Source organism: Candoia aspera, chromosome 12 (genome assembly GCF_035149785.1).
Source record: "Candoia aspera isolate rCanAsp1 chromosome 12, rCanAsp1.hap2, whole genome shotgun sequence".
In the NCBI taxonomy this organism is placed as follows: Eukaryota; Metazoa; Chordata; class Lepidosauria; order Squamata; family Boidae; genus Candoia; species Candoia aspera.
Window position 1 is genome coordinate 1202272 of NC_086164.1, and position 69976 is coordinate 1272247.

Consider the following 69976-nt stretch of genomic DNA (forward strand, 5'->3'; position numbering starts at 1 on the left):
GAGGTATACAATACAATAATAGCTAAAACATGTAAAAAATACCAACATATATGACAAGACAAATGAAAATGAATAAATAAATAAGTTGTAGGTGTAGTGGTGTGTAGGAATAACCGTGAGGGATAGGGAAACAGATGCTGCCTAGGGAATGATCAGATAAAAGAGGGAGAAGCCTGCAGCAGCTTAATGGTCAGAGAAAGAAACTCAGGAAGGGTTCACCCTAACCGATCAGGCTGTAAAAAGAGATGGCGGGAGACCTGTACTTTCAGACTTGCAAGATTCTGTTAACATAGGTAAAGGTAAAGGTTTCCCTTGACGTAAAGTCCAGTCGTGTCCGACTCTAGGGGGCGGTGCTCATCTCCGTTTCAAAGCCTTGGAGCCGGCGTTGTCATAGACACTTCCGGGTCATGTGGCCAGCATGACTCACGGAACGCCGTTACCTTCCCGCCGAAGCGGTACCAATTAATCTACTCACATTTGCATGTTTTCGAACTGCTTGGTGTGCAGAAGCTGGGACAAGCAACGGGAGCTCACCCCGCTGCGCGGTTTCGAACCGCCGACCTTCCGATCGACAGCTCAGCGGTTTAACCCGCAGCGCCACCGCGTCTGTTAACATAGCTTTCCAATAAAGTAGAATTAACACATCTGGTTGTGCTTCCTGTCTGGTTTACCTAGGAGGGCTGACAATAGGACAATAAATCAAGAATATTCCCTCTGAAACAATTCAGTTTTCAGTAAAGTATCTTCCTGAGGGCCAGCAAGGAAGGGGCAAATCATATCTTCCAGGGAAGGTCATTCCAAAGCAATGTTGCTATCGCAGACAATCGTCACTACCTCGCCTCAGCTCCCCTGGAAGTGTGGGGCCAGCAGCAGCTGCCCCCCACAAGAACTAAAGGGCCCTGCCAGCATCATGAGAAGGAGGAGTCTTGAGCTGCATCTCTGTCAAAAAGTCCTAGTTCACGTTTACAGCCCCTCTTGGGAAAAGAAGACAAGACAGATCTTGGGCAGGACTGCTGGAAAAGGTTATTTGGCTAAGTTCTTGGAGAACTGCTACCATTTGGAGAAGGTGGTGCTCATGTCAAAGGGAAGCTCAGATGAAGCAAATTAAGCCCAGCAAAGCTCCAGCTGGCTGTTTGCACCATTTAACTCAGCTGGACAAGTAAATCCTTCTTTGTGCTCTTGTCTGAGAATTCCCAATCTTGGGAATTGCAGGACAAGCCTTCCATACAAAGTCATTCCAGGAGTCCTGAAGCTGCTGCTGTGGCATTTAGAACCAGGGACTGGGGGACAGTAGATGTGTCAGGGTTCAAGGAAGGGCTCCCCAGGGGAGGGCACATTCCCCTGGCGTACTAGCTTTGGAGCCCCGGCATCACTGGATGTCCAGACAGGATCTCCACCTGGGAAGAAATGACCCATTCCTTGGAAAGTCCCCTATAATAGCCCTCACATTGGGAAAAACAAAGCAATGCAAAAAGCTCAAGCTACTACCTCTTTTGCTCATAACTGGCATGCGTTTCCATTGCATTTATCAAATTGTGCATTCATAAAACAAGGAAGTTCAGTGTTTCCCCCTGATGCCTCTTTCACTTCCCTCTCTGCTTTCATGGTTTTCCTTTTTACTGGAGTGACTTGGCTGATTTCCTTTTCTTGCCTTAAGAAAGGCCTGATTTGGGGCATTTTGCAAAAAGTGGGCAATCCCAAGATAAAGTTCCTAGGTCAGGGGTAAAGTCAAAGTAACATTTTCTGCTTTTATGAAAGCAAGATTTATGAAGAACCAACGCAACCCTGAAGGTCAGATTTGATTACAAGACGTGGTAAGTTGCTAACAGTCGAAGACCTCTTCTTCTACTAGTTTTATTCTCTTAATTCACCAGTTAGCCTAAGTGGGTGTGCTGTAGGGTGTCCAAATCACACAAAGCCCGTGAACACAGCTCTGCTGTTGAGTAGGAAGGAGCAGAGACAGAGCATCCCTCTTTACTCTCCAGAAGTTGAGCTTCTTAATGCTGATTAGGTCTTCGGTGCAGGAGATGGCCACTGGCGTGTCATGAAGCAGAGGTGTTGTCCCTCTTGCCCGCTGCAATATTTCTGTAGTGTTGGCCAAGCTTTTGAGTATTGCAAGACGATTTGCAGCCTCCCACTGTTTTGTAACTTAGGCACTGGGGTGGAAGTCCTCTGGCTGGGCTCAGATACTGGTTTACACACACTCCACAGAAGTTTGGAAGACAGTAGGAGAGCCTGGAAAAGGATGTCCTGTGTGCCAAGACTTCTCAGGAAAAGCTGCTCTGCCTGTGGCTGACTGCCGTCTTCTCATAGGGTTTCAAAGTGGCAGAGAGCAAAGGACGAATAGCAGAACAGCAAGAGAGAAGAATGAGGAGTTCTCAAAGCACATCTTAAGCCAGGGAGTCCCACAGCAACCCAGGCTCTTGGGTTCTGCCTCACTCACCCAAAGAAGGATGGTCCTCTGCTGCTCTTCAGCACCACCATGGAGAGCAGCCATGTGCAGTATTGAAGCTCCAAGTTCAGATGGGCTGGACTTCCATTTCCAGCATGGCCTCTGGGAATTTTAGGAATGTATCCAGATGGAGAAAACTAGTCTTATCTTCCACTCATCTGGATCCCAGGAGGTTGTCGAGGACCTGAAAGAGTGGCTCAGAAGCCGGGCGGATGATGACTATCAAATTCATCAAAATCATTTCCATGATGCTGGGGACAAAAATCAGTTTATTTATTTGTTTTTCTTAGAGATGCTGTGCCTGTGACCAGAGTGAGACCAATTCTTGCTCAGAACCCCTGATTCTTCCTCCTTCACTTTTATGTGCAAATAATGGGATCAGTAGAAACAAAATCTGTGGATACAAAAAGTGCCAAACAGGTACGTAAACATCAGAGAGAAAGAGAGAAAACAAAAATCTGGTACCTATAGATCATTCTCCTCATAAATGCATTTTCTATTGTTTTATCTGGTGGCTTTCAGACCTGTTGTACCAAAGCTCCCAGAATTCCTGGCCAGCACAACTGAGAGCCCTCCAGGTCTTCTGTTTTTAAGAGAATTCCTATAGCATTCAATCAAAGTTCAGACCAAATTTCCAAATCAGCTTTATTGTCCAAGAGCGTCTTGAATTGCCTGAGTTCGGTCTCAGTTCGATGGTCCTCATCCATCCAATGTGGTCTCTGAACCGCTCTTTCAGGTCCTCGACAACCTCCTGGGATCCAGATGAGTGGAACATAAAAGTCCGGTCTCATCCTGGAAACACAGTTATGTTAAACAGCAGAAGACTGGTCCCAACTGGAGGGATATTGTGAGTCAAAGAGACAAAAATCTGGTGTTCCTCAGCATTATCTTTCTCCAGAATGGACCAAAGCCAACCCCAAGTCCAATCCAGATGGATACCATGTTCCGTTGGACCAAAAGCCAATGACAGATCCATCAGAACCCACAAGATGGACATTCCCTCTCTCCAGTTCCTAACACAGGTCATCCACCAAGGGAATCCATTGCTCTGAAGCTGTACCGAAATGGATCCAGAGAATTTGTACCATCCAGAAAACCTGAAGATGAGACCACCTGCACAGTGGGGCACCTGACTTAAGAACAGACAACTGGAGAGATTGCATGAAGCTCTGTGGATGGTCTAGAACTTAGTTATTTTTGTATGCTCCTCACGGGTAGAACCATTAGGGTGGCAGTTAAAACTTTGATCCAGAGCAACCTCAGGGCAGCCTCCTCTCTTCCCGGAGTCACAGGGCCCAAGTAGTTGGATATGGCAGCAGATGCTCCTTGTTCTCAGAATCAGTGGCCCACAAAGATTATTACTATGATCACTGTCCTTCCTCTGGTGATCATCACTGGCCAGTGGCAATCGCTGTTCCATGACAAGAGATCAGATCCATCCCCTACCCGGATGTTTTTTTGACCTGTCACAAAACCCTCGTGGCCTGAGTGTGTGCATTTAACTTTGCATATCTCCAGCTTTATTCGCATCTTCTGCCTCAAGCTGTTAACACACCAGTTGAGCAACGTTCTTTGGGGGAAAAGCACCCTCATGCACAAAAACCACATCCTCCAGTCCTGCTCCTTTTCATCACCTTTTAAGTGCATTTCTCGAGGCTCCAGGAAATGGGAGGGGCCGTGACACAAAAGCGCAAACCGATTGTGGAAGGTAATCTGATCCTTGGTGCTGTATTATCAGCATGTCCTAGGCAGAAGTCATTCTTAACCCAAAGAAAGGGGTCAAAGATCGCCGCCATCCACCTCTTCCCCTACCAGCCGTATCAACCCCATTGTGCAGGGAGCAAATCTCAAGGTTTTCCCCCTAAAAGGTGATTAGCTGATGGCGGCCATTGTTCACTGCACTCGTGACCAGGGGAGCCCGGCTAGTACCTGGGAACGTGAGCCTTCTCCTACAATGGGCCAGCACCGGATGTGGCGGCCTTCTGGATAGAGTCATGGCCACCTAGAAAGGAATTCTGGGAGAAAAACAGAAAAACAGAAAAACACTACCTATACCTTCATTTCATTTCTGCTTGAACTTAGAACCTTCTTCCATCTTTAAGAAAGACAATGCACAAATATTATTTCTGGCTGAATAATACGAGCATAAGACTTAATTGTTCTAAAAATCACCAAGATAGAATATGCACAGATGGTCCTAAAACCCAAATATTGAAGTGTTCATTAGTTCATAAACTCTTTTTAATCATTGATCTTCATATTGATCCTCACGTGTTGAAATTCTCTCATCCCATCCCCATTTCTAGCAGGACTGTTTGGATATTACTTTATTGCTCCTGTTGTGTTGTTTCTGTAGCTCTGATATTTTTTTTCTTACTGTAGACCCTGTGTTTAAATTTTTGAAAAAGCACTTCTAATCCTGCTGCCTTATGTGCCTGCAAGCCCAGAAAACATGTCACAGCAGAAACCCTGAATATCTAGCCTGATGTAACAGAAGAGAGGAAGAGGGAAAGATCAAAAAGGGGCTGGTTAATCCAGGGTCCCTCAACCTTGGCAACTCTAAGCTGTGCGGACTTCAACTCCCAGAATTCCCCAGCCAGCAAAGCTTAGAGTTGCCAAGGTTGAGGGACCCTGGATTAATCCCAACCAAGATGCAGCTGAATGCACCTGTTCCTACTCCAAATGGGAATTACTCCACCCTATCCCAAAACTCCACCTATTTCCTGCAGTGCCAACACCCGTGCCAAGCTGCCTCCCCAGTGGCACCAATGGCCATTTGCGGCTGTCCTCCCCTTTGCTCCAACCTCAGCCTTCCTGGGAAGCACTGCCGGGGCCTCTTGGAACGGACTGCTTGCCTCTTGAAGAGCCACGGCCAAGCCCAGCAGCCGTAAGTCGCAGGCACCTGCCTTGGCTGGGTCTCTGCGGAATGTCCAGGGAAGTGGCGATGTGAGAAATGGAGCGGGGTTAGGGTTGGATCATTAGCAAAGGGAGACAATCAAAAAGACGGGGCAATGTGTGCAATGGAGCAGCACCCCTTCTCTTGTCTTCAGTCCAGGAGCACAACCCGGCAGAGCAGTGATGGAAGCCGAGGGCGGTGGAGGCTGGGCTGTTGCAGAACCTCTTTTCATATGGATATCTGATACCCAAGGCTGCTTATTGATTGGCTTGTTAGATGGACACCTGCCTTTCTGTCAGGAGCTTGAGACAGGGGACCAGCATGCCCTTCTGCAATTGTTCTACAATGGTGGTCCAGGGCAGGTTGGGCCGGGAGAGCGGAACTGGCCCAAAGTCACCCCTGCCCAGTCCTAGCCCAGTGCCTTGACTGTGGCACCATATTGGCTCTCATTTCAGAACCATTAGCTCAATACTATAACGGCTTCCACCAGGAGTGTCCGCTGGGGGAGGGTGTCAAAAAAGCCAAGACTTTTTTCACCCTTCCCCCAGACGCCCCCGGCCTCCAGCCCACCTTCATCCCAGCCTTGATCTCCAGTTACAGGAGACACCAATGGATGGCTTGGAGGGTCAGATCCTTGGCCAGTGTTGTTCCTGGCCATGTTCTCCATGCTGCTGTTTCAGACCCTTGTCCTCTCGCTCAGCTGGAAGACCCCAGGGGCCCCAAGTTCCCCTCCCCGAGCCTGGGTTTTGTGTTCCCGCAACAGCTGCTGAACAAGCCACTCTCCCGGTCAGCATGGGTGGATCGGACAGCTGCCGAGGGGCTCATACGGGAGTTACAACAGAGGAAAGCCCAACACTTGTCTTTGAGAACAAGAGATGTTTGAGGCCGATTGGATGGAATCTACCTTCGCTTTTCTTTTTCATACATATAATTTTATTGAAATTTTTTATCAGCGGTAGTAAGAACTAATAGAAACTAAAATAGAATGAAGAAAAGGAAGAGGAAAGGGAGGAATAAAAGAAGTCAAAAAGTCAAGATGGCAGACACAACAGTGGGATCCAAGCTCTACCGCTTTGTGTATCACACTATTTTGGCCACCATCTTTTTGATGATACCCTGTGGATACCCCGGTATGATGCCCCGAGGTAGAGCTTTGACTTCCTTTGGTGAACTCAACCCCTGCAGCTTCTGGACTCTCTGGAGATGCACACCCAGCCCATGGTGGCTTATTGAATAATTGCACTTGAGCCAGCCATGGTTTCAGGGGATGTATAGACCAGGCCAACATGAGGCGTGAAGGAAAATGTCCACGCTGCGGCAGAAGCCCAAAAGGACAAATTGAACAGCAACGTCTTTGGGAGAGGGAAGCAAACGGTTCAAAGCGGTGGCCGCTTTAGATCAAGTAAACCCATGGAATGCTAAACAAGGCTAATGGTGAGAGAGAAACCCTTGACATCTTCAGGGGGCACTTGGGAATCTGGCAGGGCACTCGGTGGACCACCGAACTTTCTGAAGCCAGATCAGGCCGCTCGCAGTCAAATATGAAGATCTTTGAGGAACTTTAACAGAGAGAGTTCGTTGTTGGTTTTTAGTCTGGGCTGTCTGTTGATTTAACGTTTTTAGCTGTTTTTATGTTTTCTCTAGTTTTGTACACCACCCAGGGTCCCCTGGAGTTGGCGGCCAATGAATTTAAATAAATAAAGGAGATACTTGTTTCGGTTAGTTTTTATTGTAGCAGAGAAAACCAACTGCCCATGCGTGGGTATGTGAAGAAAGTTTTTTAAAAAGTCAGCTAAGCCTGCAGGCAGGCAGGAAGCCCCACTTGAGCTGAAAACATTTGCCCAGAGGTTGACTTTACCAGTGAAGCTTAAAATGATGACAAATCCTCCCATTCTATTGTTCCGCAGAGCCAACTTCAGTCAGCTCTTCCTTTAGAAAGGCAGCTGATGATCCTGCCCGAGAGGGCCGCAACTTGTTTGCTCCTCAGCTCTGCGCATCCTGGGAGGAGACCAAGTGCTGGCACCAGAGGAGTCTCGTGACAGCCCTGCCAGGCTCTGGCACTCCCTGCTAAGTGGGGAGAAGCCCATTTCTCTCTGTGCAAAATCCATGGTTTCCCACTTGGCTACAGCATCACAGGACCTGAAATTCCAATAATTTATGACAGTTTAACATTTCTAGCTTTAAATAAAGTTATCTTGCTTGATGGTACCTACCAAGCATGTACCAAAGCATGTTCTTTTCTACCTCCAACCATTCCTAGCATAATTCATCTTCCTATGGAATTTGAACGCATGACATGACAAAATAAGGCATGATAAATCTTAGTTTCCAGTGATATATCTGGCTTGGTGAGGTCTAAAACTTCCTTGTTATTTTTGCTGATAAGACAGATGGACAGACAGACAGATGTGGTACAGTCCATAACTTTCAACAAAGAGCACTTCACCTTGGAGTGGATTGATTTGGAAAAAGTAGATGCCACCTTGAAGTTGGGTCAAGCTATGGCCTACTTAACACAGCATTCAGTGCCAACGACGGGCAGGCCAGAAGCATCTCACTGTGGACAAGAGGGCATCTCTTGATACTGGCCACCTGTTTGATTTCAGAAGAAAGCATGTTTCCTTGAAGGACTTCTTTAGGTCCATTGCCAACCGCGGATGGACTCCACCGTGGGGAGCGTGCTGCCCACCTGCCACTTGCCAAGCCCTCGGACGCTGGGGTTTGCTGGGGGTCAGCGAGTGGCCTCCCAGTATAGCTGGAGGGACCTGGGAGGAGGAGGAGGAGGAGAAAAAATTGCTTTAAAAAGTCATCTTCATGAAAAGGAAATAAGTATAGAAACCTGCTTGGTTAAGAAACAGGAAGGAGAAGAATGTGCAATTATTTCACAAACAGGCAGCTGGGAGAGGACCGGGCTTGAAAACCCGGCTTGAAAACCCGGCGGAGGGTCTGAGCAGCGCCCAGCACTTCCCAGCCAGCCTTTCTCAACCTTGGCCACTCCAAGCTGGGCAGACCTGAAGTGGCCACGGTTGAGAAAGGCTGGCTTGGGGAACGGCCACGCTTCGGGCAGGGGGGGGGAGGGAGGGCCACCTTCCTCCAAGCCCCCCCCCCGGCACCCCCGGGCTCAGCGCGGGCGTCCGCCAGGGCCGGGCCCGGGGCAGAGCCTGCCAGCATCGCAGGCAGCCCGGGCTGGGGGAGCGAGAGCGCGAGGGGGGCTCGGCGTCCCGCTCAGTCGGTCGCGCCCCAAACGCCGCGGAGCCGAGTGGGGGTAAAGCCCCGCCGCGGGGAGAAGACCTCCGCGCGACTCCCGCCGCCCGGCCCAGCAGCCCACGCCGGCGCCCGGGCAGCCGAGCGAGCGCAGCGCCCCGGCAGCCGCGGGGCGGGGGCGGCGGTCCCTCCCCCGTGCCCGCCCCCGGCCTCGACGGGCGCCGCTCGGCCAATCCCAGCCGGGCGGGGCGGGGCGGGCTCGGCGGGCGCGGGCAGGGGCGGGGCGGCGCGCCGTGCCAGCCGGAGCGGAGAGCGGCGGAGCGCGGCGGCGGGCGAGCAGCCGGAGGGCGGAGCGGCCGAGCCGTAAGTGGCGCATCGGCGGGCGGGGGGCTCTGGCGGCGGGCTGAGCGCGGCCGCGGATGCCCGGCCGGGCAAGCTTCGGTGGGGCGGGCGCGCGGCCCCGGGAGGGGAGCCCCTTTCGGTCTCGGCTCCGCGCGGGGGGCCTGAAAAGAGCGGGGCGCGGCTCATCGGGAGCCTCCAGTGCCAGCGGCAGTCTACCGCCGCCCGCCCCTCGCGAGGGCGCCCTGCTGGCCGGGGCTGCGCGTGGCGTGGCAGGGACTCCCGGCGCCCCTTCCACGCGGGACCCCAACTGGGGCTGCCGGCAGACGGGCGGGGGGACGGCGCTCAAGGGCTTCCCGGCGCTGCTGGCGGCACCCGCGGAGCGGGGACTTGGGGGGGCTGGGGCCCGGAGGGGCGCGCCCGGCCCCCCCGGCCCCTCTGCGGCGCCCCCTCGGCCCGGTCCAGCCGCAGGCAGGGGCAGGCGCCTCCCCGTCCCTCCGGGGCCCGCCGCGCGGTGGAAAACTCGCGGGGGGGGCAGCTGGGGCGTCGGAAGCGTCGGTCCGGGTCGCCCGTTCCTTGCGAAGGCGCGAGTGGCCCCGGCGGTAGATGGGCGGGTGGGGAAATGGGGGCCGTTGCCCCAGGGGCACGTGGCCGGGCAGCCCCCTCGCCCACTCGGCGGGGGGAGCGTGTGCCCAGGGTCCCCCTTTCAGGGGTGCCTCCGCACGTGGCCGCCCCGCCCCGCCCGGCCGGCCGCGAGGGCTGACTGCCCAGGACCCGGCGGAGGGCGCCCTCCGGCCCGGCCCGGCCGGTGGGGCCCGGCGAACCCTTGGGGCCGCCTCCGTGCGCTTGGCTTGCTTCGCCGAGCCCGGCCGCCGCGGGAGGAGCGCTCGGGCCGTCCTTGGCGCAGGGCGGCGGGGCCCGGGGCGGCGCTGCTCCCCGTTTCCCGCGCCCCGTCCCCCGGCGGTGGCGGATGAGAACCGGACGGGCGCTCCCGCGGGTCCCCGGCGCGCCTTCCGCAGCGGAGCCGGCTCTCGCTGCGCCCGGGTGGGGGCCGGGCCCGGCCTGGTTTCGCTCCAAGCCCCCTCGGCCCACGCCTCGCCCCCGGAGGCCGCGCGGGCGCCCAGGGGCGCTTCTCTGCCTCGTGCGGGGGCCCCTCCCAGTGGTCAACCCCCGCCTCCCCCCGCCTGAGAGATCCGCCGCAGCAGCGGCGGCGGCGGCGGCGGCGGCGGCGGAGCTGCTCACGGGAGGAGCCGCGGCGGCCCAAGGCGGGAGCCCGGGGAGCGCCCCCGGGGCCCTCCCGCAGCACCCGCTGGAGCGCGGGGGGGGGGTTTCGGGCCTCCTCTTGGGGGGGCGGGCCAGTCTAGCTGGGGGAAGAGGGGGTCGGAGGAGCCCTCGTGGCCTCGCCGGGGTTGCGTGCTGTGGCTCTGATGCACTCAAGGCCCGCCTTTCTGAGGCAGGGAGCCCGGGTCCTGGCTTAAGGGGGGGAGCGAACTGCCGCTGGCTTTGGGGAGGGGAGACACCCCCCCCCTGTCGCCAGGGCATCTTCCTCAATGGGCCGATTCAAGCTGGTCCCTTTGGAGGTTCCCCAGGTCAGGCCCTCCAAGGGACCCTCTTGAGAAGGGCTTTATTCTCCTCCAGAGGAAGCGGGGAGGGCTGCTGGGGGCAGCAAAGGGGGAGCACTGGCGGGGAATTCGGGTGGCCCCAGGCACTAACCAGCGTGCAAAGGAGGAGGGGAAGGTGGCCCTGAGTGTTTGGGTCGAATGACGGCAGGTCTGCCACGCAGGAGGCTTCTCCAGGACCTTGTTTCATCCACTTTATTTAGGGTTCCAATTTGCATACCGGCCCCGTCTCATACTTACGACTCTGGGCCGCTTACAAGCCATCTCTCTTTTCTCTTTCTGCTCCTTGCCTGCTTAGGATTTCCTGTCAAATGTCAAAACTGGCAGAGTTTCAGCAAGGTTGTAAGCTTGGACCTTAGGGCCTCGGCATCAGACAAGGGAGTTGTGAGCAAGTTCCCTCCCGGAAAACAGCTGCAGCTGAGCTGCATCCCAACCCAAAGGTGGAAGTCAGACATTCCCATAGCAGAGAGGAAACTCGGGAAAATTCAGGTGTGGTTTTACTCTCACCTCAGTACTTTTTCCTCCCTAAAAGTATGATTGCCTCCTCCTGAAGCAAACCGCGCTGGGTGACCCAAGTGAGCTGCAGTTAATACATTGCATAGTACCCTGTGGCATGTGAGGGTATAGCCCCAAACGGCGCTTCCTGTTTTTATTCTTTTCTGTGGGTAGAAAAAGCTGTTCGATGCAACAGGCACCTCTGAATTCACCTTCTTGAAGCAGCTTTATACTAAAGAACTAGAAGTGAGAAACGAAGCAGAGAACATTTTTTAAAGGGAGAACATTTTATAAAACAGCTGCAGGAGCCACAAGATCGATCAGTTCTGCCCACTTGGCTCCCTCCAGATGGGCTAGGCTACACGGGCGATCGCACCCTGCTGGTGGGGGATAATGGGAGCTTAGCCTGACGCCCTGGGTGGCTGGGAAATGTGGTCGTAGAAGGAAAAGGGTAAAATCGGTTGAGCACGCACAGAGTTTGCTGTAGAAATCAAGAGGACTCTGGCAGCACCTTTGCAGACTAACCCAATTTTATTAAAAGGCAGAAGCTTTTGCAAACACTTCTGCCTTTTAATAAACTTGGTTAGTCTGCCCTGGTGTGGCCAGAGTCCTCCTGAACTTTGGCTAACTTTGGCTCTTCTCTTACAGGTCTTGTTTTAGGAAAGAGTTGGGGAACAAAGTTGAGTTGCTCAGCACCGTTGTTAGAAATTTTGAACGAAGCGAAAAGGGCATTCTGGCTTCAGGGAAACACCTGCTCAGAGAGGCATCCTGGGCACCGAGGGCCCTCTTGGGGAAGGCTGAGAATCCCTGGCACGTAAACAACTTTGGGTTGTGTTGGAGGCACTGACACTTAGTTCTAGTCTTGTACATAAACAGATTTTACCTGCAAACGAGAGTTTGGGAGGGATCCTCATGGCAGAGTTTGGGCATTACAGCTGAGCTACCCTGTCCTCCGTTTGATTTGGGGGTACATCCAGCCATAGCAGTTGGCACCCCTTGGCTGATGGCGTCACGTTATTCATGAGCCTAGCCAGCAGCAGCTTCTTCAGCAAGCCCTGGTGTGGCTTGATGGGTCAACCCAGGGAGTGTGTGTAATTTCAGAGAGAATCTTAGTTCTTGCAGGCATCTCCCTTGTCTCTGCAGCTGAGAAAGTCGGAAGCCAAGACAAATTCTGGGTGAGCGTTGCAGCTGCATTGATTTGCATAACGGAATAATCTGACCTAGAGGAAAGTTTAATAAACTTAATAAAAATGACAGTTAGTTGTGAGGGGTGGGGACACCCGATAGAGGTGTTTAAAATTATGCTGTAAATGTTGAATTGCAGCTGGGCTCCCATCGCATCTCCAGCCTTGGTCCCAAATATGTGACCCTGTTTGGGGACTTTCTGTTCCAGAGTTTCTCAATGCTGGCTGGGGAATTCTGGGAGTTGAAGCCCATGCATCTTAAAGTGGCCCAGGTTGAGAAACCCTGTTCTGTTCTTTGCTGCTGCCATCTTCTGACTGTAGATAGTCATCTGGAAAAGCATCTTTCAGGAGAGCTTCATGCCGTGAGTGACCCACCTGGCCTTCCTTTGCTCTTCGAAAAGGGCATTTTAGCCTCTCTCCCTCTTCCACTCAAGGCTCCGAATTCGCTGCCTTTGCCTGCTGGCAGTCTTTTCTTCTGCTGGAAATATGTCAGTGCAGTCCTATGTATTACTCATGAGTAAGGTTCTTAAATTCAGTGGGATTCACTTTGAGGTAACTTGTGGCAGATTGCAGACATTTCAGATACAAGCCATATTGCTTACTTTATGATGGCTTTTTTAAAAAGTGCATATTGCTGTCCATTATGGTATTTCTGTTTTTAGAAATGTGGTTGCAAAAAAAATGCTTATTTGCCAGAATTACTTCTGACTTGGTACATAAAGCTGACTGACTTGTGTTGTTGGGACTTCTTGTGTGTTGTGCTTGGTAGAACATTGTCATAGCAAAGATGCTTTATTTTTGTATAGTTCCTCATTCCTTGCTGATATAAAGCAGATGTGGAATATCTGAGGGTGTTAGAAATGCAGCTGAGGCTGAACACTCAGCCTTGTCTTATCTTGCTGGTGTTTTAAGAAGGTCTCTGGAAAATACACAGGGTGGGGGCCTTTGTCGGAGTGAGTTGTCTTGGCGATCCTCAAACTCCCAAAGAATTAGGTGTTCCTTGGTCAGTGGGATACATTTATGGTTCAAAATGCCTTCGTTGATGTCTCCACTCATGGAATGTGAATGGCCGCTTGGATAATGTCCTTATTAGGGCTAATCAAAATGGCACCACAACATGGACTTGTTTGTGACTTCTCTTGGGACGTGAGACATTACAAAAACCACGAGGTGGGGAAAAGGCGAGGACCCCCCCCCCCCCGCAAAGTAAGCCAAATACTTCAGCCAGCAGGTCTGCAGTCCAACAGCAGGCTCAAGTTTGTGGGGATTGTGGTCTGAAAGCATTTATGCACATAAGCATTTGGGAAAGAAGGAAGTGGGTGTTCCCCTCAGATGGGAAAAAGTGAAAGATGCTCGTCCCAACCTGTTTTTTGCCCATGGGCAAAGCTCTTTCATGCTCCTGGCTTGGCAGAAAGCACAATTAATTCAAACTGTCTCCTTTCACAGTTCTACAGAAATACTCACTCTCGTTTGATTTCTTTTCCATTTTCATCCATCCATCCCTTTGTTGGCAAAATCTGAATTTTCCTCGGTTTCTCTGAGTTCCAGAACAACACCTCTATCCACACTGTGCAGGGCATTAAGACAAGAAAAAACTTCCTTTCACCCTGTCTATGGTTGTGATGGGAGGTGTAGTCCAGCTGATCTGTGGAGGGTGCCAGTTGCAGAAGACGATGAACAGACAGACTTATGCTAGGCCCTACATTTGTCAGCAAGCAGCTGCAAAGAAAACCACTTCCTTCACAAATGGCATAATCTCAAACGTGGTATCGCAACCCATTTTTCTTTTCCCTCCAGTGCAGACATTCTGCATTTCCTCTTACATCTGATATTCCACCTACAGGATACTAGGGCCTGTCTACCTTGACTCTTGGAAGTCAGCAGTATATAAAATAGATAATCTGCATCTTTCCTTGTCTCAAAGTGCAGTTGTGATGGAGCTAATGGCAGTGTGTAGAATGTGCATTTGAAATACTTTTAACTGGTGATTCGGTTGCACTGAATTTCCTTTGCAGGGACTGAAGGATTCCTAACAAAGGAGGCAATGCAACAGTTCTTTCAACCTCCCTTCCTGTCCGCCTTGACAGGGCAAGTCTGCGAGAGCTAATGGCTGTAGCAGCTGGCAGAAGCTGGGCAGTGGTGGGGAGGATATGAACGTTTTAGTCAGCCGGCCAGACTGAAGGAACTGCTTGATGCAAACTGTGGGAGAAACTGTCATCAGATTATGCAAACACACGATCAAGCTCTGTTTTATTGGTGAGCGTGTTTGCTTTTTTAAAAATTTGCTACCCCCTGATTGTGAACCAAGACTCTGAACCTTCTTTCTGAAATTGTGGGAGTTCTGCTCTGCAGCACTGGGTAGCTTGAATTGTTCAAAACTGCCACTAGTTTCAAAATTACAGGGTGGTTTTAGGCCAGGCATGGCCTTAGCGCAACCGAATTTGGAAAGTTGTTATCACTCTGAATTGGCAACTTGGAGGTGTAATACAATGATGTGGCCAAATTTTGCAAGAAGAAAGTTCATGAGATTTTTGCTGTTTTTAATATATATTTTGCATGTGTACATTGTTCTCCCTTGGTGTAATACAAATTAAACGAAGGCCTTATTTAATATGCCCTCTTTCTTTATTAATTTCAATGGAATGTGGCTTGAAACCAAAGGTGGTGGGATTTATTTTCAAAGGCTTTGCAAAGCATCTGTCCAAACACTCCCTCGTCTTAACAGCCTTGTGGGCCAATATTAGCAATGGACAGCTGTTCTTGAGACACATCCTTTGTGAGCCCTCAACTCTACAGGATAAGATAGATACCTTGAAGACTTAGTGGCGGATCAGAGGCTCTCCTTTTGCCCCAAGCCCCTTGCAGCAGGTGTTCACAGCAAAGCCAGTCTTTCTCCTCCCTACAACAAATGTTGCAAACAGCTGCTTGTGGCACACTTGTGCGCAAAAGAGAACAGCCACATGGCTTTTGGTAGCACTGCACTCTTGCAGTCTAATGTCCTAACTCAAAATGAACTTGAAAGAGTGAAATGTGCATTCTTGCTTTTTTAGAAAAACAGCTAAGCTCCTAGATTTGACCACTCTCAGGAGAGACCAACTTCAAGTGCCCCAGAAGGAGCAATGGTCCTGCAGCGCAGCTGCTCTGCCCATGCAGATAATTTATCTGTTGACATCAGTTTTCAGTCTGCTGCATCAGGGCTGAATGACTTGTGCAGGGACAGGAATTCGTGTGGATCGGTAGCCCTTTGGGGTCTTTGGGAAAAGCGAACTCCCTGACTTAGGGACCCGGCATTTCTCCCGTGTCAGAGCCCTTGCAATCCTTGGCAGTTACCTTAAATGGCTTGGCCAGAGACATATTTTGCTGTGATTCGAGACATGACCTCCACCTTTGATCTGGCTTCCTGCTTGCATTCCTTTCTTGAAATGCATAAATGCTGAGCTCATTCAGGGAAGTGACTCTTCAGGCAGCTTGAAAGCTCCTCAAGAGGCCACTAAGCACTGGTGCTGAGTCCTCCTCAGGATTATGGCTCTCTGGATCCTTCCTCCCCTGGTGTTTTCCATACAGGGTGAACTGTTCCCCATCGCCTTCAGTCAGAACACTGCCATGGGGGAAGATGAGTCTGACATACCTTGTAGGCTTCCCTAAAAGCTGGATGCTTAACAAAATAAGAAATAACATTTTATAGGCAAGCCAAATTAAAAGATTATTTTCCTAAGAAGGAACTAGGGAGGGAGTTACTGCTTTTTTTTTGACAGGGGTGAGCACGCATCTGACTGTTGGCTGGTTTCAGTCTAATTGGATAGATCCAGGAGCACATTAGCAGCATGAATGAACAATGGGTGGTTTCTCTGGGTCATGAGCAAATGGTATTTAATCCTCCTCCTATGGATCATGATGCCTTTCTGAAGAGGCAGTTGTCTCCCTTCCCCGCCAGTATCTGTAGATGGAGTCTGCAGGTGCACCTGTCCGGTCTGGCCAGGTGATCTGAGAAGGGTTTCAAATATCACTCCACCGCAGACCGGAAATGGAACTGTTCCCCTGTTGATTTGTTTTACATTTAAAGCCTTCTGCACGTGTACATGAACATAGATTCAGTTGGAAGAGGGTTCCTGTTTGCTCTGCTTTGAAAGGGGCATGTGTAAGACTGGCAATTGGGAGGAGGGCAGCTTAAAGACAGCACCCAAAACAACCTGCTGGCTCGAGCTGCCGCGAAGGCCAGTGGACTTTCGGTGCCTCTAGAGATGTTATTGTATTTTTAAAACCCCAAAGCTGTGAGGTCATTTTCCCTAAATATCTATAAATAAAGGTCGCCAGACTTTAGTCTTTGGGGAACATAATGGTTATTTTGGCCTCACTGGAGTCTGAGGCACACCCAGATGGGGGTTTTGCAGAAAAAATAACATCCTTTCCTGTAAAAGAAGGAGCTGTTTACATCTCATTTCCATACTGGCAGAGGATTTGGAACAGGGAAGACTTGAAAGGCCCCAGAAGGACGCAACTATTTTCTGGGCCAGGTAATCCACGTTAAACACCAGCTGGGATTCACTCCATTCTAGGAGGATCCAGGCAAACTCCTTGAACATCACCAGCATTCTCTGCTTTGTCCTGCTGGCCCTTTGGGTTGGGGCAGAGAAGCTGCGAGGGCTGAATAAACAGAAGGGGAACCCTCACCAGGGCGCGTCCGGTGCTAAGCATTGGCTTGCCAGATTTAACCAGTGCTCGCTTTCCTGCAGCGGCCAACCAGGTGTGTGTGTGTGTGTGTGTTTGGGGAGCTTTTCCAGGGGTAAGACCTTGCCATTCGACACTGGGAACCCTTGAGTGCTGCTGAAGCAAAGAGATTCTTTTGCCAGGGGGGTTTGGTGGTGGTGGTGCAAGTGCTGGGGAATTAATCTTGCAAGCCAATAATGCTGAAAGCAAAATGGGGACCGGGTGGCTTCCGGTGGTAATGCATTTTATGCTTTGTTTTGAAAAAGTCTGGAGTGATTCTCCCTGCCCGGGATGGGAAATGATTAGAGAGCATCCAGATTTTTTGAGGTTTATCCATTTTGGGAGAATTCTTGGAATTTCCTCTCTCAGTTTTCTTTCTGATGATCTCTCTAGCCCAGGGATGTGCAGAGCATGTTCCCTTAGCTCTGTGGCTTGAAAAGCGGCTGATCCGAAGGGTCCTTTTGCACAATTCCGTGGCAGAGAAGTGAGAGGCTTCAGACTTCATCTCAGAATCAGCTCCTCTAAAGGAGATTATGCCATGAACCACTGCTGGGGATGATAGTTTGGGAGCCGGTGCTTAATGGCTTGGTTTATCCCTTGCTCATGGAAAAAGTCACATTCTTCTTATGGAAGGTGCCATGGCTGTAGATAAAATTCAGAGTGTGCTACTAAGAAAGAAGCTTAGCTTTATTAGAAAAAGAAAAAGAAAACGCTGCATTTTGGCCTCCTTCCCAGAAATCCCAGATGAGGTGGAAATCTGGGCTGCTTCTCTTCAGTCTGTAGGTAAAGACTCTGAAGGTCAAAGAATCGCCTTTGCCATGGTTACAGGCCTAGGAAGGGAGAAGATGACAGTGGGATCCATCTACCTGAAGTCATTTGTCTTTCATTTTGGATAAGGGTTTTATTCTTTCATTTCATTTCATTTTGGCTCAGCCTGAAGTTGCCAAACTCCAGCTAGAACCAGGGCTCTGTTTTCTGGTGTCTGAATTCCAAAGGCTGCTGTTTTCTCAGTTCTGTATTGAATTAGTCTGGAGCAGTGTTTCTAAGCCTTGGCAAAGCTGGCTGGGGAATTCTGGGAGTTGAAGTCCACACATCTTAAAGTTGCCAAGGGTGAGAAACACAGCTCTAGAGAGAGCCTCATCCATTGTGCTTATAAGAGAATTAAAACACACACTGTGGGGTGTGTCTGTGTATGTGTGTTTTAATTCTCTTATAAGCGCAATGGACAAGACTCTCAGTCCCTGATGTGCTGAGGTGATAAAATGCCTGCTCCTTCAGGACATTAACATGCTCTGGAAATGGTGGGGGACTTCTAGGCTGAGTCATAGAAAAGCCTCCGTGCCAAAATGCTCACATTGCTGAGTGAAATGCAAATATTCTCTGCCATATGCAAAGGGAGAATTAAGAGACTGCGACGGGCTGTGTCATGCCCAGGGCGACATGGTCTGCAGGCCAAACAGAGGAGGTTGCAGTGTCAAGATGTCTGGGTTGCGTGTTTTGATTCTGTTGTAAGGGAAATGGACAAGACACTCTAGAACACTGTCTCTCAGCCTTGGCAACTTGAAGACGTGTGCACTTCAGCTCCCAGAATTCCCCAGCCAGCAGGCAAGGTGGTCACTGCCATGCCTCACTTTGGAGACCCCCCAGGTCCTCCCCTCCTGGCTCTGCTTGTCCCTGAGCCCCCATGCTGGAGAAAGGCAGGCAAGTGCCAGGGGAGGCACCTGCTCCAGTAGGTGGCCTCTGGCCTGTAAAGGTAAACCCGGGGGGCAAGAGGGTGCAGTGGCCCAGCCTGTTCTTGCTCATTGCCTGTTGGTGGCCCCTGTCCTGGCTCCTCTGAAAGGCTGCCCCCCTCCCTGGGGGCAGGCAGCCCTGAGGCTCCTTGGCTTCCTGCTTGACCCCTTCCAAAAGCTGTCCACTCGCCCATGGCTCTCCCCATTCTGGTCCGGTTGCCATGCCAAAGCATCGGCCAGCTGGGTCCCTGGGGGCGGTAGAAACCAGGCCTTTCTGCAAGTGGTGTTCCCCCTCTTCTCATCAGTTCCGTCCAGGCCCCGCTGGGGCACAGTAGCCATGGCATTAGCCGTGGAAGTGCCAAGGCCACGCCAGGGAGGAGGTCCCTGTCTTCCCGTTAGTCCCTGGCAAGCCCTTTCCTTTGTGAGTATGTCTGACCCTCGTTTTAAGCCGTGCACGTCTGTGGCTGTTACTGCATCTTGGGTGGTGAATTCTGCTGGTCAGCCAAGACCTGTGAGAAACGGTTCTCTTTTCTAAGAGTGTGACTTTCTGCCATGTAGCTCAAGTGTGTGTCCCGTAAAGCAGGCTGAAGAGCGTCAAGCATTTGCCCCCCCCTCGCCCCCCCCCCCGGCCTTTCTCCTTTTCCCAGCCCCAGAGCCTGTAGCCTTTTCTCCTAGGGCAGCTGCAGAGTCCTAATTTTGACTGTATCTTTCCTGCCTCTTTGGGACCCGTTTTCCCCCTTTTCTGTGCCAGAAAGCCGTGTGTGATTCTTCCTTCTGCTTGCTTGCAGTGGCAGTAACTTAAAACGCAGTAGCTGCTTGACAAAAGTCCAGATGGATAAAACTTTGGGTCTGCATTCAAATCCCCAGTGCAAAGGAGAAGCTGCCAGTTGCAACAAGGGGGTATTTTGTCTGTTGGCATTGACAGCAATGCTGTGGCCCACATACTTTCCCTCGCCCGCCACCCGGTCCTTTCCGATGAATTGGGCTTTCCCAGAACAGAATCTGGGACAGCGTCCCTCTGCAGCAGCATTCCTCAGCCGTCGCTTTCCAGATGTGCTGGACTGCTGCTCCTTCATTCCTGGCTTGGCTCTGCGGCTTTCTGCCTAGAAGGCACCTTTTTAGATTAGGGTTTTCAAGTAAATCGGGGGATAACAACAGTCCTGCTTGTGTGACTCTCTTCTCTCCTGGCCAGAACTGGGGAGTTTTCTGGGGTCTTTAACAAGCTGGATACACTGCAGAGAACGTCTCTGCTGCCACCATGCAGACGGGCTGTCACTGATGCCGAGCCTTTCAGGATTGTAGGGCTGCAGGCAACATCTGAGCACAGCGGAGACGCACATCTTTCCCGGAGCCTCTAATAAGCTGCTCCAACCCATTCATTTCCCGATGCTGCCACACTGAACAAAGCGAGAGGTGTGGTTTAAATTTAGCCTGAGTCACTGGCATTACTACTCTGCCTCAGAACGCCGGGCAAGGGTTGGGAGAGCAGCTGCCAGAGGGGAGAAGCAGCTCTCGGCCCCGCCCGTGCTGGAGAAGGGCTGGGGACTGGCCTGCCTTTGCTTCAGTTCTGTGGATGGAAGGAGAAGGCCACCCAGGTCTGTGGAGAAGGAGAGGGGATCTGCCTGATCTTCCAGGGGGCCTGGCTCCCAACCTGGGCGCAGCTGAGGCCGTGGAGGGAGGAGCTGCAGCGTTACGGCTCCTTAGCGCCAACCGGGCTGTCCCGTCATTGAAAGGTGGGGATTGCCTGACATTTCATGTGGAAGCCCAATGATAGGCTCAACCCAGGTTTGAAGCGAAATGTGCATGCGTGTGCCAAAGCAGGGGCATGGTTCTGCCCTCCTTAGCAGCATGGCTGCACCCGCTGACCCTGGTTGGCCTCCTCCCCACAAGATCGAAGCCGCTTCCAAGCCACCAAAAGGCTGCTTGTTCTAAAAATCTGATCACGGCCTGAGCGCCTGCAAGATTGTGCCCAAAATTATCTGGGGGAGGTGCCGCTAGCAAAGACACGCCTGTAAGCTGGTCACGCTTGGTCCCTGTGGAAAAAGCCCTCCCTTGTGGCCGCCCGATGCTCAGGAAGAAATCCGTTTATTTGGGTGGGGTGCTGGTGGTGGAATTGGGCATGTCTCGCCCTTGTAGAGGAGTTACTTTGATGCTTTCTGCTTCCTTTGGGCTGGCTCAGTTTCCTCTCTTATTCAACTCTGCCGTCTTCCCTCCGATTTCTTCTGGGAGCTGCACCCTGCGCTCCTGCACCTGTTTGCTGTCCAGGAGATGAGAGACATCTGCAAATAGGTGATGGGGACACCTCTTTTGCTCCATGCAGGGTTCAAATTTTAGGGTTTGGAAGAGGATTTGGGACACCTTCTGTCCTTGGCCAAAATTTGCAGCATTTCCAGCTGGGGCAAGAAATCCTCGCTGTTCTGGTCTCCCTGCAGGGCTGGAAAGGCGGGGGAAAATAGGGCTGGCTGCACGGCCTCCGTTCAGACCTGCTGCGTCACCCTTTATGAGAAGAGCGGAGGGCCACCCCCGCCTTTCTCTGCAGCTCTTGAGGGAATGGAGCGCAGGAAAGCAAACGGCCCTTTTCTCTGGCGGAGAGGCCAAGCGTGCTGAGACACATTCCAGAAGGCGATGTGGGAGTGTTCGGGAAACTTGTCCTCTCCTGGTTCTCTTGGTCCAGGGCGTGGCTCAGGAAGAGAAGCAAAAGTATGTCAAGCTGGCATCTTTTTAAGAATCCTGATGCCGCCACTTTCCGTCCTGTCCCTTTTGCCGGGCACTCCTTATGCAGGTGCAGAGCTGGTTCATTCGTTGTTATCCGCCTTCCTTAAAGGCAGATGTTCCTCCACAGCTGCCTTCCTTCTCGTTTCCTTCCATCTCAATCTTCCAGGCTCTGCCTTTGCAGGATGCCTTCAGGGTGTGGAGCTGAGCAGCTGACCTTACTGGGCCAAGCCAAAGCCGCTTGCTCCTGATCTTGGGATCACAGAAACCTTGAGGGCTTAGCAAGGCCCTGCCAAGTTTCAGCGAGGAATCATTTCCCCAAGGATGACCAGGTCTCCCCAGTTTTTCTGCCTCCATCGTGGTCGAGAAAGCTTATCCAATTTTAGCTGAATGCCTCTTTTGCAGCGGCCCAGAATTCAAAACCGTGGATTATCTGCATATTTGGAGAGCTTTGGGCTGCTGAAGATCAGCTTCTCTTTCACGGCCAAACCACACTCGGCACAGATCTTACTGAAGAAAGCGGGGGAACTGATAGTACTAATATTAGTAGCAGTACCAACAGTAGTGGTGGTATCTTCTGACATCAGCAAGATATGGGAGAAATGGACTGAATCCTCCCTATTTTTCTGATTCAGGATGCTATCAGCCTTGTAGTAGAGAACAGAATGAAATGGTCCTCCACTCTTCTCCTGTTTTTTTCCCCAGTTGAAAGTCTAATAGTAATGGTTTGGGCATTATGACATCTACCCCGGTCAAAGGGTTAAGACATCCTGACTAATGTGTGGCTAGGCCACCAGCCTTCAACCCTGAAGTCTTTTGAGCAATCCCCAAGACATGCTGGATGGTGCTGAGTCCTATAGCACCTGAGTGATCTTCTGGAGTGTCTCCAGAACAGATAAATCAGCCTAGTTGTGGATTATTCATTAGCAAAGATCAGAAATGAGAGCATTGTGGACCCGGCTGATCTTGCATCGGAGAGCAAACCTCCCATTTTAGTCAATCGGGGCTTTAGCTGTTGCTCCTAGAGTTTGACAGAGGCAAAAAGCAGCATGTTCCCTTATGAAAGGGTGGGTGTACCCCCGAGTTATTTCACCCTGCCCTGCAAGGAGCCAGACAACACCAACCGTGGCTAATCTGGGAAAAGCTAAGCAGGGTCAGCCCTGATTAATATTTGAATGGAAGCCACCAGAAAGTCCCAGGACGTTAGCATAGACGGAGAAGTTGAGATACATCCCAGAAGAAGGCCGTGGTGGGCCATTTTCATGCTGCTGCTCAAAGAACTGCCTGGAGTCGTTTAACTGGATGGGGGGAGTCTGGTTGTTATTTAACCCTCTCTGGACCCCTGCATCGGGCATTTCTTGGCTAATTAGACTTCTGTCTCTCCTGCCATTCAGGAAGATGAACAGGCGAAGGCCTGGGTGGAATCTGATTCCTTGGTGGTGCTGGGTGGCCATCTTGAGGCCTCTTGCTGGAAGGGGGCTGAGGTGGGCATTCGGCCCTCCCCCATATTCCTCCAAGGACGTGCTTTTGGCTTGCCTGGAACACCTGTGAGCAGAGCCGCTGTGGTCACAAGGGAAGGGTCCCCTGGGGGTCTTTAAGCAGCAAGTGTCCTCCAGTAGCTTTCACCCAAGGGAGTTGCCCTGGCACTTTCAGGCGTGCAAGAGGAATGTGTCAACTGAAGCCAAACCTGTTCTTGGGAGCATCATGGCCTGGGAGGACTCACTATCTATCCCAAGGGTCTCCTGACCAGAGAGCGGTCTGCCACCTGGGTCTGTTGGTACGGGGGTGGAGTAAATACAACCCCCAAAAGTGGGGGGGGGCAGAATAATCAGACCTGCTTGGCAGGAGGAGAGAGAGGGGGCAGCCCTTCTCTTGTGCCCAGGCGCGGCAGGGCTGCTTGCCAAGACTTGCTCCCTAAGGGGGATTCCCATCTCGCAAGGGGGATTTTATTATTCATTTTCCACTGATTTCTAGGCCTTCCCCCGGGCTTCATTGTATTGGTTTGGGGGGGTTCTTTTGCACCATTTTATTCCACCCCAACAACTAAACTCAGAGAGAAGGAGAGGGGCTTTCCCCAAGCCCTCAGATTCAGAAATGTAAGAAAAGCCAAACATCTTGAAGAATGTGAAGAATTGCTGAATAAATCAAAATAAATTTTAAAAATGATTGCTCAGGAGATTGGCAGCCCAAGGAGGTAAAAATATGAACATATTTTACAGATGTTCCTGGTTTGCCTTTTGAGACATCAGCTGAAACCTTTAAACATGATTCTCCATGGCTATAATAAATAAAAAAAGTGTTGGAGAACAGTTAAAAAAGACCCGCTGCCCTGAAAAGCCAAACAGGCTCAGGACAGGCATTCTGCAGCCAGGAGAGGCTTCTGCTGAAAAGTCATCCAGGCTGTTGATGGGGCACTAGGAAATTTAGACTAGAGAGAGGCTGCAGGTGGAGAGAGGCCTCTGCCCAGTCTGGCCCCTTGAGGGCTTTCGGTTCAGCCCTGGCACATTGGCGGGCGCCCGTTGGGTGCTCTGAGCCCCCTCAACCCTGCGAGTGGCCTTTGGGAGGGGGAGGAGGGCTTGGGGCAGGAAGGGAGGCTGGAAATTCTTCCAGACGCCCAGCCCTGGTCTTTCACACACAGCTCTCTTCCTCCCAAGGCACCTTGGCGAGGGTCCACCTTTTGAAGAAGGAGCAGTTAGGCTTCTGGGTCATGGCTATGAAGGAAGAGTGGGCGAAGGGGGCTCACTTTCCTGGCCGATGGGGAAACCATTTTGGCTCCTGGGCTGCTTCAGCAGGGTGAAATTGTGGGTGGCTCCGTCCATGCGCTGTCGAGTTGGCCGGACCGAGAGCCTTACTCCTGTCCGGGGCAGAGAAGGAAAGGCCGAGGGGTGAGAAAGAAGCCCCTTTTGCGCCTGAAGATGCGCCCAAGTGGCGTGGGAGGGGGATGCCTGTGGCTCCCAAAGAGCCCCAGTTGCCCGCTTCTACAATTTGCGGTTGTAAATATTGGATGCATTCAGCAGCGCCGGCTGGCTTTTGGGGAAGCCAGCGCTGCTCCCGGCAGACTAGATCTGTGATCTGTCTGTGGCGGGCAAGGAGAGGGTGGTGGGTAGCGTGTGTGCGCGTGTGTGTGCATGTGCGCAAGTGTTCGAGCTTTGCTGTGTAATGCACGATTCCAGACCAAGAGGGCCGTCAGCGACAGCCTCCTCTCCTCTCCGCACACCCTCATTTGCTGGCAGGAAATGTTTGACTTGCTTGCCTAGAATTACAGCTGTGAAGAATGCGGGGCTTCCAGATTTAACTTTCTGGGCATGGGAGAGTGTCCCATCTCGTGCCTGGGCTGGGCCGAAGAAGAGCCTGCTGCCTGCCTCTGGGGTCCGACCGGGCGAGGTGAGGAGGGGCCGCCTTGGCCAGCCGAGTCCGGCCCAGTCCTGCTGCAGCATGGGGGAAGGAGGGTGGGAGATTCGGCTGGTCTGCCTTCCCCCCTCATTGTGCTTAACTTTTCTTCTCTTCCCTCCTCCCTCCGCTCCGGAGTCTCAGGTTTCCTGCCAGTCTGCACGATGGCAGGATAGAGCAGATGAGCATTGAATGGGGGAAACCAGGGTGGGGGTGGGGTGGGGAATCCTTATGGTGGTTCCTCTTCTGGGTTGTTCAGCATAGTTCTTCCCTTCTGCTCTGCTTGGGGGGAACCTCTCGGGGTTCCCCAGGCCAAGGGCACCGGTTCTGATTTGCTTCCTTGTTGAAAGCCATGAGAAGGTTGATGGGAGTGAGAATGTTGCACATCTGGAGAAGGTCTAGGACAGGGAGTGCAAGTTGGCCTTACTTGGTAAAAAGAAACATCTGGCCAGTGCTTTCCTTTGGAGCAACACAGCAGATGGAGCAAGGGCTGTGGCAGCTGCTTGGAGGCTGCCCCACTGTAAATCCAGGGGGATCAAAGAGATCCAGAGAGGCCCTGAACCTTGAAATGTCCCAGAGGTGGCAGTGATGTCGTTGTTTGCCTCACTTGCTAAGTCGATATTGTGCTGGCGTGACAGACGGTTCGTGTCTTGTAGGCGGAGGTGTGTCGTTTTCCAGCAGGAATTAAGTGAGTGGGTCATGAGGTAATGCCAGATGGAAAACAGCTTTTTGTGTCTCATGGTCTGAAACTGCTAACATGATGCCCAACAAGTAAAAGCATCCTTAGATTTGGGAACAAGACCGGGAAGGAGGAAGGAAGCTGGGGCTGGGCTCCTGAACGCCTCCTCTGCTGGTGGTGAGCTTTGCGAGGACGCCAGGCCTCCCCTCCTTGAATATCCCTCTAAAGCAATAGACAGCTCCTGCTTGGAAAGGTGGGTTTGGTAGCAGGATGCCTCAGAGGCCACTTCTTAGGCGACTGAGCCTAGGTCATTTATATCCACGCTTAGCACTTGTTCACTCTCATCCCGTTTCCTTTTCCTTCATCTCGAGGCCACCAGCAATGGGATGACCCACTTCTTCCTGCAGATGGACTTACCCCACCAGTACCGTTTTCTTCCAAACCAACTCCTGAACAGTCCATCAGGTTCAAAGACGCTGATGGCAACCACAGCTTGCCTTTTCCTTGTGAACAAGTCCATAAAAGTTGCTGGCCCACAATAATCCCGTGCAAGTTGTTTTGCCTTGGTTCCTGTTGTAGAACAAGAACCAGCAGCTTCAGTGAATGCTTCTCCACTTGGTCACCAGAGTCCTTTGCTAAACACCCTTGGCAGGGAGGCCGCAAGCTTTGATCATGGGACCTTCTTGGCCTTGCTTGCTGTGCTGTCCACCCAGCTCCCAGCTTCGAACCTTCCCCCTTGAAAAGTTGCGATGAGGATTTGCAGAGGCTGCAGAATCCAAGTAGTCTAGAAAGTATGGATGGTTTACTTTAGATAGCTTTCTTTAAAAATGGTTTTATAATAGTTGATTTTGCCTGATTCACTTTTTGAGGAATTTGTTCGTCCCCCTTATGGCCTGAAAAACCTTTTTTAAAATGCCTTTCAGTGTATTCCTCTACATCCCATCAATAAGATGATGCGACGTAGAGACAATAAGAAGTAAATACAGCTGATGTGATCACATACTTTTCGGCATGGACTACAGAAGACCCTTTTCATGGTGCCTTGCCAGAGCCCTAGAGTTTATTGTGAGAAGGAGGTGGACTATTTCCAGCTGGTTAGTGGTGGCCAAGGACAGGTGGATTGGATTCCAAACTGCTGTTTCAGTGTTTCTCAACCTCAGCAACTTTAAGATGGGTGGACTCCAACTCCCAGAATTCCCCAGCCAGCATGTTGGCTGGGGAATTCTGGCAGTTGAAGTCCACCCATCTTAAGGTTGTTAAGGCTTGAGAAACACTGCTCTACTTCATCTGTGCCTGCATCAGACTGAGATGATGGGATGTCGAGGCAATAAGATGAACAGTGGAAAACCACATTGTTTGGAATGCTTCAGAACAGACCAGATTAGACATTTTATCCTTGACATTCTAGCTTTTTACAGGTGGGGCGGGGAGATCTCTTCCCTGCATTCCAAACTGGCACCAATGCAAATAAATAAAGAAATAAAGTCTATTTTTGAAGCATAGCTTTGATTTAGCAAGCATGCAGTTGTGGGAAGGCTGCTGGGAGAATGTTTCCTTTTCTTCCGAGGAATGTCTTTGCCAGCACATTGGGAATTCTCTCCCCCCCCATCCTTCCCTCCCCCTTCAGAATGTGCTTTTTATAATCAGCAATATTTGGGCCATCTTGTGATTGTGGCGAAAGGGCTGATTCTGCCTGACTTCGGGGGGGCTGAATGACCTTGCTGGGGGAAATGTTTTCCAAGAGCATTTTTCTCCTTGGGAAGAGGCAAACTAAAGAAATATTTTGGTAAAGAACCCACAAAGGGGTGTGTGTGTCTGTGTGTGTGTGTTGTATAAAAGCCACTGGCTACTTCTCCAGGTAGGAACGTGGAGTTAAACTTTCCTAGGGTGAAGGCGCTTCAGGAGACAAAGGCTCATGAGAACTCTTTGCGATCCTGGCTCTCTCGCATCATTTACATTGCGTTATCTGTTTTTGTTGCTGCTGCTGCAGCAGTGGCTAAACCAAACCTGGGTAAATTACCAAAATTGGGTAAAAGTGGTTTTTCTTCGAGTAACGGCACACAAGCCCATTACCCAGTCCCAACGGGGACGTTTAAATTGACTTGAAGTGTTTTACCTACATTGGGTAAAGGGGGCTTTCTCATCAGCGGTTTTCGGTGGTGAGGGGGAAAGTTTGGGCAGCCCCAGGCTAAACAGTTGGAAGAAGATTTGGTTGCTGGACTTGCTTATTTCATAGGGCTGGTCAGTGATGGATGACCTGGGGGGGGGAGCAAACTCCTCCCCGGGGGTGTGGGCTACAGAGTGTGTGTGAAAGGTGACAGGTCCCCTGTGCAACCACCGAGTCACGCCTGACCCTTTGGGGGGACGCCGCTCTCATGGCGTTTTCTTGGCAGACTATAGCGGGGTGGTTTGCCATGGCCTTCCCCAGTTGGTTGCCGTAAAATGAAGGGATAACTTCTTTCTTAGATGCCTTTGGAAAAACTGAGCATTTTTTTTTAAAAGAAGAGCTTTTTGTCATGCTGGCAAAGGTGGACCTTCCACGTGCAAAGCAAATCTACTTTTCATTTCCAGATGTGAGAACTTGCCCTAAAGCATGCTGATAGCAAGACATACCCCCAGGTCTGCCTTGTTGGCTGGGGAATTCTGGGAGTTGAAGTCCACACATCTTAAGGTCGAGAAACATTGCTCTAATGCGTCTCTCTCCCCCTGCCCCCCAAATCTCCAAGCTGCAGGAGAAGATTGGAGCACTAGTATATCATTGTTTCTAGGGGACTTTTGTATTTGGCCACGCATGTATGTGTCCCCCTCCCCCTCCAAATTCACTTTGGCTGTCGCACGTTTAAAATATGGAAGGATTGGCGGTCATCGCAACCAAAGCGGGCCTCGGCATGGGGAAACTGGTCATGCCCAGCCGTCATTGTGAGGGAAGGACCCACCGCCTGCTTCACAACATTTTGTTTCGTCACTGCACTGTGTTTGTTCCAGTCTGTGAGAATCGGTGCACCTGGAGAAATAAATCCAAATTCCTCCTGGAGTTCTCTTTGGCAAGACATATCGAAATGGTAGGAGTTGTGGTGCAAGGATTCCAGCAGCCGAACCGTTTTCAGTGGAGCCCCGATATAGCTCGGTGTGTGTTCGGGCGGAGCCTCTCCGGGACTTTTTCTCACAGCCTCCTGGTGCCCAGGAGGGGAGGCATCTCTCTTCGCTGATAACGGGGAAGGTTGCGGCTGTTGCTTGGATATTTTTCCGTCTGGGAACCGACACTTATACATGGGTGGCCCTCTGTTTGGGTTCCTGCCTTGGGCAGGGGGTTGGACTAGATCAACCTTTCTCAGCCTTGGCAACTTGAAGATGTGTGGACTTCAACTCCCAGAATTCCCCAGCCAGCATTAGCTGGCTGGGGAATTCTGGGAGTTGAAGTCCACACATCTTCAAGTTGCCAAGGCTGAGAAACACTGGGCTAGGTGCTTTCCAAGGTCCCTTCCAACTTCTCCTTTTTAGAGATCTTTAGAGACGTTATTCAGAAGCCCAGGGATGTTAAAGCGGTTCCATGACATGCAGTAAAAGTTCATTGCTCCCCCCTCAAAACATTTCCCAAAGATGAGCCTGGGATGGGCAGTCTCCGGCACCTGTCCTTTGAATACTCGTACTCTGGATGCAGTTATTTTTGGTGGGGAGAGAGGAGGATTCCTCTTTAGGTCCACTATTATTTGAATCAAATGATCACTGAAAGCCCTTCCACTGAGAATGTCAGAGACACTGAGCAGCTGTCTTGCTGCTAGGTCTTGTTTCGACATTAAGGTCCCCTCCCTTTCTTTTCCTGCCAATGCCAATGGAGTGAACCCCCCTCCTTGGCTTTGGGAAGACCCTGGTCTCCGTCTGAGGCCAGCCCCGCTTAGACTTCCCACCCGCTCTGCCCCTTGTCATCACTTCCATGTCTGAAATAGAGTAATTCAGGCCACCCTAACTTCATCAAAGCCAAAGGAAGTAGCACATGAAAAGAACTGGGGATGGAGAATCAAAAGATCCAGAAGAAATGCTGGTCCTCTCAGAAGGAGGCACTTGCATGTGACCTCACTTGTGTGCAAAACTGAGCTCCCCACCAGGGCTCCACAGCCAATTACGATAACAGAGAGTAACGTCTGCAAAGTTCTTTCATGTGACACGCACCAAGTAAACTGACTTAGTTTCCCCTACTCAGTGCCCTCCAGAAGTCTAGGACTGCAACTCCCATCACCCCCAGCCAGCCCAAACTCAAACGTTAAAAATCACAGCCATTCACAGGGTGAAAGTAGATATCTGCTGTTCCAGGCCATGAGAAGGCTGTGTTGACTTTGTCTTGGCTCCTGTCCTGCACATTCAGATGTGGCTGTTGGTGGGTCCATCCTGAATCAGGCTGATGTCACCGGGCTGGCTACTCCCTCCAGATTGTCCTCCTTGCTGGGCGTTCCCTGACTTTGTGGTTTACTCCTACTAGTAAAAGCAACACTTAACTAATTAGTGAATGAATACCTCCTTCGGTTAAATACATAGCAGTCTCATCACCAAGACACTGGTTGGATTTATTGTCTGCTTTTTTGTAAGTGGTAAATCTTACTCCGTGTTCCCGAAACTGAGTCTGGGGCTAACCTGATGGGGTGCATTTTAAAGCTGGATAATTCCTCTCAGCATGTGGGCCATGGAGTGTTGCGCAATGATCTCGCACTGGCCATAAACAGGGACAAACAGCACAGAAAGAATTTAGCAAACAAGGAAATGGCTCATCCTTTTGGGCTTCAGCGAGGCTGCTGCAGAAAAGTAGGAGATGGTTCATCCGCAAGCTTTGCCTTCCACCCCCATCACGGCTTGTTTACTGACAGGAAGATCTGCTTTTGCAGAGGAAATCTCCCTACTCCACATAAAGACAAAATTGCTCCAGAGCAGAGGTGGATCAGTCTGTCTACCCCAGAAGGGGACAGAATTGCCCCTTGCTTTAAATCACAAAGGAAATGGGCGCCGTTTTGCCTTCCTTGAGAAGGTGAATTGTCCTTGGATCGCCTATCTGTCCCTTGACCTCTGCTTTCCAGAAATATTTGTCTATGGCTTGGTGGTTCTGAACATCTGGTGGCCCCTTTTCATGTCCTCCACTAAAGGCCAGGAGACAGGATGGCCTGGGGGGGTCCTCTCCTCCTGGAAACCTCACAGCAATGTACTCCTGTTGGCACATCCCTGCTGGTTTCAGTTCTTCTTTTACACATTCCTCTCTCGAAAGGTGACCCCCACCGTTACAAAATAGATCAGTAAGAAGAGCTTCCAAGATTCCTGTTTCTAATCTTTCTCTTGCTGGGATGGTAGACCGGCTGGGCAAAGGAGGGAGTCCTCGTCTAATGAATCTCGGGTCATTTTCCTTCATTTCTGAATGCAACTATGAATTGGAAGTTCCCAGCCATGGGGGGGGGGGGGCTTCCCTCTCTTTGTGCATCATGCAGAAGTTCAGTCTGGGGACAGGACTGAAGAAGGGCAGCGCCGTGGCTCCTGAAATCTGCGGAGCAGCAATTCCAGCATAATGGTGGAGTCATGATTCTCTGGGTTGCAAGTCTTTGCATTGCACTGGATAGTTGCAGCTGGAAAAATGTGCAAGATGTGGGGGGGCGACTGCACTGCAAACAGGGAGGGGAGGTTCCCTGTTGCTCTTCCAACAAAACCTGCTGGCAGGCAGCTAGCTTTCGCCACGCAGTTGAACTCGTCGGTCATGGCCGTTTTTTGAGCACACTTTTCCCAGGCCAGAAGAGTCCATTGACACCCCTTCCTGTATTGACCTTTGATCCTGCTGTTTGTGATTCCAGTTTTATCCAGCTTTTTGCCAGGTTGCTCAGACAGGTGGGCTGGGCCCGGACCCAGCAGGAAGCGCTTGCTTTACCAAGAGGGTTGCTAACTTCAATCCTGGACAGTTACACCTTCCAAATTAAAGCTTCCTAAAGGCCTCCCTGCCAGAACCCTGAAACTCCCTGTCTGGCCTGGGGGGCTCAGTCTCAGTCCCCGATCCAGCCCCCTCCTGGCTCTGTTGTGTTTGTGCTCAGGAGCTCCCTCTGCTTCGCGGGAGGGTGGGGTGGCAATGTGAAGAACAAATACGGCACAACAGCTGCAACCCAGCATGTTTGCTAGGACCTTGGGAACACAATATACAGGGTTTGTTTATTTGCTCAAGACGTTTACATCCCCGGGTGACAGAAAGCCAGGACTGATAAACCAGTTTGAAAAGAGGACCGAATTAGGAGTGGATCTTTTCAGCCAATGCGAAGTAGCTGAAATGGCTATTCTTTTACCACTGCTGCAGCTTTTAAAAACGAGGTGCCCTCGCGTTGAACAGATCCCGGAAAGCATCGGTAAATTTCAGGCTTTACTGTAGCAGAAAATCAGGAGTCGGTAATGTCCCCTTTGATTAACTTTTTTTTTTTGTAAAGGCAGAAGGTTTTGTGAGCTGTAGCTCTCCATCTACAGGGCTTACTGTACTGTAATGTAGAATTCTCTCTAAAAACTCCAGGGTTAGTGAAAATTTCTCTGTGCCAGGTGGGAGGTGCAACTCTTTAGCAGTGTAGTAACATAACCCTGGTAAAATTAAACAGCTAAACTTCTTGTCTGTTGTGTTACCTCTGTGGATTAATGAATCTTATTGGTTAGGGCAGTGTTTCTTAACCTTAGCAACTGTAAGATGTGTGGACTTGCATTGCACTGGATAGTTGCAGCTGGAAAAATGTGCAAGATGTGGCTGGCTGGGGAGTTCTGGGAGTTGAAGTCCACACATCTTAAAGTTGCTAAAGTTGAGAAGTACTGGGTTATGCGTTTGTGCTCCTAATTTACAGGTAGTCCTTGACTTACAACCACCATTGGGACTGGAACTTCCATTGCTAAACAAGATGGTTGTTAAGTGAGTCTCGCCTGATTTTACCACCTTTTTTGCCACAGTCACTAAGTGAATCACCGTGGTTGATAAGCAAATCACCAGAGTCATTAAGCAAATCTGGCTTCCCCCATTGACTTTGCTTGTTGGAAGCTGGCTGGGAAGGTTGCAAATGGTGATTGCACACCCCAGAATGCTGCAACTGTCGTAAATGCGAGACGATCGTCAAGCACCTGAATTTTGATCATGTGACCACAGGGACCCTGCAACAGTCATAAGTGCGAGGACCGGTCGTAAGTCACTTTCCCCAGCACCGTCAAACTTCAAACAGTCACTAAATGAATGGTTGTAATTCAAGGACTTCCTGTATTGATCCCTCCCCCTCTTCTCTCCCTCCCCCTGCCCCCTTTTTTAGGTGTTGTTTTAATGCACAGAAATGGCCAGCGTTACACAGATATCCAAAGATGAGCTGGAGGAACTCAGGGAAGCTTTTGCCAAAGTTGGTAAGTGGTTCTGTGCTTCCAAGCGCCACAAATGGTGCATTTAGGTTGGACTGGTTCCCTAGAACGTCGGTTTTTGCAATCATTAACATTTCCTAAGGCCTTTCTTGCTTTTCACCAGCTACGCTTATATAAATTCTGATTTGGGTAAAGAAGTCATAATACTCACCTCCTTTGATTTCAGTATTTTGGGTGCGTTTGATAGATACCCTTCACTCACAAAAATTCTGCTCTTCAAGAGGGGTTAGCCCTGTTTGTTTTGTAAGGCCATCATGAGAGGGAAAGAATCATGATGCACACAATTCCTCTCGCACCCTCTGAGCGAACAGCTAGGCTGTTGCTCTTAGTTTGGCAGCTAAAGAGTAGATAATGTACCCCTCACACTTCCTGTCCCAAAATAGCCTTTATAAAAATGACTGCTATATTTCCTTGCTGTGCAAAAAGATACCTCTTTTCTCTCTGGGTTCATTCTGAAATTAGTCACAGAAACCTGAATGCATCCGCCTTGCAAATAATTCTGCAGAACGTAGCCAGCTCCAGGGCATTTTTAGTTGCCAGGCCCTGCTGAGCCTCTGCTAGTCATAGGTTCTTTGATGAGAAATAACATCCAAAAAGCCACCGCCAATTTTTAACTTGCTGCACAGTGACTGGCTGTTTGCAAGGCTCTTGGAAAGCATGCCAGTCATTTCTCATGTGGTGCCAACTTGCAAAAGAGAGAGGCTGCCTGACTCGAGTCTGCTGCTGGGTTGAAACAGGGGGAATCTTGTCCTGAAATGTTGGGTCCGTTTTTCCCAAGGGCCAAGGAGAGAACCTCATGCTTGCCAAGGCTAGAATCATCCCTGTTTTGGGGGCCCAGTTCAGATCTGACCCGTAACAAGGGTTAGAACCTCTGGCCTGATGCCCCTGGCTTTCGGGAAAACAGGATGTTGCAGCTTTGTAGTGCCCCCTTGTGGGTTTGCTGGACCCAGAGTGGAAAAAGCAAAACCCAACCTCTACCTGTGAGGAGTGTGCAAGGGCACTGAAAAACGAAAAAGAGAAGGTGGCTGCAGTCTGGTCAGCAGGGAACTGAGGTTGTAACGGATCCATCACCAGCATTTGTTGGGTGGTCTTATCTAAACCTGCTTTGCTGGCAGGGGGTTTCCTGTGGTATGTGAACCCAGCCTTGAAGATTGCACACCATGGTTTATGGCCATTTTCAGCTGCACTCCAGATGTGTGAATTCAACTCCCAGAATTCTCCACAGTGGCCATGTTGGCTGGGGAAGGAGACTGTCTGGGTTTGGGAATGCTAGTGTATGGCTTAGTAGCAGCTGACGTGTTATTGTCTGTCTAGACCAGTGTTTCTCAACCTCAGCAACTTTAAGATGCGTAGACTTCAACTCCCAGAATTCCCCAGCCAGCGTGGCCATTGATGAGAATTCTGGAAGTTGAAGTCCACGTATCTTAAAGTTGCTGAGGTTGAGAAACTCTGGTCTAGGGCCCGTGTTTTGTTTGATTTTTGTTGTCTGTAAGATTATTTTAGTCTGGGCTGCCCAATTGGTTTGATATTTTACCTGTTTTTATGGATTTTCCCATTTTGAATATCGCCCAGAGTCCATTCGAGTTGGCTAATAAATTCAAATAAATAAATAAACTGGACCTGGTACCCACAGTTGACCAGGAAGTGGCCAAAGGCCTCAAGTGACTTTGGATGGTGGGCTTGTGGGACGGAACTGAAGGCAGGACGGGGGTCTTCAGATCAGACCCCTGTATTGCTCCTGTCCTCATTTTACCATCTCCTCTTTTTCTTTCGCCTGGAAGATCTCAACAGCAATGGATTTATCTGTGATTACGAGCTGCACGAACTCTTCAAGGAAGCCAACCTCCCCCTCCCGGGATACAAAGTCAGGGAGATCATTCAGAAACTCATGATTGATGGGGACAAGAACAAAGATGGGAAGATCAGCTTCGAAGAGTTTGTTTACGTAAGGCTGGAACCATTCTGAAGTTACTCCTCTGATCCCCCAAACCCCGAGCACTGGCTTTTCCTGGGAGACCGTCCAGTTTTCGTGTCTTCAGCCCTTAATCTGTGGATTTCTTCATCCTATTATTATACTACCCAATTACAGCAATTTTCTGGGCAGAGCATGAAACAGTTAAAATGTATAAAGCAATAAAACCACACTGAAAGCAGCAGAGCAGGGAAAACAGAGCCAGCAATTGGGGGCTCCTCAGAATTAACATTATGCTGGGTTAATGCAGATCCTTCCCTCTAAGAAGTTTCTCTCTGGGCTGTTGTTTCTTCAGGCACACTGCAGCTGTTCCCGAGACCCACGGCTGAAACCGAAGGGGGTCTTGGAAGAGTCTTCAGGGTTGGTGTGGGTCTCTCCTGCTGCCCGGTTCCCCCCTCACTTCACTCCCAGAAATTCTTCTGGGTTGTATCCCAAGATGAGACTAGATCCTAGCGAGTTAGACTTTGGCATCTGTGAAGCAACACAAAAGCCTTCTTGGGGTCTAGCCCAACCCTCCACAGCCTTGCGCCCTCCAGATGCCTCCACAAGTCCCTCAGGGCCTTGAGGTAACGGTGCACATTTACGCTTGCAGATCTTCCAAGAAGTGAAAAGCAGTGACATTGCTAAGACCTTCAGGAAGGCCATCAACCGGAAGGAGGGCATCTGTGCCATTGGGGGCACTTCGGAGCTCTCCAGCGAAGGCACCCAACATTCCTACTCAGGTACTGCCTGGGAGGTTCAGCTCACCTCACCTCCTTGGCAAGCAGTGTCACTGGACAAGGCCCTTCTCTGCAGTGTCAACATCTGCCCTGAATTTTTCACAGCCACCCTAATACATTCCGTAGACCACACCACGCGGATACCTTTTCTTTTGTTGCCAAAGTCCCAACAGTTAAACCTCTTCCAGTTCGTTTTTCTTGTCCACCTTCCTTGGCAGACCTAAGCTCCACTATTAGGATATTAATGGTTCTTGAGCGACCTAAAGCAGGGAGAAAGTCTGTCTCAGGACTTTTCTAATAATTGATGCAGCATCGACCGAGGCTTCCGCAAGGGGAGAGGGGGCAGAAAAGGGCAAGATGGTGGACATGGCCTTGCAACGCAGGCCCCACCCCTTCAGCATCAGCAGCCTTACAACAAGGGGGGAACTTGCATTGTGTGTTGTGTCTGCTATCTTGCCCTTGGGACCCATTGCCCCCCCACCTACCCCCCAGGTGCCCCTGGGCTTTGAGCTGCAGCGTGGTGGGATTTTCACTGGTGTCCCTTGAGTGTTAATCTCAGAGCCTCTCTCTGCTTCAGAGGAAGAGAAATACGCCTTTGTGAACTGGATCAACAAAGCTTTGGAGAACGACCCGGACTGTAAGCACGTCGTTCCCATGAATCCCAACACGGATGACCTCTTCAAGGCTGTTGGGGATGGGATTGTGTTGTGGTAAGGCTTCTGCCCTGGGACGGTGTGCATGGCGGGAGGTGCGCAGGGGAACCGCCCATGAATCAGCTGAAGCTGAAGCGGGAGGCGGTTTCCGATGCTCTCTGAAGCCACCGATTTCAGGGTGGGTGTTTATTTTCCTTCTCGCTTCCCTTCAGTAAAATGATCAACCTCTCTGTTCCTGACACAATTGATGAACGAGCCATCAACAAGAAGAAACTCACCCCATTCATAATTCAGGTGGGGAGCCACTGTGTTCCAGGTTTTTCCCTCCCTCCCTCGCCTGCCCCCCACCCCACGGCTTAAATAATACTGGATTTGTTCATTATCCAAGGGAGATGGGTTTTGTTTGCCTTTAATTATTAAAAGGGGCTTTTGTACTGCCTCTTTGTTGGGCATTGAAAGCAGAAGCCTTTCCGACAAAAGAGATGCTGCCAAGGAAATATTAATCGCGATTGAAGAGGAGGACTAACTAAGGCTGGGTTTGGCACTTATTGACGTGGAGACTCTACCTGGCCAGTTTTTCAGTTAGATCCCTTTCTCTCTTTTCCCTTCCGTCTTCCCTTCTCTTCCCCTTCCCTCCTCCCTTTTTCCTTTTTCCTCTTCTATCTTTCCTTTTTTCCTTTTTCTCTCTTCCTTTCTTGATCAGTCACCAAAGTCTCAAGCCTTACCTTTCTCCCGCAGAGTGAGAAAGCTGCAGGTTTCCATGTTGGTTACAACGTGCTATCACTGTGTTCAAGGTTTGCAACACGGAATCTTAAATATTATGGTTCAGCAAAGCATTCGTTGGATGCCGCTCGTGGGGGAGGAGCAGGTTCACGGCCATTTTAGGCATTGCCATGAGCTGATCCGAATCTCATTTCCAAAAGGTTCTGGGGCTGCAGAGCCTCAAGACTCCATACGACATCCTTCTAAATGGCTCCTTCATTTGCAGGAAAATCTGAATTTGGCTCTGAATTCTGCTTCCGCCATCGGCTGCCACGTGGTCAATATTGGAGCAGAGGATTTAAGGGAAGGGAAGCCCCACTTGGTCCTTGGCCTGCTGTGGCAGATTATCAAGATTGGCTTGTTTGCAGACATAGAGCTCAGCAAAAATGAAGGTATGCTAAAATAAAATTCAGTCTATGACTGAAATAAAATTGATTGATTGACAGCAAAAATGAAGGCAAGAGAGCCCCATCCAGGCAGGGGATGAAACTCTGCTGGGAGGTAGCTTGTGCAAATGGCTGTGTAACGGTGCCAGTTTCCACTGTTCATTGCAGAGGGCCCTGAATGGGTGGGAGGATGGTTACATTAGCCTTTGGCAGGGAAGACTTCAAGGGGGAGATAAAAATGCAACAGGATGGTAAGAGAGTTGTGCTTAATACTTACTTATCTAAGCACTGTGCAAGGAATGGGATATGCCAGCAGAATGTCCAAACCAGTGCTTTTCCACACTTGGCAACTTGAAGTCCACTTTTAAGAGGTGTGGACTTCAACCCCCAGAATTCCCCAGCCAGCACGGGGAATTCTGGGAGCTGAAGTCCACACCTCTTCAAATTGCCAAGTTTGAAAAGCACTGATCTAAACAGATGTCTGTCTATCAGTTAAACCAAAGTGTTTCCTAAACTTGTTAATTCAGAATTGCATCCCGCTTCTTTCTAGGTAAGGATAGGATTGCAAACTTTGTTTTCTAAAGGCCAAGTTTTTGGCAAGAGAAGTTTGCTCCCTCCCTCTTAGAATACTGAAGTAGATGCTCTCTCTCTTGGCCAAATCCAATAAATTGGCTTATGCTTCTCATAAGTTAAATCCTTTATATAACTTTATTTTGGTTTCATAATCCAGCATAATCAAAAAGGAAAAACATCTGTCAAAGACAAGCCATTAATTGGCTTCCTTTGTAAATAAAGTTAGAGATCAAATCTAAGGATTAAGATTTAGCGGAGGCCATTTTTATAAACCACTTGAGTGTTAAGTTGGTTTCTCCGAATGTCTTTGGGAGCCAGCATGGTGCTGTGGTCAAGGGGTTGGACCAGGACCGGGGAGACCCAGGTCCAAATCCACCCTTAGCCCTGTAGATTCATGGGGTGACTTTGGACCAGTTACCATCTCAGCCCAGCCTCCTCACAGGCTTGCAGTTGTGGGGATCAAATGAAGGGAGTTCTCCATGGAAGCCTCCATGAGCTCCTGGCGGAAGCGAGGGCTTACATCTAATGGAGAGATAAGTGAAATATGTTCATCGGGGAGGGTGGAACCATGAATTGGAGGCCTCCGGTGAGACTTCTCTCTATCCCTGCATTGATTTGCTTTTCAGCTTTGGCTGCCTTGTTGCGTGATGGAGAGACCTTGGAGGACCTGATGAAGTTGTCCCCAGAAGAGCTTCTCCTGCGGTGGGCCAACTTCCACCTGGAGAATGCTGGGTGGCACAAGATCAACAACTTCAGCTCCGAGATAAAGGTATTGGGGGTCTTGGTGGGGGTAGGCCAAGCAGGCCTTTGGGGAGGGTAGCTCTGGAGTTGGATGGTCTTCCAGGGAGCCTCTGCCTTGGATGTGTTTTCACTGGTCTGGATTAAGTGAGTTGGACAGACTGGGGTAACAGCAGCCACCGCCTCTGCTGGAGCCCAGGTGGAACAAATGTTGCTCCCCTCTCATCCCTCTTCCGGGTAGCTGGGACCGTGGTCAAGACTTCCCAACAGGAGGCTGGTCCTACCTCCTCCTGAGGTGTCACCTGCTTATTTAAGATGCTGCTGCTCTGCTGGCTCTCTGCAGCATTTCCCAGGACACGGGTGCTCCGGGCAGGGCGCTGTGCATCTGGGACAGAGGCTGTTGCTGGAACTGGGGCGGGACGGGGGACATGCTACGGTCTGCTTCCTCTGCCAGCTGGAATTGACCGTGCCATCTTCCTCTGGCAAGTGCAGCCCATTGCCCCATCCAACAGGGCAGTTACGTTGCCAACATGGGGATTGGTGGTAAGGATTAGTGGTAAGCAGCGCCCCCAAGGTGTGGATCTAGCAGGGGCTGAGGTGTGAAAACCTTGGTCCATTCCTTGCTTACGGAAGCGTCAGAAGGTTGGCACGTCCTGCCTCGGCCTTCTTGGTCCAAATGATTGTCCATCTAACGTTCTTAATTACTTTCTCTCCCACGCTGTCCGGACTTCCTTTCACTCTCTCTCCTTTGTTTTTTCCCCTCTTGATTTTACAAGCTTTCCGACTTCCATAACTCTGTTAAGGTACAGGAACCATTTCTACTTCCGGTTAACATGCTTTGTCGCGTGGGGTCGATTTGTAGCGTGGGACTGAAGAAGCCCAGCTGCCTCTCATGCGTTTGTTCTGATTCTTCCTTCGCCAGGACTCCAGAGCTTACTACCATCTCCTCAACCAAATTGCCCCCAAAGGGCAGAAGGAAGGAGAGCCCCAGATCGATATCAATATGTCAGGCTTCAGCGTGAGTATGGGCGCCAGTGGCCTCCAGGAAGCTTGGAATCCCAGGTCCCCAAAGGGTCTGCCTTTCAACTAATATTTGAAAGAAGCTGTATTTCCCGCCCGATACTTTCTGTGGCCCAACTTTTGCAGTTATTGCAAGATCCTTCCCAAGTTACGTCGATTGTCTTCTGGGTTCAAGCGTTCCCTCTACCGTGCAGCACCTAGGAACATTTAATCAGGGTTAAAACCATGGCTGCTTTTCACTGTCAAATTCCATTTAATTGTTTATTTGAAGGCCTTGTAGAAGGAGAGCCATGCTAATCCATGGTAGCTGTCAAGGTTATCTCCACAGGGAGCTCCTTCCATCAGGAGCACCCCAAAGGGGGGAGGCATCAAAAAGGTCAAAATGGCGGCCTCCGTCGCACGATCGCGGCTGCCATCTTGACCTCCTTGACATCCCTGTGGACCCTGCCGTCTTCCAGATCTCGGAAACCGCACCTGAAAAGAGGTGCTCCTGAGGCGGTGGCCTCGTCTAATCCATGTTAGGAAGTACACCCTGGGCCGTTCCTTCCCCCGCAGGAGAAAGACGACCTCAAGAGGGCCGAGTGCATGCTCCAGCAAGCAGATCGACTGGGCTGTCGGCAGTTTGTTACCCCAACAGATGTTGTAAGCGGGAACCCCAAGCTGAATTTGGCCTTTGTGGCCAACTTGTTCAACAAGTACCCAGCCCTCACCAAACCAGAAAACCAAGACATTGACTGGACACTGCTGGAAGGTGAGAACCCTCTCCTCCAGTGTGATTAATGGGAGGGCGGGAGGGAGATGTTTCTGGGAAAGCCTGCAGTCAGCCCTTCCCTTCCTTGCCCCTGAAGTCCTCTGCCAGCTGGGACACCAAGCGTTCCACCTTCAACACTTCTGGAGGACGCTGGTTCACCAAAGCCTTCAGTGGCCCTTCCTCCAGACTTCCTCCCTCTGAGGCCGTGTAGCCATGGGTGCCCTCGTCCCCAGAAGAAGCAGGGCCCAGTGGGAGAAGGCCTTTTTGGGAAGTCCATCTGGTGTGATCCTAGCTGCCTTTTAGTTGCTCTTTACATCTTCGTGCACCTGGAGATTTACTTTGCTCCTTTGTTGTTTGAGCGTTCTTAGGACGTTTGTTCCGGTTTTGTATCTGTCGTGTTGTCTGTGTAGAGGAGCAAAGGTAGATTTCTTAAATAAAGGAGGCTCTTTGCATCGCAGGTGAAACCCGTGAAGAACGGACGTTCCGCAACTGGATGAATTCTTTTGGTGTGAACCCCCACGTGAATCACCTCTACGCGTAAGCCTCACTTTCTTTCCTGAGGCCTCGTGGGGATGGCCAGGATCCATCAGTCGCGTCTTTTTTGAAACCTAAACCTGGCACATCTCAGTGAGTCAGTTTCTGCTCCCTGTTTCAGTGACCTGCAGGATGCCCTGGTGATTCTGCAGCTCTATGAAAAGATCAAGGTTCCCGTCGACTGGAACAAAGTCAACAGACCTCCGTACCCTAAACTTGGGGCCAATATGAAGAAGGTGCTGGTGCCTGTTTGTTTCTAATCTAGCCATTTCCAAAGTTCAGGGAACAAACTTCTAGCCCCTGTTTTTAACGTACTCCTGTGTGCTGTCTCAAACCTGAATCACGTCCCACCAGGTGCCCATCGCGCACTCGGCCACTGGGCAGAAAAGCTGAGGAAAGTGTTCTCATCCTGGAACGGTCTGACCCCGGGACACCCCAATCCAAAGGTTTTGGAAGTGGCCTGACTCTGTTTTGGAGTTGTAACACTTGGAATGGCAGAACATTTGCACACCTTCAAGGGTGTGACACAAGGGCGACTGTGTCCTACTGAAAGACCCCAAGAAGCTTCTGAGAAGCCCCCGGGGTCACCGTTTGAGAACCGCTACCTTGATTCATAGTTTTGGGGTCACAACATGCTTCTGTGCTGTGGTCTTCTTCTCCACCTGGACGGGCAGCCTCTTGGTGGCCAAGGAGCTTACTCATCAAGGGCTGAGGGCTCCGAAATGGGTGAAACCATATCGTAAGCAAGGCAGTCTACATTCTTGGAAGTTGTTAAGGGGACTTTCAATTATGATTCGCCTACTTTAGGGTGTATACTATTGTGTTTTGTGATTTTCATCTCAAAACGGCAGGAAAGCATGCCTGTCTTTTCCGCAGTGGCTCCAGGGGCCAACGAAAGCAGAAATTGGGACCCCGTGCAGGGCTGGGCCAAACTCCCACCTTGCATTCTGTGAAATAAGAGCCTCCCATCAGTGGCAAAGCCCTTGCTTTGCTTATAGAAAGGCCAGCTCTTGGGCATTTCCGGCTCAAGATTTCTAGCAAGGAGGGATGAAAAAGGAGACCACAAAGATATAGGCATGAGGCAGCTTCCTGGCCCAACCTAACATTTAACTGTGATCTTTCTCATTCTCAATGTCCTTCTCTCTCATCAAACAGCTAGAAAACTGCAACTACGCTGTTGATCTGGGAAAGCATCCAGCCAAGTTCTCCTTGGTTGGCATTGGCGGGCAGGATCTCAACGACGGGAACCCGACCCTCACACTGGCTGTAGTCTGGCAGCTGATGAGAAGGTATCATTGCATCCAAGTTGCCTGCAAATGTTGTTCTGTAGGAGCGGGGCCTGGGAACTGTGGCATCTGGGTGGATGGTCATAAAAAAAAGATGGTGGTCACTGAAGCACCATTGAAGCCCTGTCCCCTTTGACATTGGGACAACCCATTTTTATCCTTGACTCAGGAGAATGTTTCTATTGGGGCTCATGACTTTGAGGGCTAAGCAGCACAATCTGCCCAAAATGATTGAGAAGAAGATAAAACTGCGCAAGATGGAAAGACAATCCTTCTGGTTTAATGAAGTTTCTTCAGTTCCAAGGAAGGCCACCGTTGCCCAGAAAACCTAGCCTGCAAGCCACTTTCCTAATGACCAAGCCATCTGGGGCTCATGTTCTCCATGAAAAACGTTACATTTTAGAGGTTCAAACCTACACAGCAGTTTCCTTTGAACCTTTTCCCAGTTTTGGTGTGCTGAGTAATGCTTCTTTCTCTCCTTTGCCCAGACACACTCTGAATGTTCTGGAGGACCTCGGAGATGGTCAGAAAGCAAATGATGAGATCATTGTAAACTGGGTGAACATGACCTTGAGAGAAGCTGGGAAATCAAGTTCCATCCAGAGCTTTAAGGTGGGCAATAACTCTTGCCTGGTTTTCTTCTTCCTCTTTTCTCCATTACGTTGCAAGGGCAATTAGACTTCTGAAATCAGAAACATCCTCATAAAAATATGCTCGGAAAGGTCAGTTGCCCTCTATCTGCAGCCTTGGTCTCCACCACCAGCCAAGGTCAGAGGCCATCCCTGCTAAAAAGAGTTTATGCCCGTTTCTTGCTTGAGATACAGTGCTTTCCATGCTGGCCAGCAGCTTTTGCAACTCCTACATCCATTTCCTGCCCTTTGGGCCTTGTGCCCACAGAAGTGGCCAGCTTGTGCCCAGGAGTGACTTCCTTTGGTAGAAGTTGAAGTGAATGAATTGGGATCATTGACAGACATTACTGTTTAGGTCAGACCCTGTGAAAGTATTCCCCCAATTCCAGCATCCGAATTTTTAAAGGCTTACCAAGCATCTGAAGACCAATTAAAATAAAGGGGTTTTGCAGTAAAATAATACTAGAGTTTTCTGTTCGTTTATTTGAAGGACAGTAATAGTTTTCCTGTCCATCTGTAGATGGCTGTCTGGTTTCCAGAAAACAAAGCAATCAGTGATAGTTGAAAAATTTAGCCTGGACACCACCAGGAAAAGATGTTGTATCTTTGCTGCCAGAAGAAGAGGTTGGCTGTGCTTTGCCCAAGCCCCGTAAATCCATCGTTCTCAACACCACAAATCTGAGCATTGTAATCAGCAGACAAGACGCATGGCCAAGAGGGCGGCCCTTCTCTGGCAACTGGGTTCTCGCCTCCCCTGAACCGCGCAGCATCCATCTCACGCGTCCACCGTGTCTGTTGACGTTACCCTCATTTCTCTCTCCAGGACAAAAGTATCAGCAGCAGCTTGGCAGTGGTGGATTTAATTGACGCCATTCAGCCCGGCTGCATCAGTTATGACCTTGTGAAGACAGGCGACCTCTCCGAGGAAGACAAACATAGCAATGCCAAGTAAGATGCCCAGATGCAGTTGCTCTTTCACCTCCTCTTGTGCAAGGCTGGTTTGGACATTGTGCTAAGCTGGTTTAACCACAGCTTGTTGAGGAAGTCATAATAACCAGTCATGCACAAGACCGAGCCATGGCATCAGCTGTGGATTGCAAGCCAAAAGGGCTGGGTTTACCCCTTCTGTGAGTCAAGGCAGCCCAGCCGGAACCCCTCGCCAGGCGTGTCCTTCGTGGGCAGCTTGACCCATCTCCCCTCCATTCATCCCTGTGGGAATTCAGTCGGCCCAGGATCAGGGCTCAGAGCCGGGGCGCATGCCGACCTCTGGTCGACTGGGGCTTGCCGAAGCCTGCACCCTCCCTCTCTTGCCCCCAGGTACGCCGTCTCAATGGCCAGGCGGATCGGCGCCCGCGTCTATGCCCTCCCGGAGGATTTGGTGGAGGTGAAGCCCAAGATGGTGATGACTGTGTTTGCCTGCCTGATGGGCCGAGGGATGAAGCGCGTTTAGAGAGCAGAGGACCCCCCGCCCCCCAGCACCGTTGCCGCACCGACCAAAGCGCCATCGTCAGCTTCCAGAGCGGTGGTCCCTTCAGTTCAAGGACTCTCCGTTTTGCTTGGCAGGGCAGGAAGCGAAGAGAGGTCTCAGAGGGGGGCGGGAACCAGCCCACTGCCCTCTTCCTTGCCCAGGAATCTCAAGGTTGCATCTCCTCAAGTGCCACGGAAACAATCCACGCTCAGCGCCGACCAAAGCTTTCTTTCCCCATCCTGCGGGTCAGTTTTCTGGAGAGTGGCCAGACATGGAATTGGCCTCAATGGTTGCATCTCACTCTTCTGTCCTGAAAGGAAGAAGGAAAGAAAGGCCCTTTTAAAAAAAAAAAATTCTAGTGGTTCCAGGGTCTGAGGTGGGCTTGAAGTTTTTTTTCCCCCCTCCATTTAATCTGCTGTTAAGTCATGGGTGCAAATGCAGTAACCAGAGTTGTGTTTTTAAGCCATGCCTCAAAAGGAAACAAAGACAAAAGCCAGGTAACAGAAATCATTCTAATTAGGCAAGATTGCATCATTTATCCTGCCATTCTGAGCTAATTGGCACACTCTGCTCTGCATGATTTAGTCATGGAGAGGGAGCGGTGCCCTGGAAAGCCTTAGGCGGCATCTCTCTGGCTTCTGAGACCCCAGCTCTTTCTCACTTTCAGTCGATCTTCACCTCCCTAAGGACTAGAAACTTGGTTTTGTTTTGTTCGGATATCAGTGTGAGCTTCCAATCTTGGGAAGCCATGTTCTGTGCCCAGCTACCCCTTGTGGTGCTCCTGTGGACTTCGCAGGGACTGATCTGGCATCTGGTTCAAGGGTTCCAACCTGAACGGCCAGTGAAATGGTACTCTCCAAGCTCAGTCTTCCCGCAGTCTTCTTGAAGTAATGGTGCTGCTTGTGGCTTCCCTGTTCTGGCACAAGCACCGTGGGTTTTCTTTGGGGCTAGTTTTTCATTCTCACATTACTCGTTTCTGCGTGAGGTGCCATTTTCAAAGGTTACTGCCTTGCCCACGGCTTAACTGAACCCCGAGAACTGAATTGATGCAATTTTATGTGTTGCCTTGGTTTTTGTTTTGTTTTGTATTTTGCCTGAACATTTTTTTTAGTTTTGTTTTTCCAAAGTCTGTATGAAAGCCATTTTTAAAAAACAGATATTTAAGTTGACACAAGATGTTTGTTCAAGACTGTGTGAGAAGGGCGCCACAGATGAGACCAGGCCTGTTCTCCAAAAGGCAGGGACCAGTAACTTGAAGGGCAGAATGTGCTGAGATTAAAGAAACTATTTTTTATAAATAAAAGGAAAATGTTATCACCAAAGAAAAGGCTTTTATCCATAGGAGCAAGTATATTCTGGCTTTAGCAAGCTGTTAGCTACCCGTGAGATCATCTTCTTACATATTCATAGCAATGGATTGTGGTGGCAAAGCAGTTGAAGAAATAAAATGGTTTATAAACCTGTCATCTGGATTTCTTTAGCAAAACCTCTTTTAAATTCAGCTTTGGCTTGGAATCCTTATTGGGTGATGCGTTTCTTATAGATCTCTGCGTTAAATCACTGTTCCGATTCCATCATGGGACACACCAGCAGCATGCTGGTTTGTGGGACATATTCCTGCCGGTTAGTCGATAGTGGGCCGAAATCTTCTTCTAGTCCTTAAAAAGAATATAAATGGAATGGGAATAAACTTGCCCCCTCCTTTGTTTCCTTCACTCTCCACACTCAAAGGCTGGGTTCACGTAGCTGGTTAAACAATGGTTTGCATACTTATAATTTATTGGCTAAATCACAATTGTATAGGCTCGTAACAACACATTTTGCCTTGAACCCTGGTTCATTCACACACTTTATCTATCTATCTATCTATCTATCTATCTATCTATCTATCTATCTATCTATCTATTTCAGATTTAATTACTGCCCATCTCCCCCAAAAGAGGGACTCTGGATGGTTTACAATAAAATCAAACTACAGCCATAAATGTTAAAATCCCATAAAAATCAAACACATTACAATTATAAAAAGCAATAAATAAATGTATGCTTAGGTTCACCCAACACACTAATCCAGAAATCAATCTGTTGGGGGTAAAGAACATAAAAAAAAAATCCCCCCCAACGGCAGTTTGTTACACATGAGTAAAGGAATTTAACCATGGGAGTAAAGCATCCTACAAGAAAAATGAAAATGACCCTGTTGGAGTTCCTTTTGACCACTAGGGGGCGCCCTAAACTTTCCAGATCGACGAGCCAACTCAGGATTCAGATTTGCAGTCTTAACTTTGATTGCTCAAGGTCTCGGCTCCATTGCCTAGTCTTATCACAGCTGGGTGGGAAATGAGTTCCACATTCTCCTGAGAGGAGGGTTGAGTGATCTCCCTCCCTTGGGAGGCATCGGCACTCCAGGCAGTTGTTTTCTTGCTCTTAATCTGGGCCAAAATTGTTTCTCGGCGCCACCGTCTTCCAACAGACAAGGTTACCATTCCCTGGAAGTGCCGCTTCAGCAGCAGTTTGCGAACGGGTTGGATGGATACCCTCCTGTTGCCAGCAACTTGGCAGTCCTCCCACAACTATGTTGGAAGAGTGGGGTTAGGTGGTCAAGAATTCTTACTCAAAGTTATGCTAGTTTGGCTGGAAGGCTCACCTCATTCCTGGTTTGTTTATCTGCTGTTGGTTGCAACAGAACTGAAGTTCCAAAGTGTTTCGTGTTCCTTCTTCATGTCTTTCAAACTCTTAGGACAGATTGTTCTGTTTTCTTCATTGTGCCTCTAACCTCAAAAGTCACTGAGGCTGGGTACTATTTAAATCCTGGGCTTGCTCAGAAAAATCACCAGGTTTCAAATTTGCTGAATTTCAGTGTCGCATTTGAACCAAGGTTCTGGCCCTGAAGATGCTGGAGGGGATCCTGGGCCCTCTCGGGACCCAGAACATTTCCCCACTGCTTTTCTTGCCTGTTCCTCTAAGGGTTGTCCTCCTGGGGCGTCACTGTCGCCCATTTGACGCCTGTCATATGTTTCGTGAAAATGGGAATGTGGATAGACCTGAAAGAGGCTGATCTCCTTATCAGGCTGAGAAGGTAATCCTGGAGTGAGAGGAACGGATAGTAATTTGAGAGTTCCACTTCTGGACTCAGAAGTCGTTTAGAGGGGGCATAGCTGAAGGTTTGCCAACCAGCTCCATTTGATGTGGAGCTGGATGCCTAATTTATCAGGCAAAGCAGCTTGCCTGAAAAAGACCAGATCTGAATGAGGCCTGAGATTTGGGGTTTTTCCTCTCCCTCTGGAATCGCCTTGATGTTTGAGCCCCATTTGCCAAGAGTGACCCCTCTTGTCTGTGCCAAATTCTGTGCATTCCTTGGCACAGCCCCCCTTGCCCCCTTGGTTCAGTTTTCTGCTGCTTTTTGCCCTCCTTTTTCTCTGGCTCCCTCCCACTCCAACCCTCTGCCATGTGCAGATGGGTATCTTTTTTGCAAAGCATGCACGAACCCACGTGCCCAAGAAGGGTCAGCTAAATTTAGCCCACACTCTGAATCAGCATTCCTGAATCGGGGGTTCTTCAGAAGGTCTGGATTACAGCCAGTCTGGCTGGGGATGGTGGGATTTATCAACCAGTGTGTCTGTGGGCCCATTTTTTTCCCAAGCATGATTGCAGATTGGAAAATAAAGATTGTAGGGTTATTCAAAGCTCCGTAAGTGAAAAATAGGCTTGGGGAAAGAGCTGGCCACAGATTTCCCCCCTTCTTGGCCTGAAGTTACAAGACAAGAGAAGTGCTGCAGAACAGGCTCTATGCCTTCAAGATCCCTCCCAATAATAAATTTTGTAAGAATAACAGTTTGTAACACCATCTGATTGCAACGCGCAAAGGTAAATACAGTAACTCAGGGCATTTCCTGTAACCAGAAGCACCATCATAAAAGTAGTTGGGGAAAGAGAAGGGAACATCGCCTAGAACACAAGTTGTTTATTCCATAAGAGGTCCAAAGATCAGATTCCAAGAAAAAATGCTTCCTGGGATAAATTCTGCCTAGATTTAATCAGCCCAAGGCTGAAAAAAACGAAGGTGCCACTGCGGGCATCTGATCGGCTTCCAAGACTTGCTGCATCTTCAGCGCCTCGGTCCCCTCCATCTGCTGAAGCCAAAATGTCCTGGCAACTGACATTCAGTGCCGTTTCTAGGGGCGGTTTAGTGGGGCGCGTTCCTCAGTTTTCGTAGGAGTCCTGAGTACAAACTTGCCGATGCTTTCTCTCATGGGAACCCACACAAAGGATTTGGCACAGGGAAGGGGGTTCGGTGGCATACATAGCATAGCTTGATCATCTCACGAGAACGTCTTGAAGCGTGTGCTGCCTGGAGACTTCCATGAAAGAACAGCATTCAGCCCATCTCTCTGCCAAAGCCGAGAAACCCTGTTCTTGTTTAGACATTTCTGCTGAACTAGAGACAGCCACAGGATGAGCAATTGTGTTGGATGACCTGGTGGGTTTTTGCAAAGCTCTTTGCAATTAATTATCTTCTGTCGGACCTCATGACTAACCACATCGTTTAGCCAAGTGGAACACAACTCTCAACTAGTGCGATGTTTTGTTTGCAGCTGGAATCAGGGCCAACCCCACCCTCTGAGCATTTGGTAATCAGTAAACTTAGAATGTCCTAAGTTCTGTGAACTGGAACCCAATTCCTCAGCTGCAAGAGCTGTTTTCGGCACTGACAACTATTTTCTACATGGACGCAGAGAAGAGAGGAAGGCATGGCTGCAGGATGTCCAGCTCCAGCTTCTCCAGGAAGCCTCAGAAGAAAAGGTTGCTTCCTGAACCTCTGGAGAACTAACATCATGCACTTCTAAGGTTGGTAACAGCTGCCACCAGGTCCCCCCCCCTTTTTTTGTTGTCGTTCAGATCCTTTTAATGAAAGAGAAGTGAGGAGCTGCCATGCTGCAAAGCAAAACACCAGCTTCTGCCCCCCTTGTGGTATTTCCCAAAATGGGTCCCAGAGGAATTCTGAGAAAGCTGATCTGCTGTCAGAACTCCAGCTGAGCTCATGACCCCCCAGGTTTGCCCTTCATAACACTGCCATCTTGGGGCACATGGACCAAATCTAAGGCACATGAACCTCTAGTTGCAACAGCTGTTTTTTTAGTTGCCAGCCAAGAAAACAGGAGGGCAGTTAGCAGGGAAGGAGAGCGTTAGATGGTGCCCACAATCTGGAGAAGAGAAGACAGTAAGAAGCATAGCGCAACCTCTGAAGTCTAATACAAAACATAAATAAAAGCATTGGATACCAGTTTTTTAATGCATTTTTTCTGCTTCTGAAGTTTTTATCTTAGTAGCTGTGCAGAAAATCTCCAAGTGCCAGTGGGTTCACTTCACATGATATGTTCCATCCAAGGGAAATAAAACGACACATTGTAAATTCCATTTCACCATTTTCTGGATCCCAGGAAGTGTTAGGGAAGGGGTGGAAGGGCCAGCTCCGAGTAAGCCTTCCTGAAACAGGGCAGCCTCTCTGGCAGCTTTAGAAAACAGCCCTGGGGTTGGACACTCTGCCGGTGAGGAACCCAAAACAGGCCGTTCTCAGCGCCCCAGGAATAAACCAACCGCTCTTTCACTCACAGCAGGATCTGTTTTTTATTAGGGGAGGGGGCACACTTTGAAATAGAAGAACAGACTTCAAAGAAATCCCAGGCAGCGACGGATTAGGAAGCCCCTGCGTGAGCCCAATCACTGTGGCCCATGGCTTGATGCTGGGCTGGATTTTCTCGTAGAGCCTCAACCAACCCAGTTCCTCAGAAGGGTCGCCAGTGGCTGTGCCCTCTCAATGACCCTCCAGTCTCCAGGGAGGCTCCCCCGTTGTATTTCTTGATCCCACCACGCTTGGCAGCACGTGCTCTTGCAAGGCAAGAGGGGTTGGGGCCAATGGGGCACTGCAAAGAGCAAGAAGATGATCGTGGAGGAGAGTTGCAGGAAGCCCTGCCTGGGCAAAGGGGGCTAAACCATATTCTGCATCCAGAATATCTGGATAACATTTGGGAGTGGCTCAGACAGACCAATTCACTGAACTGTAGGAAGGAAGAAGGGGAGGTGCAGCACCACCAGACTTGCCAGATTCTGCCATTCTAGCAGATTTCAACAGGGTAGTTTTAGCCTTCCTGTGGAGTTGATTCAAGTCTGGTCTCCTTGGTGGGGCTGACAGGCACGTTGGGTTCGCCATGTAATTCATTCCTTGACTTTGGGTCTTGCTTGCAGTCAAGTTAAAAATAACTTTTTCTGCCTAATTTTGCTCAGGCGACTGTAAGACGTTTGTCTCTCAGCAGCCATCTCAGTGGCTTTTGAGGGCTGGTGGCAACCAAGGGCACTTCCATGCAGGAACTTCGCCCTGCTCTAGGATCAGCGCCAGACCTGCATTGTCCCATCGCTGTCTGTGTTGAACAGCTGAGCTGGTCAACCGTTTTGCAGCTCGACTTCAGACTATCTGAAACATATCGATCTGCCTTCCCTGTTTTGTGTGTCAAATTTGACCTCATTCAAAGGAAACTGAATCTGCAGAGTGCATGGCTTTCTATCCCTTGATGGGGAGACCAGCCCAAAGCAGAATTTGTGCTCAGGGAAAGCACTTTGGTGATAATGTTCAGTGAATTTCCCATGCTCTCTGCCCTGGGCAAGGCTTAGGCTGGCCAGGAATCCTGGGAGCCGCAGTCCCAAGTCCCAGGAGGGCACCAGAGTGGGGAAGGTGCTGTTATGTCAACAGGCCTGGCACAGAGTCACCCAGTGTGGTTCAGAGAGCTGAGATCTCTTTTCCGGCTGCAATCTGTGGCTCTGGAGGCCAGTTGGGATGGAAAGAGCTCTTTCCACGGTGTTCCCCTGCTAGAGGGGGCCGCTGTAAATTCCATGCATTTTAGCGTTCCTCCTGAGGCGGAAAAGATGGAACCCAGCTGGGCTTTGGGATCATGCCAGCTCCTCCCCCCCCCCCCCCGAGCCTCCTTGGGGAAAGGCGCTCGGAGATGCTGCCCTGGAACTCCGTCCTCCAAGCGAACCTGCCCCGGGCTGAGCCCCTCCGGGCGCAACGTCCTGCCTTTTGCATGGAGGGGGGAATGCATCTTCCCCAAGCCCCCCCAGCCCGAGCCCGGCTCAGCTTGGCTGACTCTCCTCACCTTCACCCAGCTCCAAGGCAGCAGCTGGAACAGATGCCACTTGACACTGTGTAAAGGCTCTCTTAGAGCTTTAGAGGTGGAAATGATGATGATGATGATGATGGTGCAAAAAGGGGGTGAAGAAAAGTATGCCCCCCCCCCATGGAATGGGTCGCTCGAATGCCCGCCCACTTCCAGCCCACCGCCTGCCGTTGGCTGTGGAGGGAGACAGGCAGGAGGCGTCCATCCCCTCCCCGGGAGCTGCTGGGAGGCAGGCGGGGGCTGCCAGGCCGCCCCACCGCCAACGTCCTCCTTTGGGCCAGGGACCATCCTCGCTGCCGCGGGGAGGGCCAGGAGGAGGCAAGTCTGCCCCACCGGAGGTTGCAGCTGCCAGCAGCGCTTCACAGGAGAAAGACGCAGGAAAAGGAGGCGGGAACAGACATCCGAGGTTTCCCCGTAGGATTCTGCAAACCCGGTTTCTCAACCCGTAAGTGGGGGCTCTGCTCTTTCCAGCTTCTAAGTTTTCCTTCAGGTGTTTCCATCCCTTAAAGACCTGTACAGCTTTAACACCATTTGTGTTCCTAAGGAAGCCGCCTCCTCTACTGAAACATCTGGACAGCACCCAACCCTTACGGCGGACCGGCTTCGCTGCAGCCCGATTTCTGTCCCTAGAATACCCTGTACCCTGTTTCCTACTTTCCTGCTAACACGTTCAGTAGCTAGTTTGCTAATGGTGAATATTTGTGGTGCATCAGGCAGGAGAAAATATGCTCTCTCAAACTATAGGGTTTGCCCTAAAGCGTCTTTTAAGAGAACTAAAACAAATTTTCAAAAACTGGAAGCCCGATATATATTCCACGGATGAATTCCATAGCTCTGCTAACTGGAAACTTCCTTCCAGTGTGGAAGTTTTTCTTAATATACCCAGAAGTTAAGTAAAATATTCTTCAGTAAACCTCACTCATTTTGCCTTGTCTTTCACTCTGTGCATTTAAAGCCTTTTTTTTAAAATGGTTTAAAAAGCACATTTCAGTATTAGCTCTAAGTGGTTACATAGAAGCTGCTGGAGGAATTACGACTCATTTTAATTTAAAAAAAAATCACTTGAGTTGCTTTAACTTACCTTTTGCTTAAGTTTGGATATCCCTGCAATGCCGACCAATGGGTTAATAAAAATGAATTAGAAGGTAATCTTTTTGAATTGCATGCTAAGAAAGTAATTGCATAAATGTATAAAAGAGAATACTTCAAAAATATTGTTAACAACTGTAGATTAACCAATACACAAGGGCTTTTGACTGTTCAGACAGTCGGTCGCATGACCATCTTATAAAGTCTGGACAAAGGGTCAAATGCAACATTTCCTTGGATTGCGTAGTTGTGCCACACATGCATAAGAAAACACACTGCTTCTTCAAGGAGTTGTGGTGTGACAGGAGTGCCCCCATGCATTCCAGATCCCCTTCCCCCTTAAAATCCAGATCAGGACACAGCTGTATTGCTTGTGCATTCCAGCTGGCCCAAAGGCAAGCCCAGAAGTGATGTTAAGCCAGTGACGAGCAGTCATCTCCATGAGTCTGTTGGAGAGACTGAGAACGGTCCTCAGAGGTGGGCTGAAGAGTCATGATTCGTGCTTCTGTTCTGTTGTCATTCTTTCTTTAAGAGCTGACAGCATCTGCTCTGGTAGTGCAGAGCCAGCGGTTCCATGTCTCAGAGTTTCCTGCAGGCCGCCCCTTCCCATCTGACCCCAAGATGCATTTCAGGAACTTCTCCATCACCCTCGCCACTGCACAGACTCTGCAAGACCTGTCTCCCACCAACGTCTCCACCAGGGAGGCCTGCCTCATCCACTTTTCCAACCACCAGTTTGTGCTCATCCCAGTGCTCTACTGCATCATCTTCACCCTTGGACTTGCAGGCAACAGCATGGTCATCACTTCACTGTGTCGGCAGAGGAGCCCAAAGACAGTGGCCAATGTCTACATCATCAACTTAGCAGTGGCTGACTTGCTGGCCCTCACCACCCTTCCCTTCTGGGCTGCCAGCTATGCCTACGGATACAATTGGGTCTTTGGCCCTGTGATGTGCAAGCTCTCCAGCTCCATCCTTTGCTTGACCATGTTTGCAAGCATCTTTTTCATAACATGCCTGAGTGTGAACCGTTACCAGGCCATCGTGCGCCCCTTCCAGTGCCGGCAAGGAACTTTGGAATGGGCATTCATTGCCACATTCTTTGTTTGGGGACTGGCGGCCTTGACCTCTCTGCCCACCTTCTGCTTCCGTGATGTCCACTACATCAACGAGCTGGGCGTGAACGCTTGCATCATGGCCTATCCCTCAGAGAATTACCCCACCTGGTCAGCCGCAACAGCCTTGATGAAAAACGTCCTTGGCTTCCTGGTCCCAATGGCCATCATCTTTGGGTGCTATATCTGCATCAGGGTGCACTTGAAGGAGGCCCAAGGGTTCACAAAAAGCTGGAGGGTGAGGGACCGGCTGCTGAAGCTGGTGACTGCTGTGGTCGTGGCCTTCTTGATCTGTTGGCTCCCGTTCCACATCTTGACCTTCCTGGATGCCCTCTCCTGGATGGAGGTCATCAGCAGGTGCCGCCTCACCTCCATGATCGATGCAGTCCTGCCCTTTGGGCTCTCCATGGGCTTTGCTAACAGCTGCATCAACCCCTTGTTGTACTATTTTGTGGGCAGGCAGTTCCAGGATAAACTCCAGCATTTATTCAAGCTGAGCCTCTTCCAGTTCAACAGCAACCGGGAAACCTTTTCCTCCAGCAAAACCAGCTCCCTCAAAACTGCCAAGACCCTGAAGGAGGCTGAACCAGGAGGATACATGGAGAGGCCACCGACCCACCCACGGTGGGTTCCCTAATCACCATCTGGAAATGCTTAAGCGGCGGTTACGTTCTCTCCACCGTTCTTGTTTTTCTCTGGTCTCCCTTCACTCATCTCCTAGGACAAACCGTCCACTCAAGACCATGTTTTCAAGTGCTCTGTGGATTTCTATGCTTCAGCAAGGCTGTCATGTAGAGGGCAATTAATTGTCAATAAATACCTTCACAACATTACTAACCCAGCATATTTCTATGACTAACATTTGTTTCTCACGCTCCTGAGGAGGAGGAGATTGCAAAGAAACTTAAATTTGAACACCCGAGTTTCCTGCTACAGGCCACCTCCCTATCCTTAATATACTAAACATCTATTATGGAGAGGAGAGAAACCAATTCCTTGGTGGCCTACATTGCCCACATCCTAGTTTTTCTACATCAGGAACTCTTCTGCATGCTTAAATCATGCTTGCTTTTAAAAAAATCAGGATTGAGTTCCAACACATTTTTTGCCATCTTTCTCAGTTTCTGATGGCCTGTGACTGCCAAATCTATCAATTCATCCCTTCACAGAAAATTATTGCTCTCTCCCTTTCTCCCTTGTGCCCAGCACCCTTCTGCCTCCTAGCACCCTTCAGAGGCCCCTGGATTGGTGCTGGCTGGAAGCTTTAGCAATCCCATTCCCAACATGTCTGGGCCTTGACAGGTTGTGCAGGACCACAGCTTTCCCTGTAGTGCGCTTTCAAATATGTCACCAGCTCTGAATGGTGTGGTCCTCCTGGATAAACAAGGGCTTTCGGAATTCCTCTCCCACCCTCAAGAGGTCAGTTGTCCGAGGTGAGCTTTGCAGAAGGCAGAATGTTTGCAGCAGCTCTGAAAGGCTGGTTGACCAACCCAGCTCAGGCGCTGGGTGGCAGGGTGTTCCTCCAGAACAAAATAATCCAAGGAGGAGGAATGGAGACTCAAGGACACTTGCGCAGGAAGGAGCCAGTTTTCCAAGAAGCGAATGGTCCGGAGGGATGATTAGCCTGGCCCACTACCAAGACGGCATCATCCTTAGTTTAAGATGAAAAAGCAAGGAAGTGCCTGTTTTTAAAACACCGGTTACATTGGTGAAGGAAGGCCTGGTTCTTTACGGATAATTAACATGGTGAGGCCTGGCACGGGGAGGGGATCTAACTCTTTCCTCCCTGCTCTCCTTTAAAAAAAAAATCTTGGCCCCCAAGACCAGATGGGTATCTTTAGGATCCCTCCCAGCGGTTACCACAAAATGCAAACTTCCACAACGTTGTTTGTTTAGGATGCTTTTTAACGTGGGGAGAAGGAAGCCGCTCGACCTGCATTTGCTGGTGACATTTGATATAATGGGCAAAGTTGCTTGTTTATCCCCTGAATGTACCACCAGTCAACCCTGCTTGGTACAACATGTTCCTTCCTCCAGGAACCCACTCAAATCCGCCCCGTTACAGCAGCCGCAGCCTGTCTTGGCTCCACTGGGGCTGCCCATTCACTCTGATTTATTGTGCAGAGCCACATGGAGTCTTGCCACACATCTGCAGCCAGGACTTTCGGAGCCATCCGTCAAAGCATTGCCCAATCGGTGCTGCCTTCTTGGCCACGATCCAGCGTGCACAGCTGTTGCGAAGCCCAGTCATTCCAGTGGGGGTCAAAGACTGAGGGGTATCACGAGCAGCATTACTTGTAGCTGGAGGCAACTTTTTCTCTTCTTTCTTTACTTCTTTCTTTCAAAATCTGTAATACACACACACACACACATTAGCCAGAGGCCTTGCCACAAAATATTAAGACTCTACAGAACCCTTTGCTATTTTTGCAGCAGAAATCTGCACAGTTTCATCCGTGAAAACGAGGCTAACGTGTCCCTCAATCTGCATTGGACTGTAATTACTTTATGTGGCATTTCTAACCATCTGTCTTCAGTGAAATAGGGGGACTTTGGGCCCCAAAGTAAAAATAAAATGTCCAATTTGGTATCCAGATCCCAGAATTCTGCAAGCTGTCCCTCTCCTCAACCTTGCCAGTAACTGGGTTTGGAAGACCCTCCTTCTGTTGCCAGCTGATGGCGAGAGGAACAGAGAGAAAGACGTGGCCGTGGCTGGATGGGAAGTCCACTACAAGCTGCATCTGATCCACAAACTAGAGACTTCCCACCCACCCACCCACCCATGGCTGAAAACAGAGGTAGTTGTATGAATGTAACTTTTGTGACCCAGGTTTGGCTTCTCCCGTGCTTTGTGTAATTGATTCTGCAGCATATAAAACCTGGAAATTTAATCTGTCTTGCTGATCAGAACAGCAAATTCTGCATAACAATGAAATGGCCTTCTAACCTCCAAGGCTTCTAACCTCCAAATCTTCCCAAATCAAACGCTGACACACCCGATATCTCAGGCAGGGTGCCCCGCAGCCTCAAGCCTGTCCCCAGGCTTACTTGTTTTAGGCAAAAGAAAACAAGAGCTGTTCAAGAAGTCAGTGTTTCCCTCAGTTCCACATTCTCTGTTGCTGCTGCCATTCCTGTTTTTCCTCAGGTTTCATACGTTAAGTAGGATTGTGCAGGTGGTGTCCACCTGGGATTGCTGGAGACACACATTGGCTGTCCCAGTTTGAAGATGGGGATAAGCAGTCTTCAGATTGTCCCAGTTTGACACCTGGGGCTACCAGATGATGTGAGGTTGGACTAGATGAACATTATGGGAGATTCAGAGCTTCTCTCCCCCAAATTTCACCTGGTATCTTCCTCATAACCCAGGCACTCACTCCCTGGACATTGCTCATGCCCCTTCAGTGACAATCAGGAGATTTTATAAGTAGCTGGTTTGTTTTGGAAGTCTGTGTTTTTAACCAGGGCATCAGCTCCTTTGGGAATAGAAAGTAAGATTAATGTGGAGTCCTTGGTGCTCTCTGAGCCTTGTTGTTTTCTTGCAGACGTTTCATTGCCAGACTGGGCAACATCTTCAGTGCAAGGAGGGAGAGGGCCTTGCTCTCAGTTTATATACTGTGGCTTGCCCTGCTTGTGTTGGTGGGGGTGTTGTGCTCTCCTTGGGAGTTCTTTGATTGGGCTGTTGTTTGCTGCTTGGCTGATTGCCTGAGTTAATAGTTCCTTGGTTGGGGTGTATTGTGCTGTTTGATGGTTCATCTGGTGTTAATCCTGGTGTTGATTCTTGCATATCTGGGTGTTGATTGCTGGCAAGGGAGTGTCCTGGGCTTTTGGCTTTTCTGTTGTCCCTTTTGGATGGTATCTGAATGTTGCCTAGTCTGGCAATGAAACATCTTCCAGAAAACAAGGCTCAGAGAGCACCAAGGACTCCACAGTTCAACCCTGAGCTACAAAGACTGTCTTCGATTGGTATTTTCAGCCCTTGCAGGAGCCTTCCAAGGGGGCTGGCACCTCCTGCTATGCTTTTTCTGGCGAGTACAAAGCCTCGTTCAAGAGTTTGACCCACTCAGCTGTCCAGATCAGGGTTAGTGGGACATGGATTGAAGAGGCCGCTGTTTTATAGACTGTCCTCTGCTTTGATGAATGGCTTTGGAGCTGCTTCTCCAAACAACATCTCTTGGGAAGCGGTGATCACTCATAGTGTGTCTCCACAGCTGTTTAGCCAAACATTTGCAGCAAATGGCTGTTCCACTTTGCAGCTGGTTGGGACGGGTGATGGTGGATGCAATTCAAACCCCATATCCCAGGCTGTTCCAGGGAAGGCAGGGGTCACTGCAGGAAGGGTCTCACACACAAGGTAGCAACAGTTTCCTTCGATGGTCCCAGGAGAGACGCTGTAGCTCCAGGAAAGACTGCCCACTGAGCCTGCAGAACACCCCAGGTTCACAATCGCTGGCACCTTGTGATTTCTGACTGGCAAGCCAGCACAAATGCCCCTGAAAGCTAAAACCCTTGCAATGCCAAAAGTCTCAATATGAACTTTTAAGGGATAGAAATAGAAATAACCTCCTTAATTAATTTGGATCGAGGCCTGGAAAACCATGGCTGCTCGCTCAGGGATGAAAAGCTTTGCAGGGTCCCCCGAATAAAGAGCCAGGCACGATCTCCTGCTAACCAGTCTCCGGGGGTGTCCACAGGGCGTGGTCACAAAAGTTGAGGTGGTGGCAGGAAAAGGACCCCGTCCAAACGGATCCCAGTCTGGCAAGGGCAAGCAGACTTTGTGGGCTTGATCTGCCTACTTTTTTTTTCTGGTCTACGCTGACCAAACTGTCACCGGGGGCTTTGGCAGTTTGGAGCCCAAGAGACGAGGAAGGTGAAATCCGGCTCTGCGGCTCACGGCCTCCGGGCATCATCATGGCTTCTTCCCCTTCGCCTCCCTGCTGGACCAGCTTCCTAACAAGTAACCGCCTCCCTTCCACCGAGTTTGCAAGGACAGGCCAGGTTGCAGCAAGAATCAGCCAAGGTCCCAGCTGGGCCCCTGCTTGGGTAAACGGCCCTCGGGTTCTGCTGGGTTTCCTTTGAAAGAAAACGGATCTGCAGCAAAGAAAAGCAGGGCGTGTCCTGCTGCCGAAGTTCTGGCCCTGCGGGGGAAGCCCCCCGAGGAGTCGAGGGGAGTAGCCCAGAGGGCAGGATCAGGAGATGGGCGGGGGGCGCGTTGGGGATGGTCCTCTGCTCTCTCCCACTGCTCCCTGTAGGAGCACCACTGGCTCCTACACCAACACAGGCGAGGCCAAGACAAACACCGCATTCGGTTTTATTTCCTGCACGCACACAATACCATCAGTCATGGGCTCAGCCATGGATTTAATTGTTTCTTCCGTCTGCAAATGAGATATCTGGGGGACACACCCAAAGCTTGCAGGAGCGCACCCAGCCGGGGCTTCTGGTTCTGCTCCCCCACTTCTCCTGCATTGTTTTTATAATGTAAGGCCTAAAACTGCCTTTTTTCCCACCAAGCCAGTTCCTTGGTGTATTTCTGCACTGCGTTGCTTCCTCTGCCTGAATGTGACTTTTCAGGGTTTCAGATGCAGCTGTTATTTTCGCAGCTCTGCTGTCCAAGAAATGTTGCAACATGGAGACATTCCCCCCTCCCCAGGATCTTTTGGATGCGCAGCACACTCTCTGTGACTGAAATGCGCCGCCTCCCTCCCCCTTGCCACACCTTTGAGTGTTTTGCCTTGTGCGTGAAGCCAGAACTGGCAGTCTGCAGCAGAGAGGCTCACCCACTCTGCCTTTCCATGAGCAGTCGTGGGGGAGCTTTGAACACCGTCCTTGGGATGCTGGAGAGCCTTTCTCTCTGTTCTGCTGGTGAAATGGCCTTATATGGGGAGGACACCCTTGGCACACGAGCCCCACTTTGCCTCTCCCGATAGGACAACGTCTCTCCAGAACTTTTGGCACAGAAAAGCTGTTCGTGGCACTGCAAACTTAAATGCATTTAGCAGGGAATGACAAAGCTTGTGTGGAACTTTCTGCAGGAAGACGTGGGTGCCACCGAATTTCTTGCCCCAAAAATCAAATGGGGAGGGGGGGGCAAAATGGAGTGTTTGGGAAACGCATGTTCCAAGTTTCTATTTGATTTCTCTTCCCATCCTGTGGCAGAGGCTGAGGATGATGTGCTGCTCCCTATGGCTTCCCCACTCTGTCAGTGCCCCACAGCCAGCAGCAGTCAGTCCAGATGTCCTGTGGGGATGGGCTTCTGTTCCAGAGCTGCAAACCCCAAGAGTCCAGCTGACATTCCTTGACATTTGCTGGTGGAAATCGAAACCTAAATTCAGCAGGGACTTATATCTCTTGGAGGCAAGGGCAGGCATTCCAACCACGGGCTTTTATTCCAGGCCAGTCTCTACAGCAGTGTTTCTCAAGCTTGGAACTTGAAGATGGGTGGACTTCAACTCCCAGAATTCCCCAGCCAGCCATACAGTATATCCCTGTTCTGGGAATAGTATTGCCTGATATATTCTGCACTTTACCTGAAGGGGGTGCTCTAAGCCCTGAGAACACCGAAGGGGAAATAGGATAGGGGAAATAGGATAGGGACTTGGGCTACAGAGGGGTGGAATTTTTTCACTTTTCCTTTTTATAGGAACTCACCAGATTCACACTCAGTTAATGCCCATCCCTGTTCTTTTCCGAGCTTTGCTAAGTTCTGCGTAATTAAATATCCAGAAAAACGGGCAGACATTAAGAAGAAAGGACATACATTAGGGATGACTGCTTGTAAACTGCACCCCAAAAGGTACTTCCTTTGGGGGAGGACAGACAGAAACGCATTCAAAACTGTGAACACCTGTTTGTGTAGAAGAGCAAACTGAGCAGAAAGAAACGAGTGGGGAAAAGTAGTAATGATGAGGCTTGTCTATCTTGGAGTAACTCTTTTATTGCAACTTCCCGAGGTTCCAAACACGACAGATACTTACCTTGTTCAAGTATCAGCAGGTAGCAAGCAGCATCTGGCCAAAATTATCTGGGCTCAGAAGCAAAGAAAACAGGGTTGGATCTGGGAAGTATCGGGATGAGATTCCACCAGGAAATGCAAGGTCTGTCAGAGGGAATGGGATGTGGTGCTGGTGGTGTAGGAGAGGAGGAGAGGAGGAGCAGAGCAACACAAACCTATTCCAGATGTTTTGCGATCTTTGGACAGGTCCTCATAGTCACAAATCAAGCTCGGTTTGAGGATACACCTCTTCCCCACTAGGTGGCAGCACGCAATTAACCTTGGGGATCTCAAAAAGCTACATGAGATTGTTCCTGGCTAAACACTGGATGGGAAATCACCAGGAGATGATTGATTGATAGATAGATATAATTTTCTATCCCGCCTTTATTATTTTTACAAATAACTCAAGGCAGCGAACATACCTAATACTCCTTCCTCCTCCTATTTTCCCCACAACAACCACCCTGTGAGGTGTCCCAGGGCTTTACACTAGACTAGGAAGTCAAATCTATTTATGTGGTCACTAGGAGTCAAAAACTATTGGATGGCACATAATCAATCAAGGAAGTCAAAAAGTGGTGGAAACCATTGTTGTCCTCTTGTTAAGAAAAACATCTGGACGTATTAAAGGGGCTCAACTTTACTTACATTGAATGCAGAGAATTATCCTCTAGGGTTTTACATCACTGGGAGACCAGCTGTTATACAATACCTCTTTACACAATGTGTAGCGAACCTACGGGAGCAGACAAAGTCATCGTAGGTAGTAGTATGCAGGGTCACCTGGCCATAGTGGCAAGTGTACAGCTTCTTGGATCAGAGGCAGCTGCTGAGAAACGTCAGCATTGAGGACCCAAAATCCAACACGATGTTCAGCAAATGACCACAGCTATGGCGCTTTAGAATGCTCCTTTAGCCAACCTTGTCCAACTGTCAGTGCAAGCAGTCCACCGCCAAAATACCCCCAATGGCCAGATTGCCTCCCTCCTGCTCAGAGATCTCCAGGTATTCCGTTCAGGCTGTTACAGACTTTCAACACTATGCGGAAATGTTTTTATTTACCTGGATTTAATTCTGAGCCAGCTTTTGCTTGGTCTGTGGATTGTTGGAATTTCTGCAAGATAAGAACTTCTTATCTTATCTCAAGTGGAAGAATGAAAGTGTATCTTCAGAGGTTCCCCGAATCAGCTCCCCAATGCCCAGATAAAATCCATTATATTATTTTTTTTTGATCTTGAGCAAGGGAAAGGGAGTTGAAATTAGAAGGGGAAGCTCTTTGATTGCCTTTTTCTTGGAGATTAAGATAGCAATGCTTGAAAGAATGTCAGTTAACCTCCATTCTTGAAAATGAGGGGGGAAACAGCAGCTTTACTGGATTTGTTGTTGGCAAATCTCTTCCTGGCACATGGAATTAAACCTTCCAAACTTTCTCTCCCAATTTTTTGAGCATCCCAAGAACAGTCAGCTGTGGGGAATGAAGTTTTGTCATTTAGGAAGTTCCACAATGTGCAAAACAAGAACACCCTCTTAACTTACCACAAACCGGAACATGTTTGAATCCTTGGAACCCTTGAAGCTAGTTAAGAATAGGACTAACACACTGCATGAGGGGAGTCCCTCCTAACCCCCATGCAGCGTTCACACAAAGGCAGGCGAGCTTGTGGTTCAGAGTCTTGCCAGTCTTTTGACTTGTCACATGTTTATAAGGTTTTATCCATTCTCCTGTAACAATTGTGCTTTCTTCAACTGGGATTGGGGTTTGAAGCTGTTGTGTGAACCCAGCCAAAGTGCCTAATCCTCCTAAATCCTATTGCTTAAGAATACAGGTGAGAAACTTCAGTTGAAGGTATCCCTTCTGTCGAAAACCCCTCTGTGTGGACATGTATCTTGGGCTAGCTGAGATAGAAACACTGTCTGGGAAGGACAGCTTGAAAATGGCATTTCTTAGTTCTTTTCTTTCTCTCTAATTTGCTGGAAACTGAATGGAATAATATGGGCAGGTGTGTGAGACTATGACGAGCTGGATCTAGCGTGATCCACCCATTCCTAGCAGACACGGGTTGCGGATACACAGCCTGGCAACTGGTCGGGATCCTGGAGGAGTGGTGGAGCCACCTACTCAGAATCCTTCAGAAGGTAGAACCAGGAGTAGGAAGAGCAAGACAAAAGTTTGCAGCTGGTTTTGAGTTGAGAGTTTGTTTTCTTTTGTTCCTTGGCAGGAAAAGTGCCGAAGAGTTTGTGCTGGGTCCCATCCCAGTACAGGTCACAAATGGAGGCCAAGTCACCGAAGATCATATCCAGCATCCAGGCAAAACGCAAAAGGGAGAGTCCAAAGACTCTCAGATCAGACCAGGGTTTCTCCTGAATTTGGGCAGTTAATGTTTAAGCCTGCCTAGATTCTCTGTGCACAGGGAGTAAGCAAAGGTCGTTAATACCATTTTACTGTTAGTTTCACTTGTCAGGAAGATGTTGAAATAGGAGCACTGTACAATATTTAATCAGCCCAAATGCCTCACCAGCCTAACCCTAATTTTTAATCTAACCAAACATTCTTTCCTGGCTCACAATCCTGTGGGCAAAACTTTTTCAGAAATGTCAGGGTCAAAGAACATATTACATTAGCAATGGTTTCTGCTTTCTTTTTTCTACACACATTGGTTGCACATGCTGATAACCAGGACAGGACTCATGTAATTATCCTGATTTGACCTCTCAGTAGCATCTGATGCCATCAACCATGGTTACTTTCTGGACCGCCTGTGGGGATTAAGTCCAGTTGGGGTGACGTTGGGGGACAGATTGAGCCAGAGACCCCACCCACGTGAGGTGCCCCAAGCCTCGATGCCTCAATATATTCACCAATAAATGAGGGGTGGAATTTTATGCCTTCTGATTCCAAGATCCTAGATCATAATGCTTTTTCTCCTGGCAGTCAAGAGGCTGTGTGAGCCTTCCTTCCTGGGTTGTGCGTTGACAGTGGGTGACCTGAAGATCACGAAGAGGCCCTTGACTTTGCAAGGCTGAGCCCTGCATGGGAGGTGTGATGCATCTTAACCTGCCTGCCCAGATGGGGAGTTTCACCTCCTCTCCGCCTGTTAGCAAGAGAACTTCCCTGGCTTGCCTATAAAAGAGCCAGGAAGAACTCATTATCCAAGCTATTGGTTGAGTCATTCTTCAAATAATCTTTTAATAATCCTGTGACATTTTTAGCTTGTTTTGCACTCTGAAGTGTTGTGATTTTGTTTTCATCTCTCCGTCTGCCTGTTGGCTTTGTGCACTGATCCAGGCCCTCTGATACCCACACCAAATTTAACTCCCCACACCCCTTTTGTGCCACCTACCACGTCTTTCTTGGAACAATGCTGATTTACTGAGGGGTTCAGAAATGGGACAGGGGAGAGTCCCTGTCTGGCGGTCACATATCCACCTGGCAATCTGCTGATCTGTTTGCCAACCATTGTAGTGGCTGAAGTCTTTAATAATCTGGGCAAACATGGAGATAAATAAAGGAAGCCCAGTTGCAAGAGCTGTGGAGAAAAAAGGTAAGGAACCAGTTCATTTGCAAGCACTCAAAGAAGTGCTGCATCTTTATACTTTCAGATCTTTTGGAGGAGTAAGTTCATTTAAAGGTCCGGGTGCAAAGAAAAGTGGTATCAGCTCCAGACCCTTCCTTTTCCTAATCCAAGGATATTGAAAGAAAGCTACCAGAAGTGTTAGGCAGGTGCAAATGTACCTCTGGGGCTGAGTGAACAGCTCAAAATAGAAAAACAGTGAATTTTTGAACAGAATTACTGTCCTATCCATTGCATATTTGCTCAGGTATCAAAACCACTTTGCTCAATTACTTTTAATTGCTTTTATGTCCTGGTAAGTGAAGGTTTGGTATCCCGGGCAGATTGCTTAACAAGAAAAAATAAACAAGATGATCTGATGTAGCCCTGAAAATATCTCCTCCCCAGATTCCTCATCCTCCTCATCTTTTTTGGCTAAAAGCCTGTACCTCAAAATGATCTTCATCACCATGTCATTGTAGCAGATTCTACTAAATTGCTTAATAAGCCGGACAGAGATTCACAATGAGCGCTTAAAAACTTAGCTGTAGTTGCAGTCACGCAGAGCCAACATTCACAGAATTTTGCACAGTATATTTTTTGCACCTAAATCCTTAAATAATCTTACCCCTCAAAAGATCGGAAAGTTTAAAATAAGTCATATGACACAGTGAGAATAATAGCATATTTTAAAAGGCAACAGGGACAAGTCAATGTGGAAAATTACATGTTTAAAACTGAACACGTTCAAATCAACTTGACTGTCAAAAGGCCTGCTGACAAAGCAATAGAAATGCTTGAAAGAGACAAGTTGTTGGCTTGCCCCGGGCTGCAGCTGAAGCCAAAGATCGAAGAATTCTTCTTGGCCAACAGCTGTCTCCTTGGGTGCTGCTCTAAAAGTCACACTGAGTCCTGAAACACCTTTGAACCAAGGTTATTATTTTGGGAGAAAGAAGCTCATCCAGAATATTTTCAAGTTCCCCCTTCTAGGATTCATTCCTCCAGGCCCTTTTCCCTCGGTTCACACAAAGGCTGATCCGAAACCTATTCCCAACTGTACTTGCCTGGCAGACAAGACCCATAAGCCAGGTGGAGCTGCCGTAAGTAAGTGTTGCTATGGTTGATAATATGGCACAAAGGCTTGATGATTCAGCTCTTGCTTCTATCAGCAGGCTGGACAAACCAGTGGTGAACCCTGGAAGAAGCGGTGTTTGCTGGAACAGATCAGACTGAAGCTCTTCGGTCCTGCAATCACGTTCTCGGGGCGAGTTGGAATGTTTCTTTCCCTAAACAGCTGCCCCCGCGGCCATTGCCACACAGCTTCCCCTCCGAATCCTGTGACAACGGGGAGGCGGAGGAACACTCTCTGCCCACAGCTGCAGTGTGCTAAGAGGAGGCCCAGCAGAGAAGAACTAGACCGTTACCTAATCAGCAGGGCTCAGGGTAGAGAGAAATGGAACACCCTTCGGAACAGCCTTCCCCCGGAAGGGAGGGTGGCCCCCTCCTTCCCGGGCTTCAGGAAACAGCCGAAGACCTGGTTTTGTCGCCCTGCCTGGAATAGGGAGGGGAAGAGCCATTCTTGGGGCTGGTTGGTTCCCCAGTTCTGCGGGGACCGGTTTTATGCCCTCATGGATTGAATTAGATCCGCCGTGGCTTGGACTTCATTGCATTTTATGCTGACTGATTATCGGTTGTATTTATGATTTTATTGAAATTTTAAATTGTTTTTATGGTGAACCGCCCAGGGTCCCCCGTGTGGGGGAGATGGGCGGCGATAACAATCCGATAAATAAATAAAATAAAATAAAATGACATGGCTTCTGCAGCTGCTAAGCTGCACAGAAGTCCTGGGGACCTCCCGCATTTCTCTGCGGCTGTCTTCCTTCTGCTTCCAGGACAATTCCAATATTTGAGTGCTCTACTAACCATCTCCCCCAATCTCACAGATGAGCAGGTTGCCTTTCTGGTGAACCTTTCATTTGTGTGGAGCAAAGATAATCCATCACAGACATGGTCCTCCTACAAGCTGGTCAAGTATGTTGACAAGCGGGGCAACTTTGCCCAAATTGCAAGATGGAGGGCTTCTGCGGCAGAGCCAGCAAGGCACCTTGGCAAAGCAGTGACAATGGAAGGTCCTAATTTGAGAATTGGGTGGCATGGTTTTTTATGGTATGATAAAGTGAAAGTAAATGTAGATTTTAAGAATCACTACCCAAGAAACAAGTCATTAAGAATATGGAGCAGATATAAGCCCAGGCTTTGCCCACAGATATCATTGTTGACATCCACTCAAGAAGCTTTCCACAGAAGAGAAACAGCTGATAAATGATGATTAACATATGAGGATTTATTAATACAAAATAAGGAAGAAATTAAGATGAAGACAAGGGAACAATTAGCAACAGAAGGACACCCTTTTTAGTGGTTTTCTTATAATCAGATGAAAGAGAGGTTAAATATGGATAAAAGGACAATTCGAATTGAGGAGAACAAAACTGAATTTCAAATAATAGAATTATATACAAATGATGATCATATAATAGCTAAAATGTATAAATCATTGCTAAGATTTGAAACAGAGGATGAACAGGATAAAGACGCTATGGTGAAACGGTCTGTAAATTTTGGTTACAATATAAACATGGATATATGGGAGAAAATGTGGAGAACTGGTGTTAAATTTATGTTGTGCTATAATTTAAGAGAACTTTTACAAATGATGGACCGATGGTATATGTGTGATGTGAAAGGTGAAAGGTCCCCTGGGCAAGCACCGGGTCATGTCTGACCCTTTGGGGGGACGTTGTTTTCGCAACGTTTTCTTGGCAGACTATAGAGCGGGGTGGTTTGCCATTGCCTTCCCCAGCCGTCACCTTCCCCAGATGGTATACGACACTGGTTAAATTGTCTAAAATGTATAAAGGAATATCAAATCAGTGTTGGAAGTGTGAAAAGGAAGAGGGGACTTCTTATCATGCATGATGGACTTGTGAAAAAGCTAAATAAATAAATAAATAAATAAAATAAAATTGGGTGTAAATCCATACAACGATGCAAAAGACATTACAGACTACCATCATGATGAATCCAGAATTATTATTATGTACTGGGTTTTATGGACAAGGAATTAGAAAAGCGATATGGGAAATTATTGTATATGGTAACTGCAGCAAGATTATTATATACAAAAATTTGGAAAAGCAATGAAATGCCTACAGTGGAAGATGGGATTATGAAATTAACTGAACTTGCAGAAATGGCGAAGATGACCAGTTTTGTCAGAGGAAAAACGATAAAGACTTTTTTGAAAGACTGGAAACCTTATATGGACTTTTTGTTGAAAGAAGAAGAAGAAGATTTCAGGATTTGGGGATTAAAAAGGGGATGAAGAGGTTGGGGAAAAGTTGACAGAAAGAAGGGTGGAAGGCATAACTATATGTTTTTTTCTTTTTTCCCTTTTTCTTTTTTTAAAACTTCCTTCTTGATGGTGCTCCATTCTCTCGGACTCGATCAGACCTTCAAAACTGCAACGAGCTGGGGTGTTTTTGATGGTTGCTTCAATCTCAGGAATTCCTTGCTCCAAATATGCTGACTTCTGAGTCACCATCGGGGCTACTAGGAGTGTGGATGACCTCATGTCTCCCATCAGTTTGAGGTTTCTCATTTACATGTTTACCCATATTAAACCTGTAAAGCACATGGAAGGTAAGCCTCTGTGGTTGGGCCAACCTTTGGTGATTCACTTGTTTTTAGGCAGAGGCTGTGCATGAAAACTTAAAAAATAATAAAGGCCCTACAAAGTCTTGCTGTCATCAGTCCAACTCCAGTTCTAAAATTACACCATTTAATTATACAAGAACTGAATCTGTCATCTCCATAAATCTCAGATAATTTCAATGAAGCCTGCTGCAAAGTAGGTTTTTATTGTCTGAACAGTAGTTAAAAGAACGTGGCTTAATGCCTTAAGATTCCTTGCAGGGACAATAGCTCAGGATGACAATTCCGAAGCCCTAATATCTGGAACAGACTGTATAAAAATTCTCGAACCAGTTTATAATGCGCAGAGTCTCAGGTCAGAGGTGCTGTAGAATGAAAGGAGTGGAATTGTTCAGCATGTGAGTTTGGAAGTTCCAGATGGTTTTGCCTCCTACCTCACATAGAATAGATACTTAAGTACATCTGAAATAATTAACTGTGGGGCACAGCCATTTGGTAATGTCCTAAGTGACTGAAACAGCCAAGTTCATAATAACTTGGCTCAGAGTTTGATCCTCACCAACTCACCAAGCTCTGGTACTTCTGGATCTCCCATGCTTTGGAACCCCAGGTGGGATCTTCTGCTCAATGAAAGAGGGACGTGCCTTGGGTGGAACAAGCTTCCCTGCTCCAGGTTCCCTAGTGCAATCCAGATTCAGCAAAAATAGACTTCTAATAAACATTCTGCTCCCTGGATCAAGGACTTCAAATTCAGAATCATTCAGAAGAACATTTTTCTTAAAGCCCGGTAGAGAAGAAGGATAGGGATGATCTGAAAGGCAAAATGGGGCTATCTGTGACATGCCCCACCTCCCTGGTTACAAGTTGTGTACCAGTCATCCACATCAACTTTCCAGTTCAGAGGCTTTCCAGAAGAACAGGACATTTCCTCTGCAGTCATTGAAAGCAACCCTCCGTGCCTCGTTTTTTCTTCCCTTGGAAGTCCAACTGGTGAGAAAGTGCTGTTTGTACACACCTGTTCTTGGACTCCTTGTGCCTGTTAAGAGAGACAAGGAAGTCAAGAATGGCACGGCCAATTTGGGTATATTGTGCATTTCCTGAACATGACCTTACGTGAGATGGGAGCGAATATGATGCCTGCATGTCTTGGAGCGGAGGACGGAAATTAAACACAGAGTAATTTTTCTTTGTGGCTTCAATCAACATTATTTTAAGGACAATAGAACTGTCACACAGCATATGCCAGAGAATGGAAACCCTTCATATTTTACCTCTTAAATTAATAGCTGCTACTACTGAGCAGCAGATTATTTAAGCAACACATTTCTGATCTGAGGGAAGATTATGCAACACCAGCTGTAAGAAACAATCCTGGGCATTCCCACTTGAAGAAACAGCATTTATGCAATGTGGGACAGAAAATAGATGCCAGGAAAGTGAACAGCCCAGGTGTGTTCAATGGGCTAAGATTACAAATGATACCATAACTTTCTAGACAACTTTTCTCAACCCACAAGCAGATTTCTGTACCTATTTTAGAAACCTTGGAGAAACCAGAGGTAGATTCAAAAGGAACATTTCCAAGACTGATTCCCGAGTGAAATTCTACATTCTGGGAAATGAAATGAATGAAAGAGTAGAGGGGGTACCCATGGGGTAAAATAAAATGCAGAGAAATGTCCATAATGAGAACAATCTTGGTCATGTTTCATATACTATCTGAACCAATTTTCTGCAGAGCTCTCCCCAGACCAGCATTCGAACTCTGGCCAGAAGCCCCTGCACCGCCTTTTTAATACGGCAGCTTCCAAATGCGTTGGCCTCAACTCCTATCATTCCTGCCTGCAGAGCACCAAGGTTAGACCTCTCCAAGAGGAGAGCACCTAGAGACGATTCTTCTACAATTCCTTGTTCAACCTCTGGAGATGTGGACATAAACAAAAGCGCATTTGAGGAAACGAAAACTGTGATTCCACTGAAGATGGGGGCAGTCCAACCACCTCACAGGGTGGTTGTTGTGGGGAAAATAGGAGGAGGAAGGA

General features: G+C 49.2%; 2 protein-coding genes across 3 annotated transcripts; both read left to right on the forward strand.

Moving 5' to 3' along the window:
* The first annotated feature begins 8833 nt into the window (after window positions 1–8833).
* PLS3 (plastin 3) lies at window positions 8834–45759 on the forward strand. 2 transcript variants are annotated; one of them, XM_063313327.1, is made up of 17 exons: window positions 8834–8915; window positions 32703–32790; window positions 34587–34750; window positions 35370–35499; window positions 36074–36206; window positions 36362–36443; window positions 37138–37303; window positions 38497–38639; window positions 39385–39411; window positions 39531–39626; window positions 40184–40379; window positions 40838–40916; window positions 41035–41149; window positions 42069–42202; window positions 42688–42811; window positions 43652–43776; window positions 44146–45759. In XM_063313327.1, exons 2-17 carry the CDS (start codon window positions 32724–32726, stop codon window positions 44276–44278), a joined length of 1914 nt encoding a protein of 637 aa, XP_063169397.1. In that variant the 5' UTR covers window positions 8834–8915; window positions 32703–32723; the 3' UTR covers window positions 44279–45759. The 2 variants fall into 2 exon arrangements, with proteins under 2 accessions (XP_063169397.1, XP_063169396.1); XM_063313326.1 differs by lacking the exon at window positions 39385–39411.
* Window positions 45760–48916: 3157 nt separating this feature from the next.
* AGTR2 (angiotensin II receptor type 2) lies at window positions 48917–54502 on the forward strand. The gene is made up of 2 exons (XM_063313642.1): window positions 48917–49144; window positions 53090–54502. The coding sequence occupies exon 2, from the start codon at window positions 53179–53181 to the stop codon at window positions 54307–54309; it is 1131 nt and encodes a 376-aa protein (XP_063169712.1). The 5' UTR covers window positions 48917–49144; window positions 53090–53178; the 3' UTR covers window positions 54310–54502.
* Window positions 54503–69976: the final 15474 nt, after the last annotated feature.

Bases quoted from the DNA above. Each gene is read 5' to 3' on its own strand.
- PLS3 (XM_063313327.1), top strand. From the start codon at position 32,724: ATGGCCAGCGTTACACAGATATCCAAAGATGAGCTGGAGGAACTCAGG. The intron at 36,444-37,137 runs GTGGGGAGCCAC...CTTCATTTGCAG, and splicing joins TCACCCCATTCATAATTCAG to GAAAATCTGAATTTGGCTCT. The intron at 37,304-38,496 runs GTATGCTAAAAT...TTTGCTTTTCAG, and splicing joins AGAGCTCAGCAAAAATGAAG to CTTTGGCTGCCTTGTTGCGT.
- AGTR2 (XM_063313642.1), top strand. From the start codon at position 53,179: ATGCATTTCAGGAACTTCTCCATCACCCTCGCCACTGCACAGACTCTG.